The 72,089-nt window shown below is 40.5% G+C and overlaps 1 protein-coding gene across 1 annotated transcript; it reads left to right on the forward strand.

Annotated features, from left to right (window-relative positions):
• Nucleotides 1-724: 724 nt before the first annotated feature.
• On the forward strand, nucleotides 725-52,910 carry LOC124156312 (protein naked cuticle). The gene is made up of 5 exons (XM_046530791.1): nucleotides 725-803; nucleotides 40,074-40,393; nucleotides 45,249-45,419; nucleotides 47,412-48,016; nucleotides 49,514-52,910. The coding sequence occupies exons 1-5, from the start codon at nucleotides 725-727 to the stop codon at nucleotides 50,601-50,603; spliced, it is 2,265 nt and encodes a 754-aa protein (XP_046386747.1). The 3' UTR covers nucleotides 50,604-52,910.
• Nucleotides 52,911-72,089: the final 19,179 nt, after the last annotated feature.

The raw sequence follows: 72,089 nt of genomic DNA on the forward strand, positions 1-72,089 counted from the left end.
CCGCCGATCTCTCGCTGCTGGGGGAGGCAGCCTGCCTTCCTTCTTCCTCCCGGCCACCGCGTCGCCTGCTCTGCGGCGTTGCCACGTCGCCCGCGAGGGACGGGGGGCGGCGGCGAGGGGGGGTCACCGCCCCTCCCGCCCCCCCCTGTGTTTTCGTCCCCCTCTCTCTCTTCTCTCGCTCAGCTTCCCTCAGTTCGTGGTCGGATGTTCCCCGAGTGCGAGGGGCCCGTTGCTCCGATTACACACTTCTTCTTCGCTCTCTCCTTCCTCTCCTTCTTCGCTGCTCCACCTTGGGGGGCCCCCAGTGCGTGAGATTGATCCGCCCCCGCGGGACCCGGGTTCGACTCTTCTCCCCTCCTGAGGACCGCGCCCGTTGGTTGCGTGGCGGCGCCACTCTCGCGCTATCTGCGGCGGGAGGCAGTCGCGTCGCGGGGGCGGCGCCGCTGCTCATGGGTCGCCGAGGCTGCCCCCGAGGAGGCGGTCGGAGGCGGAAGGCGGCCGGGGGCGGGACGCCGGCAGGCGGCGGCTGGGCGTCGTGACGGCGCGTCGGACGGAGCGGCGCGCCGATAGTGTGCTTGCTTGCTTGCGCCTTGGAGGCGAGTTGTGTGTGCCTTGTTCCGTGCGTGAGTGCTGCCTTCCACTCGGTTTGTGTTCTGCGCCTGGAGTCGTCGTCCATGTGTGCGTCGCCCATGTGTCCCTCCCAGTACCTGACCTTGTCTCTTAAATGTGCGTCTCCCTCATGGCTACGAATTTGGTGAAGTGGTGGAAGACAAAGTTCCTCAACGGATATAAGCAGTTCACAGGTATGACTCCATTCCCCCGCCGCACGTGTTCTCGTGCGTAGCGCTAACGTTGCGTCGGCGGTTGTCGGCCGTGTCGAATGGCGCCTTGGAGGGGCCCCACGTTGCCGAGCATCCATCGGGGCCATCTCTCCCCACCCGCGTTGCTGCTCCCTCCACGCGTAGGTAGGGATGTGTCGCTCGCTGCGTCAACACACGCTTGCATTCTCCATGTCCAGTTTACATTCATGCACTCGATGCACGGTGATTAATGTGCCTGATGCACCTCGCGTTGCATTCGCGTAGCAGTGGCTGTGTTTGCGCTTTGTTGTTTTCTGTGGGCTTTATAGAAACGGGCCTTCCCAGACCACTCTCAATTGGCGCTCGATCACATGCTTTTCTGCTCGTTCATTTGGTCGTTCCTGTCATCAGCCTCCTGGATGACTCCAACAATATCGAGCTTAATCGCCCGGGAAAGAATCAGACGGTCCAAAATGTTAGTATTCATTGGATCTTCGTTCCGTATCGCAATTACAAGAAGCTTCCTGGAATTGAGACCCCTTATGAACCGAATGAAAACTCTTATCTTGTACCTTTGTTGTCGTGATGAAGCATGGCGATCGTCCTTCTTATGCTTCTTATGTAGAGGACATGTGAAATCGGCCTAATCGTCCATCTCGCACTGCATTGTGACAGCTGGAGTGCTCCTAAAATACAGTCCAACAACTTATGTCTCCCTACATTACGTAGAAGCTGGTTTAGAAAGTCAACTGGATGCCCAGGTTACTCCAGCCTCTTGACAGTATTGCGTTGGATGGGAAAATAATTTTTATGTTATTGGAGATTACCGCTGTCGTTATGGCAATTACACAGTTGTTAATGCATTACAATACTTCTAGATTTGTAGTTGTTTTCAGGTATTCTCTGATGAGTTTTTTAGTATTCTCCCATTGGTTTATACCTCGTTGTTAGGCATTCCATCTTGTGGCAACCGCTGATGCGTGGACCGTTCGGTGAAATTACCTGAGAGGGCAAAGGGGAGGGGGGGGGGGGGGCGAGAGGCTGAGCTTAGGTATAGGGACGGTCCAGAGGATTTGGAAGGAAGGACAGTCCGTATTTTTATGCATGCAGAACACCGGAGTCTACGTTGAAGTGGCAGAAAAAGAAAATGCATGTACTGTTTCCAGACACTTTATAATATTTATCGTGCTTTATATATTTATAACGTGCGTGAATAGTGCCTCTTCAGCGGTCTTACTAAATTTCCTAGACCCCTCGCTCTGATATATTTTTTCCAAATAATTTTTTTCATGGCATACGCTTTTATGTGCATCGCACATTGAATTGTAGCGCATCATATCGCCTCATGCGAGCAAAATAACCTTTATCTTCCTTGTCCGAGTCGACTTTAAGTTAGGTCTAGTTCTTTCGTGAGCATTCTGTTTGTTTTTATTCATATAAACGGAGGAAAGATATTTATTAATTTTAAACCCAATTTTTTCTTGAGTTATTCATCAAATATTCGTATTACTCGAGGTTTTGGCTAATAAAATTCAGATAACTGTTTTCTATTCGTCCCAATCCATTTTTTCTTTCGCCATAGTCCAGCTGTTCTTCTTAGATTCAATGAAGTGCGCTCTCAGACTCATCCGCCTCTCGTTTGCAATAGAGACAAGTTATCATAAAGGGAAATAGCCCTGTGGAATTTCACTTTGCTCCATCTACTCTTCCGTCTACTTGGCATTTAGACACTTTGACGTTCATGAAAGGGGGTCGTGTTTTTTTTTGTTTGTGGGCATTAACACATTAACGGCCTGTTTAATCAATCCCCTAGCTGCCATCCGACTGTTCATCTCCTGAATTGCCATTTTATTTATTTGTTACGCTGATCTTCGGAATTCCCTGAGTTAAAAGGCGTTTGTTTTCATTGTAGGGGGGCGCGTGGTTCTCGAAGTAAACATTGGCCTCCCCCAACTGCGCTTCCGCGCTTCACCTGTTTCCGCCATTCCGTTGCGGGTGGGTGGCACGAATAGCCGCCTCCAGTGGATTTCTTTCTTCTTCTTCTTTTGCTCTCTGTGGCGTCGGAGCATCGATATCGAACTTGATCGAAGGAAGTGCATTGCTTCCTTCTCGCCATCCCGTTGCCTCCTCTTACCCCTTAACCAGGAAAATGGCTGTGCTGTCTTAAGTTAATCATCTTTAGCTTGGTGCTGATCCTTTCCATTGATTTCCATATCCCTTGCGCATCACCTTCGATTGTTGGTCATTGCTGTGGTGTTGTTGTTCGTAATCACCCTGTACTTAAGTCAAGGCCGTTTTGGGAGGTAGGGGTAAGTGGGTTCCCACCCCCTCCGCGACTGACGAGGTTGATACCCCCTCCCATTGAACCCTCCCCCGAAATGTTTATTTGCCCTGGTAGTATTAAGTCCTCTAGCCTGTTAGTCCTGAGGTCGCGGTTTCGAGTCCCGATGCTCTTGAGTGGATTTTTCGCCACTCAGGACTTGGGTGAATAGACGGTTGTGGTGACGGTCCAGTCGCAGAATTATCTGGTCCATGTAATGTGTTCCTTCTCTTAATTTACACCCTCCTCCCGGGAATTTTACTCCAGTCAACGACCCAGAATGTAGTCTCGGGAACTACTTGGTAGTGCGCCGAAGGCCGTGTGTGTGTATGCGGTAGGTTCACGTGCCGCACCCGTGCGAATGCGTGGCTGGGCGGATGAGTGAACAAATGCGAAGCATGGAATCTGGGTTTCGTTGATGGCCTTGTGTTTTCATGCTTAGCTGTTTGTCCTATTTATTAGGTACGAACGAAAGTGAAACGGTAAACTCCTCTACTCTTGTACTCATGTGGGTACATTCATTCATTGTGTGACACACGGCTTGAGCGATTTGAAGAACATCTGAGAAAAGCCTCTTCATTCATGATGGCGAATCTCTAGAAGCCTTAATACTATCGTATTTGTGTTATCCTGTTATTGGTTGATTACAGACCCCCTTCCATTGTCCTTGCTAATTTCATCCATGGTCGCTCCTTTTATACTTTTATTTCCTATTCCGCGTAAGTTAAGTATATGGATATATTTTTTCTTCTGTTGTCTTCGTAGTGGTGTATGTTGTGAGAGATGAATACGTCATTTTCATGAAAATTTAAAATATACCCTCTGCATTATACTTCATCGATTGACGGCGACAAATAAAATACTTCCCGTGCCATACTTTCTGGAAATTGCGCGTGACAATCTACTTCCTTTGCAGGTTCCTGTGGCGGTACTTGTACAGTAGGTACGGAAAATGTTATAAGTATGCTATAATGCATCGTTTTTTTAGGAAAAAACTGATCTACCATTCGTTATAATCCACGGTAAAAAACAATTATGCTCGTCACCTTATCACAGTTTGATTTATCGCCAAAAAATGCTGAAACTGAGGACAAATAACGTTAGTTATTTGAAAGTAACGCTGCAGTCGGCTTAAATCGGTGGAAAAAGATCGAAATTATAAGCATACGGATTTGGTAGGATCCGTATTCCCTTTGCCTTTTGGCCTCTATGATGTCTGTGATGACAAATGCATTTAATATCGTATAAGAAAAGTGTTTTATGAATCGCGCGTCGCTAGCTAATTGTTGATTACTGCATTGATACTGCTTTACAACTCCTCCATCAAACCATTGCTATCTTACGCCTCGCCGTTGTGGCTTCATGCCAGCGCAACTCATTGAAAATAAATCCAAACCTGCGAGAATAAAATAGTTCGCAAAATTCTAGGAGCCCCTTGGTTCATAAGCAACAAACAAATATGCAATGACATCAAATTTACTCCGAGTTTACGAATTTTGAAAACTGCTCTGACGAATCTCCAGTATTCTTTTCAGAAAACAAACAATAGGCTTTTAGAAAACCTTTGTTACTATGCAATTCCCCAAAAATCAACCCATAGAACCCCTTAATGCGCCCTCAACCCATCCCATATGCCTTTCCCTTCCTAACCCCCGCAATGCATTGACAGAAAATTTCAATCCATCAGCACACCATAGTATATGAAACAAAACCGTTCCGGATTCGCCGAGAAGACAGCCCATTGGCTGGGAGCTTGGACGACAGATATATAAGAAAACTCCGCTTGGCTTGGTACAGCATTTATGTGTTCCCTCTCTTAGTTAGGTAATGCTCTGCCAAGTCGACGGAGATGTCGTGGAGACGCATGGAATGGGAAGGTGGTGTGAGTGAGGTGCGTTTTCTTGCGTTGGGGTGGGGGGGAGTGGAGGTGGTCACTTTGTAGCCACGGAATTTCAAGAATGCAGCGATCCGATGTTGAGGGTCGGCCGTGGAGTGAGCAGAGTTCGTCTGTCAGCTGCCCACGCCCTCCGCAATCCATTCGCCTTTAATTGTCTCGTCCGCTCGCGCCAGCGGAGCACACCCACCCCTCTCGGAGGAGGATCAGTGCGCCCTATCCAGGGTGTTTCCTCAAACTTGCTGTTGAGAGATCTCTTTCTCCGGAATAAGAGGATCCTCTATTTTCCATTTCATCGTTCTGCTAGCGAAAAGGAGAAAAAGCAGCATGCCATAATGTGGGACCCTTGAAAAGATTGAATACGATCACCACCGAAAAAGAAATACGGAGGCAAAATTATGATGGCGAAAACTTATCCTAGGTCAAGCACAAAATGTAAATGAGATAAAAAGGAAGTAACCTACGACTAAAAATCCATAAAGAAAACGCGAAGCAAATGTCGGCCATACATGAAGTATCGAATATATATTACCGATATACCGATAATTCATTCCGAGTTCACTTATAAAATTACTTAACATCATACTCCTGACTTCGATCAAAAATTCAAAGGATGATATAGACATTTCCCTGTGAAAAAAAAAAAAATACCCGGATTTCAAGGTTTCATTTCTAGGGTCATCCGCGTCTGACGCGCTAAATGATGACAGTGCAGAAATACGGGGAAGGCAAGAAACAAAAACTTCGCGGAATGCGATCGCAATTGGCAAGACAATTATCGACGCACTGGACAGGAATGAGTGGATCGCACTGTGCGACGAACGCGGTTCCCCGCAATCGATCCCCATGAACACCCCATTACATCACCAAGCGCCATAATATACCCACGTGGACTTTCAAAGAAATATACCCGAGTGCAATGACTCCGAGAACGATCTTTTCCCATCGAGGCAGGCAAACGTCCAAATAAAATATATAGTTTCCGGTGTAATTATATGGAAACTGTTTATATTGAACATAATGTCTCAACACTTAGGTTCATTTCCATGCCCTTTTGTTTCGACCGACATAGGTTTCAGCACATAATACCTTGAAAATGCTGTTAATTATGTTAAAAACGTCGAAATAGATATATCAAACACCTGTGAATTATTTCCCGTTTTCCAAATATAATTTTCAAATTGTATATTTTTTCTCGTCACATGTAATGTTTGCCATTTGTTTTGGTTTGCCAAACTTAAGGATTATTTTTACACTAACATGATTAGAGTAAATAAATAAAGTAGCCTAACACAGCACTTAAAAAATAATTGGATATAAAATACCGCATCCTACTCTTGCTTCGATCTGAATTACGCTGTGCTAGCGTTCAGGAACGACACCCTAAAACACTGATGGGAATGACATTATTCCAGGGTAAACGTCAGGGGTAGACGAAAGCAAAGGAAACGAGTTCCAGATTCTATAAATTAAAAAAAAATATACTCCCCGTAACATAAGGATTGCTAAAAAAAGTGGAAAACGCGAAGGAAATAAAAGTTCGCGACTTGTTGATAAAGGTACGATCATTACGCCGATTGAATCACGCCACAATCGACTTGAAAATAAAACATTGAGCCCAATGACGACGATAACATGAATGGAAAATGCAAAAATTTTAAGGCGAATAGACTTGTGAGCTTGTCTAAAACAGGCACACTGCTTCCGTTTCTGTTTTTTGAATTAAAATCACGAAAAATTCCTGAATATGAGATTTCCATGAGATTCCCCGGCCGGTTTCCCAAAAAGCGCGAAGAATATGCTAATAAGTGCTTTTCGAATATTTATTTCGTCATTAAAAATTTCAATTTCAGCTTCACTTTCCGATGCATGTTTGTGTTAATTTGACGTCAAGGCTGAACGAAGGAAGCATCGAATCGCATTGAAACAGAAGAACTCTGAAATGGAAGAGACGCGATAGGAACCGATAGGAACTTTCACCAGCAGACGTGGGATTATTAGCCCCGCGATGACCTTTCTTCTTGGTTCCGCAACTTTTTGATGCCATAATAAGGCCTACTTTCTTTCAAGGAAGGTGTCACCATAGCCATCTGATCATCAGTAGTACATATAATCAGCGCACGTGGGGCGATAGCCAGGCATTTCATTCATCAAGGTGCAATCAAAGCGCGATTCCATGAATTTCAAGGCTAAAATTGCATACAGTTCCACGTTACACTGCCGCGGAAGGAAGGAAGCAACGACATACTTAAGAAAAAAAAAATAAAATGTAATGCTAGACAAATACAAGACTACGCAAGTACTCACGTAATGGGGGTAACGTACATTATTTATTTTACCACATTTTCTATAGCAAGGCCGGATCCAGATATTTTTCTGGGGGGTCACAAGGGCCCCCCCAGAAAATAATAATAGACAAATATAATAGACAAACGGTCTTCTTATATTTGAGATTAAAAACAGCGTACAACTATTACTACGTGAAACATTCTCTTTATTTAAATATGAAAGTTATTTATATGAAATTAAATGAGGTTAAGGCTCCGTATACTACAAAACAAAACGTACGTTGTGATAACCGTATTAAAAATCTTGTATATTTTTTAAGCGTCTGGGTGGGGGGGGGGGGGCACGTTTCCCCGTACGCCTCCTCTAAATCCGCCTATGTTCTATAGTAAATAATGAAATTAGGTGAGCAAAGAGTTCTCGGGATCGCCACCGGGCCAGGAACTGCATAACTGCCGACGTTTCGATGTCCGACTCGGCCATCGTCCTCAGGGTTGTGAGTGTCGAGTCGAAATTTTACCATCTTATATTGATCCACATCCTCCGTATTTCGTAGGCGGTTCATTACCTGCACGGCGTAAAACGAAAAACCAAAAGCCGTCTCCTCCTTTTTTGTCTTCTTAAAACTGAACTACAATTGCTTTTTTTGATCACTCACTGCTGTTGCAATTATTTGTAATTACATAAAATAATTGCGAGATTTCATCTTTACAGCTGAGAAATAAATGACCATTGTAAAACTTGTAAAACACATACCGATTGATAGAAAAATGGATGGGATTTTTCATCCCTCGAGCCATCGCGGCAAATGATTGCGTGAAAAATTGTTTTTCCGCCATGTCAGTGGAGCTATCGCTGGAGCTGTCCATATCGAAAGGAATGGAGAGAATGATCGTGAGATTCAAGCTTTATGGAGGGTTTCTGGAAGAGCGAGGATGACGCCAGCCTTGTGCGGTTGGATTGATCTGGCTTTGGTCGCTCCCTCTTGCCATCAACATTCCTCCGAGCGCCCCACCATTCATTAATTCGCGTCTCGAAGAGGCTCTTATGAATCGCTGTTGGAATTTCCTCGAAGCCTTCCCTTTTGCGTTTTATTGCCCACACATTCCTCTCTGCGATAATTCCAGCGGTCCGTTCTACTTTCCTGTAAGCCAGGCTATTTGGGCTTGGCGGCGGTTAGTCCTTGAGATGTGTTGACGCCATAGACCCGCCTAACTGAAATTCAGTGGCATCCAGCAACTAGTTAGTCAACTTTGGCTAACTTTGTGCCGAATATGAAAATTGTTTTATTCGATTTCACGATGTGGTCAGTCATAAGTTCTACGTCCCTTCGTTTCCCCTACCCGACTTCGTTTATTATGTGTTTATTCTCACGTCACCCTCTTAAAATGTTCAAAGAGAAATATTTTTATTTTTTCCTTGGAAAATATTTGAATGCCGTCGAAGTTCTCAGTCCTTGTCACCCTTTTCCGTCTGTTTCATTTCCCAGTGAGGCAAGATGCTTGTACTACCCCCTTGTAACCATTATAAATGAGTGCTGCTCATGACATTAACTCGAGATGTAGCAGACGACGTTAATCAGGCATATACTTTCAATTTTACGCTTAAGAGTCGTGAAAATTACCTCACGAAGTTCACTATATTAATACTTGCCTTAAATACTTATTTTGAGTGTTTTAGTGCTCCAATCCGGTTGACCATGGCCATGAAGTTCGATAAAATAGGGTGGTTTCCTATTATTTTTTTATTGCCTAAATCGAAAGATTATTACTCCTGGAGTACGTATTTCACGTATTTAGAATTTTAAATGACGATATCGATTTTTCGCGATTAATTGAAAAGTGAAAAATTTCAAGCGCGCGAAAACGCGGCGGGTAAGTATGAATGCCGGGAAATCTCTCCGTGTGACGTATTTCTCGTTCCCGCTGCCGCCCTGTGAGGTGACCTTGAGGGAGGCTTGAGCGCTGATACGACGCAGGCTGCTAGCGGGTAGCTGAGTACCCTGCTGGCTGGTAGCGCTTGGCTTAAATAAGGATTATTAATACCTTATCAAACGAAGAAAACTCTCCGACCTTAGCCAGTTTTAATAAGTGATTATTAAGACATGTTTCCCTGAGCTCTGCGCCTCACGCATGCATTGGTAATCTCAGACGATGTATAACTCCTATCTACTCGTATAGAAACTAGGTCCCTGTGACGTCACGTGGAGTGGCATCGCATGGGCCCCAATCCGGCCGTTTTCAAATGAGGATAAAAAGGGACCACTGTCATTCGTCTAAACCGGTATTTCTAAAACGAAATAATTTATATATTATGAATACACTAATGGTGGGTAACGAATCGCAATCAATGCCTTTCAAATTCTTTGATGAAGGAAACTACCCTATTGTGTGGTACTCCCATTTTAATCACATGTCTGTACCTACTCATAATTGACTTCGTCGTATTTCGAGCGTCATTTGTTTGCGCTACAAGGATAAAAAGAAAATTTCAGGCTTTAATTATGCGCCGGGTTTAAAAGTGTTTTAATTTACTTTATAGGATCAGATGTGTTATTTTGTAACTCTGATCTTATGATACATATGAAAAAAATAGGATTTATGATAAAATTAATATCATGTCAAGAGCTTCCTATCCCACACTGGGTTCGAGACGTGTCGACTGTCGCCTCAAAGAGACAATGCGTGAGGCTTTTATTAATCAATTATATTCATGCTAGGTTTGAATGTCCTAGTACCAGTTTACAATGGTAAGGGTAAATTACTCGATGGATTCCCCTGTTGGATACTCTCTCGGGTTGTCGACCGAGTTAGTTGGTCCACAGTAGGTACAGAAGTTTCGAGACCTTGATCGATCGTCTTCTTCAGGTTCAATGCGATGTTTATCCCTCGGGGCGTATGCTCTTTCTTCCTCTCTCCTCCGCCCCCTATCCTCCTCCTAGCTCTCGCCTCGTTGGCCAATTCTTTGGCGAGGGCAACGGCCCTCTCCTCAGTGAATTCTAGCCGTGAGCTCTCCGTTTCGGTCGCGAAGGACTGACCACAGGCTCCGGTCGTTTCGAAAGCTTACGACTCATCGCAGCAGTGGCGGTGCCAGGATAGGGACGAGGTGAATGTAACCTCCCAGCAGTAGTAGGGGGTGGGAACTAAATAACCATTTATTCTGGCGTAAATTGGATACACAAGGGGGGATGAACCCCTAGTTCCACTGGATCCGCCATTGCTTCACAGTAAGCGATTGATGTACTGGAAGAATCTCTTTTCAAAACACCAATTATTCCGGGTGAAAGGGTTTTTGTCCGTGAATATAAAAAATAAAAATAATGCTAGATTCCGCACTTCACCGTTATTTTTGCTCACCGATTTGCTGGTGGTACTTGGGTAGCCACCAGTCCAGGGATTCAGTCAATTAATTGTACGTATGATAGGTAATATTGGTAAAATTATGCCTCAATGATTGAAATTTAAACAATGATACATTAAATTATCACCAACGATGACAATTTATTACCATGGGGTAAGCGTAGAATACTACCAAGTACTAAACATTAGCCGTGAACAGACTTTTAGCCTTCACTCGGGAAAGTTTGTCCTTTTTCTTTGCAGCTGCATAGCCTCTGGAGACTCCAGGGACAAAAGAAGACCTTTCACCTATTTATTTCCAAGATATTACTAAATTCCTCTGCCAAGTAGAAATATCCGCATTTAGCCACCATGCAATACAACAATCACAGAAGCCTCGGATTGCCCCCTACTGCAATCCGAAGTCCAGCTTCAAAAAAGTGAAACTAAAGACTATAATAGTGTGCGGAGGTTGGTGGGGCTGGTATTATCGATGGGCAAACGTTCACGATTTCCGTTGCCAGCTTCGAGACTTGTCAAATGCATTCAATGAATTTGAATGCCGCAAGCGTCAATTCACTGTCGTGCGTAATGGAAGGAATGCTGCGACTACTTTGATGGAGTTACCCGAGGGACGTCGCTGACCACATATTAATGACCTCTAGCACTGTGATCCTGGACGGAGAGCTTAAAAGATTGGGGTAAACGGTCGCGCGCATCTTTTTTCGCACTGTTCTGGTCCATTTTAGGGGGCACTCGCGCATACAGTCTGAAGCGGAAGGAAGGCAACTGCCATGTAGCTCTATGATCCAGAAAATCCCGCCGTACTATGTAGGCTTATGCCTGGGAAGAATGTCATACCATCATCAACGTCCTAATTATTTGGAGTTCGGATAATTTAATGGCTTTGGTGCTAAAAAAATCAAAACCTCAATTTCCTCGATTTCTATCGCTGAAATTTATATCGCGGCTGACATTTTGAAGAAGATCAACTACATTCAAAAATGCAATTTATTTAGTGCGTACGTCAGAATGATCTCCTAAATGCCTTTTATGTTTTAGGCAGATAAAAGGTACCACGTGCAAGCCAAGCATTATTCGTCGATTGATTTCCAATTTCACCCTTCTACCTCTCTCGTTGCCCTACATTTTCGTTAACATGTGCTGGCACTCTCCCCTTACTTGGCCGTTTGAAATCGAAAGAGCAAGTGCATTAGCCGACCCGCGCCCCTGAGAATGAATCTCTTTAGCTCGAGGCACGCAGTTGCGGCGCCGCGTTAGGGGAGCAGCGGCGCCTTCCTCTTGTCGTCGTCGTCATTGTTGTTGTTGTTGTTCGGTGGCGTTGCGGCGTTGCCAGCTCTTCCCCTCCGCGAATGGAGCGGTGCGATTAAGAGAGATTGCCCCCTTCCGCGATGTGTTTGTGCCGACGCACGCGCCGCCACCACCGCGTGGGGTGGAGGGGCGGGGGAGAGGGGAGGGGGGGTTTGGGGGGAAGGGGTGCGCGTACGTACGTGAGGTATGAGCATGAGCATGTGGGAGATGGAGTGAAGAATGCCTCCTCTTCAAATTCCATAGTCATCTTTCGGAACACTTAAGGCTGTTTAGCCATGACTGGATGCATATGCTTTCCGCACATCTCGTTTTAAAAATGTTTACCTTTAGCAGATTGCACCTATTAGTGCTGAAAATTTACTCATGGTTCCACATTGTATGCATAATTTTAAGCCCATTTATAAAAAAATTCATTGTTAATTTTTAAAATATTGTTTTTATTTCAAGCAATTTAACCCGACCGTTGCGCCATTTTTATGGAACTAATTTTATTAGACTTCAGATTGTTTATTTATTGAGTATTTTCGCAAAATGTGGAATTTCGGCGTTTCCTAGTTTTATTTTATAAGCATGATTCTTAATGATTTTGATGAAGCATGATTTTTTTAAGGCACGCGTCGTACTTAATATATCGGTTTTGGCCACAGCAGCTTTATATTTCAGATATAACCATAATTTTTTCTATGTGTAAACGAGCGTCGCCGTTAGGATCTCACGTTGAAGTTCTGATTTTCAAATGCTATTTCCATGAAATATAGCCCATTGGAAAATCAATTTTTCTCATCGTCAGTCGATCAGGCATTATTTGAGGGTATATATTGAAATTATTTTTCATGAAAATGATATTTCCTTTGTTCCTACCCAGCAGTGCGGAAAAAAGTGTCTTAACGATTAGTTGTCAATAGCAAATTAAAAAGTTGAGGATTAAGTAGGAGGAGTAAATGCCTAAAGTTAGCATAAAAACTTGAGGAGGCACTTGTACTTATTTTTTAATCGATCATTTTGAACCCTTCGCGATCATTTCTCGAACGGTTTGCATGGATTGCCACATGCGGTTTTGCATGCTGCAGAAGGTACTCGTACTATGAGAAACGCGGAATATAACATCAGTGATGCAATGTGCGAAAAAGGAACTTCATTATGTTTTCATTGCAATTCGACAGTGTAATTGACGCGTTAATGTTATACATTTCACGGCGTATAAGTTCTGCCGATGGGGAATGCTTGAATCCACGAAAAAAATGGTTCTTTTCAGTAGAGTGGGGTGTTTTCAAAATGTCGTAGATGCATCCAAGTAACATTACTTGGCGTATATAAGTTTTTTTAAACCTTCGTTTTCCCTGTACTTCACACAAAGAAAAAATATTAAACAAGTTTCGTTAGGATTTAATAATGACTTAATTTCCATTTGTTGTCGATTGAAAACAGTCAGAACGAAGTCAACATTTTAGCTCAAGTCTACAATAAGCCGACCGCTTAAAGCAAGGCGACTTATGACTTAAATCAATATTACTTCCGTACACATTGATTCAGGGGTATATCCAGGATTTTTTTCTGGGGGGGCACAAACAAGGCCGTATCCAGGATTTTGTTCTGGGGGGGGGGGGGGGCGGAAGGCTCAAGGATACCTCGTAATACAAAACGAGCGCAATGATAATGGGACCGTATTAAAAATCTTGCATATTTTTGAAGGGTCAGGGGTGGAACGTGCCCCCGTTCCTCCCCCCCCCTAGATTGATTCCATACAATGAAATACATTACCTGAATTCTTGCGAGTCCACGCACACGTATGCATATGTATATGTACTGGTTTTGGCATGTTGTTTATTATGATTAGGCGTTCGGTACGCATTTGTCGATAAACGTCTTGAAGTAGATAGCTTATATTATTATCTCAAATGTACATATTTATGCCTCATTTATAGATGTATCCACGACAGAATAGATCACTTTTTAGCGAATCATTTTGTATTTAACCGTAAATAACTAATATCATTTTAAATTTTTTGTGTCGTTCCCACAGGGATTCAAATCAGTCGATCTTTGTTAACTTAGTGTTAAACGTCGGCGAGGCACTTCTCATTGCACTCCTGTGTGTCAATGGCTCCCGGAAAACGTGAGCGTTAATTAGGAAAACATTTTTATGACGACTTACAATACACGTCTTGTTCGTCTGAATCTTCAGTACTTCACTTTTGACAAATATAAGATATTGTTACATGTATCTTGCTTGAACATTAATAGCACGAGTAACATATTATTGTGGTATCCACATTCTTTTTCCTACCACATAACACACATATCGTCCATTTTTTTTCTTTCATGGTGCTGACTTGTAATTCCTCCTTCCACTGGCTCTTGATATGTATTTTGAGAGAAATGGCTTAACTTGTGAGGGGAGTGAACTAATTTTAGCTCTTCTTGTGAGATGCGGCTTCCTGAATGGGAGGGAAAAATTTACCAAATACTTTATCCTCGGTTGCCTTGGGATGTCACGGTTAGAATAAGTCACGATGCAATGGCCGCGCCAAAGGAAAGCCGCACCAGTGAGTCCAATGATTCACACCAACCAGCCAGTTTACAAAAACAGAGGGTTCGAATAATAAAGCACCTGTGCTTTTATACCGGCTACATTCATTAGTGAGGAGACGACTGCCTATGCCCAACCTCCAGTAATTCGTGCTCCGGAGAAGACATAACACATTTGATCTGCAGTGTCTACTCCATACTTAGTCGTCTTATTGTCCAAAACAGTAGAGGGTGTGTTTTTCTTTTCACCAATTACGTCAGAGTGATTTATTGTGGACGTGAGACACAAAAGTTATATTGTTTTGAAATCGAAAGAGACATGAGCCAATGGCACGATTTTTGTTCGTTTTGAATTCCACGAAGGTTATTTTTTTCCATAATGTTACAATACTCGTTGTCTTTTTTCCCTGAGAGAAGTGGCAAAGGAGTTCTAGCATTCCAGTTAGCTAAGGTTAATGCCCATATTGGTCCCTGCAATATCACGAATCAACCGAATGACTATGTTTCATGAAATTAACGAAAGAGGGACGTGTAGCTGCCAATTTATCGGCCTGCATTCTCATCAAGCTCGTTCCTTTATAATTCAAATCTAACAGAGTGCGGTAAAAATATAAACGTCTTTTGTAGAGCATGTAGGTAAGCTCAGAAGAATAGGAATTCCTATTCCACCGGAACACCGCAGTTTCACTGTTGTAACAGTGCGTAAAGTAACCTCAGTTCCTCTTAAAAGTTCCTCTTGCGTTATCTTTTGCATCTCTATCCCACAACATATTGCGTTTTTAGTTCCTTATTCAAAATGAGGAGACTTGTGTACCTTACTATATCCTCTGTCACACTAAGCACTGTCAATTATTTTGTGAAATGCAGCAAGTACATTCCGTATTCCTCTTGCATGCTGCTTTGGCCGTGGCAATGCTTCGACAATAGTTATGCTTCGTGTCTTCGATTTTGTTGAACAGTCAAATTTCCTCCCCTTGTTCCCTCCCGATAGTGTCCAAATTTGCTAAATTATGAGGCTGTCGTGGATGGATGTCAGGCTAATGCTTACGTTTTTCGTTGATAACTACAGCACGTAATACTTCGAATGCCCTCAATGAATTGAACGCACCCAGCTATTCGTCGGTGTGGGGTTCGGACGGCTCGGTACGGTTTTGGCGAACACAACATGTGTATGTATGACATTGATTACCGTCGGCAATGAAAGTCGGAGTAATGTGATGTGCGGCACCGATCAGGCGGCACGATGTTTTAAGGAAAAGCAATGCAGCTGCGATCTAAAGCACATGTGTACAACGATACAATAAATTATATGCACTGTGACGTAGTTGACACAGAAAAATGCACTAAGCTCAAACAGGAAGTATGCAGTTATCATCTTCAAATAACTTTTATTATCCTAGGCTTACGCTGCTGTCGAAACTTAAGGATTCTGACGAGTAGTTATTTCCCGTAGAAGTTATTTTTACTCATCCTTTGTAAAATCAAATTACTTAGAATACAAATTCAACGAAGATTTATGGATGGTCAATAAATTAATTTGCTATGTTTCTCATGCTTTCTTTAGTCTGAAATCTCCTCTATGAAGAACAGATTCCATTTTCTTCTGATAAAATCTCGTGTTTTATGTCCCACTGGTCGTAAACTGGTGGTGAACCTCGGCGAGACACTTCCTTTTGCACTCCTCTGGGTCAAAGGCTCCCGGAAAACGTGGACGTTTGTTAGGAAAACATTTTTTAATGACGGACAGTACACTTCTTTTCCGTCTGAATCATAAACACTGTCCTATTGAAAAATAAGTACAAGATATTTTCAGTTGTATTTCACTCGAAAATTAATAAGTGTTTACAAAAAGTATGAGTTTTTTCTTCATCCTGATTTGTACGATGTCGACGAAAACCATTGTGGATGTTGTAATTTTAAATCTTGGAGAGTACCGGCGTCGTCTCTTAGTGCAACGCCGTAAGCTTTCGCGGCGGCCGTGTACACAACGTGTGTATGAAGTCCAATTGGACAACACGTCGTTTCATTGAGGAGGAGGCGTGTTGGAGAGGGGGTGGGGGCGCGACCTTGGGCGCACTTTCTCCCCCTCCCCCCGCTGCGTCTTACACTCGACTCGACTCGTGCTCTCTCTCTCCACCCCTACCCCCCGTTTCATTCACGCGTCATTCCAATGACGTCTTTGCATTTGATTCGCTCGCGCCATTCAGTCGCCGCCGTTTCGTCATCGCCCATGTTAATGCGTGCTCACGGATTACCATTTTTCCCAATTGTTCCGCATCTTTAAACATTTGTTTGATTCCAATTAATAATAGATACATCCCCTACGGAACAGATTCATCTTTACCAAATAGTTTCATATTTTTACCATCGATAATGAATTGTATCTCAAATGTTGTGTGTCGTTCCGGTATACATTCAGTTCAGTCCAGCAGCGGATTCAGGATAGGGACAAGGGGTGCTGTCCTTTCCTGTATATATTTAACATTTTATCTAGTGTAATATTGGCTACCCAAGAGGGGGGATATAGCCACCCCTGGCCTCTCTCGGGATCCGCGACTGGTTGAGTCGACCTTAGTAAAAACTTGGTGCGACAGCTTGAAAAGTCTTCTTTTAGCACTCTTCTGGGTCAAGGGCGCCCGGAAAAAGTCTCACCCCTATCCTTCCTTTCTCTTCGGCATTTATGCGTATTTCGTAAAAAATCTCCGTCTCTATCTAATTCCACGGAATAGATGCTTTCTTTATTTCCCGCGTATTGTCTAGAACAAATGTTGATATCTCCTCCTTTACTTCGTTGTTCTCTTAGAAACATTTTGTCGTTATTAAATTGCATAGGAGAATTGTTTGTGAAGCATAAAAATAAATAAACCGCCAATACTTTTAGCGAGAAGTACTTTTGAAAATGCTGGATTGCGCAGCAACATTCTTCGAAGGAATTTGTATCTAGTTAAGGGGTAAAGTAAGCGGTTCTTAATCACTATTATAGGTGAATACGAGTGCGTGTTGCTTTGAGGTTCTTGTCGTATTTCTCGTCGTGTTCAAAGAATTTGCGAATTGTTTGAATCTCATTTCTGTTGTGCAAAGGAGGATTTGTTGGAATGTTCCCATGTCGTTGTGCTAGTAATTATGATAATGAGCAACTGATGGGAACATTGAAATTGAAAATCGATGCTCCTTAAAAATATTTATTTTTAGTTTGATGATACTTCGCACTTAATGAGAAACAATTTGGAGCACAATTAGGCGTCCCCGAAGATAATCGACCTGAGAGGGGCCAAAGGAATCCAGCTAACCCTAATGATATACAATGAAAATCAACATATAACACTTTCAGGCCGATATCTTGCATTCAAACCATGCATATGCATAAATAACTGTTATTTTATTTCAAAGCATTATGCGGACGTTACGATTCTCTTGGATATCAAGAGTTTATTTTATGAAATTAGGAATCGTGGACTTTTTCGACGCTCACAAGCTACGTTAGTGACGCAATTGATACTAGAGTTCGACTATCTACATGGTTTAAACAATTTAAGGATTCTCGTAATCTCTATGCAGACTATCCAGAATGTGTGCGTAAATTATTATTAAATGCCTATGACCTTGTGTACGTGAACGATCGTTTTAACATAGGCCTTTATATACTTATATTAAGTATATAGGCCTTTGTGTTCACATATTGATAGCTATTCCTAATTACATTTGGATTTGGTATTTGAAATATTTTGACAAATTTTCACTGATAACAGAAAACTATCTCTAATAATTAAATATATTTATATATACTTCCTAAGCTGCAATAAACCTGGTGTCTATTGTTAGTAATGGGGAAGGATGGCTCAATACGGCTTTTTCTCGCTTTCACTCACACAATGCCCTTTTTCAGCTCTAAATAGTTAAACTTTTTTATTCGCTTGTTTTTATTCTAGGATATAAAATGGAATCTATGATCTAAAGTGGGAAAACGATAATATCTTCTTGCCCTGAATCATCATTCATTATCGGGGAGAAAATTTTTGCATAATTACTTGGGACTGTTGCAATATTTTCTTCAAAAAATAGTTTGTAATACTTGGTAATTGTGAACAGAAGTTCCAAATTTTTATGATATTTTCTGCTTCTCATAAGCTGCTGTCGGTCATGGAAAACCCTTGTAGCCTTTCAAGACGTTATACGCCCCAAAAGCTTTAAGATGATTATACTTTTCTGTCAGGCTTTTTCCTGTTACAAAGGTGAATACTGGTATTGGGCTTTTCACGTCATACAATGTCACATGTGAGATTTTGTGAACTTGGAATTGTGGATTATGAAAGGCGAAAATACGAAAACAAAATAGAATAAACTTCATATTGACTTATCTAAGGTTGCGGTAGAGTGATATTTCACGCACATGTATGCGTTCAACCTGTAACCTTTCTTACGAGGTGTACACATCATTTAGCCACCTGTCTGAAAATAGCCCAGCCCAGCCCAGCGGAGCATTATGAACCTATGACAATACGAATCATCGCACCCCGTTATTGAGGCACCTAATATGTGCATTCAGGCAGTTGATTTCCGCTGCAGATCAGCAGCGTTAGGGAAATGATAACGAGCTCTCCACGTTGTGAAATGAAGGAAATGCTCAATGGATGGTAGCGCAAATACCACTGATAAGGACATAAGCCTTTTGCGAAGCTCGTAAATTGAGAGTTACATATTTATGGAGAGAATTCTTAAGAAATCGAGAGGGATGCAAATGATGTGCGTCGAACAGTCGAGGTGGCTCGGAGGGCAGAGAGGAATGAGATTTTAGATGATTGACGAATTTAGGTGGAAAGTAAATTTAGTCAATTATGACTCTATTTTGAAAACGGAAAAATTTCTCTGTTTCATCAACCGTCGGTAGCTTTCATTTACCTAAAGATGCTTTGCTTACTATTAATACTAGATTATCAACGGACTGAGCTGTTGTAGTGGATGGTGATCCTCATTAATTCTCTTTAAGTTTTTAAAATATAGTGTTACCTTTTAGCGTTGCCGTACCTAAGCCCATTTGGTGTACTATTATGATGTTTTAAACACTTACATTATATTTTTTTAATTTAACATTTACGCTCGGAAAAAAAATCGGTTTGATTAAAAGTGTAGGGAAAGTCGTGCGAAGTCATTCACCGAGTGACTCTTGATTTACGTCTCCCGTTTATGTGAACTTACATGAATCTATTTCTCGCGAGACGGGACATGGATTCATACTCACCCATTTTAAAGTGCCGTGGACGTCAGGCCTTGGCGTTCCTTCGAGATGAGGCGATGTCTCAAAAGCCATCGGAGGGTGGTTAGTCGTAGATTTGTTTGATTTATCTGTCAACCCTGGGAACGTCCATTGAGAAGAGGCTGTGATAATCGGGGGTTTGACGAAGACCAAGCGTTTTTTCTCATTTTTAAAAAATTTCATCCTTATTTCCTAGCCTAATGGCTGTCTCCAAAGTATTGCTGGAGAATTTGGATTCAGTATTGTAATTTATTCAGTTTTGGTGGTATTTGAAGTTATACTTGCATTGCTTTGAAAAAGGCGTTAGTAATATGGGAAGAGATTAGGGCACATGTTGGGGTTCTATGTTTAGCTTTTTGAGGAATAGAGTAGTCCCAAATATTCATTAAAATTTTGTTGTTTGGTTTTGCAAAGTATTTTTTAATTAATTTCATGCACTTTTCATAGCCATTGAAATAGGGTGGATTTTAAGGTCTCATTGGATATACCTATTGCTAATGAACAAAGGGGGTCTTAGGATTTTCCTTATAAATTTGTTTTAGCATGTTTGTATGTTCTTGAGGTGCGAATCGGCGGCGTGCAGCCAGACAGCGGAGGCGTGTGATTGCAGCGGATTCATTGTAAGGAATTGCAGGTTTTCATCTACACCGAAAATCTTCCCACAATACGCTTGGCGAATCCTAATTTCTTCAGGGCCATGCCAAAGATATTCCTTATTTGTGTTCCCCACGAGAGGTTCGAGGTTATCGTAACTCTCAGGTACTTCACTTCGTCTGTTGCCTTTATGTTAATACCATCCACAGAATAAACATGGTTATAGTTTTGCTTTATGCGCAGCCACTTTGGGCGATTTTATTTATGTTTTCGTATCATCGCATCGGTGGGGTGCAGGCATGTGGACCATCAGTAAGGACTTTCGGGAAGCATTGAAAATATCCGGCGACCTGTGCACGTTGGAGGCATTTCAAATTACCCTCGTTCCGCAGAGCCATGTATTCAGAAATTGAGATTACCGTAGAGGTGGTGACTGCGGTGAGCAATTATTTCTTTGCTCTACGGATCTCGTTCTTGATCAAGGCACCCCTTCCGCGAAACAGGAGAGCCTCCCGATTCGAACTGTACCCATGCCATACGTTCTCATCAATAATGCGAGACGCTGGACGTATCGATATCAACTCTCCGTCGTGGCTGGTTCATCTTCATTTCACGTTTACTCGATCCTGTGGAATATTATTCATTCCACTTAAATTCACCTAATTATTTACCGTTGCCCTCTCAAATTAAAATATTTCCTCAATTTTATAATTGACTGATTTTTGCGGCGTTAATAGCTTATAATTGAAGCTATAGGTTATATTAACACGGTCTGGAGAAGTTACACCGTTCACAAACTTGTATTGTGTGCATACATTCCTAATTAGGAAGCCGGAGCACCGCACCGGAACGGAATGCGGTCAATTAAAATCAAAGTTTAAGTGAATTGTGCTAATAATTATTTGATAAAATTCATTAAACATTTTTGTGAGTACTTTGATGTATCAGTAATTATAAATGCATTAAAATCGATTTTAAATGAATTTCTTATCCTAGAGATGTGAAATATTTGAAAATAAGATTTTAAATAAGCTAAATATCAAAAGCGGGGGGTCCCATTGAATTGTTTGGATGAAGTATTCTCGACTGTTTCTTTCTCCGGTTATATCCCTGGTTTCCGTCGCTATGCAGTTCCCTCTCCCAACTTGAGTCTCCCTATTCCGACCTCTGCACTCGTGGAGGGCGGACACGATGGCTAGAGCATTCACAATGGCCTTCCTTCACCTCACCCGCGACCAAATGTGCCTTCCCTCCTGGTCGCCTCTTCCCCTCTACTCCTGCTATTGCTCGCGATCAAGACCAAGCAGTTTTTCACATATTTAGTATTATTAATCCATAGTTCCCAGCAGATAGCTGCCTCCTAGGAGTTTCTGGAGAGTTTTTAGTTTCTACTTGAACGGTAGAGCAGTTCAAATATTTCGGCAGCACATTAGAGGAAAACGGACACAGTAGCAAGGACATCAGGAAGCGAATTGCACTAGCAAAGGCGTTCATGAACAGGAAGGAGCTTCTGAGAGGATCGTTATGTAAGAGTTTAAAGAAAAGGTTAGTGAAGAGTATGATTTGGAGTGTAGCTCTCTACGGTGCGGAAACGTGGACACTAAGGAAAGAAGACGAGAGAAGATTGGAGGCATTCGAGATGTGGTTATGGAGAAGAATGGAGAAGGTGAAATGTATGGAGAGGAAAAGGAACGACGAAGTGCTGGACATGGTGGGTGAGGAGAGGCAGCTTTTAGATGAGGTACGGAGGAGACAATGTATGGATGGAGCGAATCCTTAGCGGGGAGGGGATGTTGAAAATGGTGTTAGAGGGTAGAATGTTAGGGAAACGAGGGAGGGGAAGGAAAAGAATAGGATTTTTAGATAGATTGAAAGGGATTAGGCCTTACAGTGAATTAAAGAAGGCAGTGCTGGAAGGAAAGGGAGGCTTCCAGATCACTTCTTGAACACTCCATGGAAACCTACCTTAATCGGTAGAATATTAATAGTATTATTATATTTTGATAACGTTTTTGTGGTAATTTGAGTCATGGCATTGCATTGGTTAATTGGGAGTGGGGAGATGGGAAGGGATTAGGGCACATTTAGGGGTTATATGTTTAGTTTTTTTCAGGAATCGGATAGTTAGAAATATTAACTAAAAGTTTTTTGCTTGTTTTGCAAACGAATTTTTGAAATTATTCGGTGCAAATTTTAATAATAATAAAGTAGGGGTTCATTTGAGATCTCTTATAATATGCCGGTTGCTAATAAACCACGGAACTCCTAGACTTTGTATTAAATTTTGATTTCGCACGATAGAATCTTCTTTAGATGCAGCTTTTGTGGCCACATAATGATTCGTGGCGAAACGCCGGAGTTCCGATGGCGGCCCCAACGAGATGGTCATTGTTTTCTCTGGTCTGCAATGGACCGTGAGAGGGAGGGATGCCGTGATTAGTAGTCCATCTCCAATGGGAGACGCGAGAAAAAAATTCAACATTTAGGAGCTGATGGAAACAGAGATGAGTCCCGATATCTTGCCTCGGATTGTAGGCTTGTTTTTTCTTCCCGTTTTTTTTAAATTTTCCCATAAGTTATCATCCCATCCGAAGGTGTACGCCTTGGACACCGAAAAACACCGTGCCTGCTGAAATTAAGATCGTTAGTCTTCTAGAATTTACTCAGTACTAGGATGTATACCGGATATTTAGTCATAGCTTTGCATTTATTAAATCCTGGTACTCAATTTTTTTCGCTAGTGACCAATTCGCGACTAATCATCATCTGTGCGCGCCCAAGTGATGTTAATAATGAAATTCACGCTCGGACAGCGCCTCCTTCGAATTTTGTCTTTCAAGCTTCTTTGATACTTTTCATGATGTCTCAGTCAACGTATTTGCGCTGTTAATTCTTCTGCTTCTATCTATTTCGACGTTTTTAACCATATCGACAGTGTTAAGACACAATTATTCTCGGTGATACCTTCTTGAATATACGAACATTTTTATTCTCTCAATGTGGTGGGTTAACATCAATCTCTTACATCCAATAAAATAAAAGTCTGACTCAGTGAAGCTATTAGAAAAAAATAACTCCTATACTTGTTTAATTACTTTACTTATTGCCGGTACTTATCATTTAATTATTCGGCTGTCGTCAAAAGCAATACGAGTATGCGCTTTGGCGAGTCAATGCTCTGATGTCATTCGTGTTCAAGACGCGCTTCGATTGGCTAAGCTAAGGATGGGACTTCACCGTCGATACACACGCTTTGCGTCCATAATAGATAAGTCATTTCACGTACCTACGCTGCGCCTTTTGGCGTGCTATTGCCATGCTCTCTCTCGGATTGAGGGAGTCTCCCTCCCCGAGCAGTTGTTGCCGGAAGTGGGTGGAGGGTGGGCCCGTAGACGGCCATCCCGAGCGCGCGCGTGTCCTGATGGGTGACTTTGCACCCCGCTTGCTTCCAGCTGAGCGTCCACTGCTCTCCTTGTCGCATGTGCATGAATGTCTTTTACAACATTTTTGTGTGCGACGAAGATGTGTTGACGAAGGATATGCATGTGACCAGTCGTAGAAAACATTAGCGAAGAATTCTATGGTATACGTGACGAAAAATTAGCTGCCCAGCTCTCGGGCGCTTACGAAAAAATTTACCTGGATGCCATTAATCTCTTGTGTGTGTGTGTTCTGACTACCGCACACCCTCTTTTAAATTGAGTTGAGTGTTTCCTTTTGCTGTCTTGATACCGAGTCCGGATTCAATTATTATAAAATCCATGTTTACCTGTCATTCCTATAGCTCCTCTTCCAGGAGCCTCTTTTCGAGTTATTAGAACTCGGAAGAAGCGCAGTAACAAATGCATACGACACTGCTCTCTGGAAACTTTTCAACATTTCAAAAACGGTCATATATTACGCTAATTGTTCCGTTAGCTTGCACTGGTTTTGCGCTAACTGTGGACATGATCACCGCCATTGACCTTGGGAATCCGTAATCTAACGCCAAGTGCTCCGAGTGGCAAGTTTTTCCCTCATATTTTCTATAAACCGAGTTTTCATCTGCTCCACTGTCCCTAGATGGTGAACATTAAAAGGATGACGTGTGGGAAAGGAGTCCGCTCATGTCCTCCTCATAACGGTGAGCCAGTCACTTTTTGTAGGCCCTTGAGACCAGACGGCAGTATTGGCCAATGCGCACTCTACCTTTCCAATTCCTTCTGTGGCGTGGTACTTGCGCTTTGAGTTTCCCACACATGCCTCATTTTCTTCCCAAGTGCATTCTCCATTGAATCACAAGCTGCATGCTAGGATTAGTTTTCTTGAGCTATTTGGAACAGATATTTTTCAGAGCGACACGGAGTACCATATTAGAACCGCACTATATTTCCAGGTACGACAGGAGCGATAAATTAAGAGAGATATTTTGCTTAACGGATAGGAATACGGATTCGTTTTTCTTTCACCCCCCTAACAATGGAGGACTTTGATAAATGCTAAGCGTAACTTCGTTGGATCATTTCCTATTCATTTGATAACGCCTGGTCTCCCTACACCCTTCGCCACTCACCTATCGAGGCGGTTTGCGGGGTAGTATGTAGATTTGGATGAACACTTGACAAGCCGCACTTCTTTTTAACTAGTTCATATTATTTACCTATATTGCGCTTCCTGTAAGAAATACCGTCAGGTTATCTTTTTGGGAGTTTTGGCATTTTTTTCTGAAGCATTGATGGTGCTGTAGCTGTTAAAGTGTGAGAACTTCGCCGAAATCGAAGAAGCCACTCCGTGATACACTCGGAATACTCTAGTATTCCGTGGTTGATGATTTACGGCCCGTATCCGTCAACGGAATACTTAATAGTGACCAAGTTATTTGATCAACATGTTCAAATGTTTGGAACATATTGATTTTTCCAGGTTCATTCCATTGAGGTGGCTATTTCTCGTCAGAAGTTTCAAAACAAATATCTACTTTTGTGGCATTTTGTTATTTAAAAAAGTTTTGTCTCCTTAGACGACATCTATCGAGGTTAAAGAGCAAAATAGTGGTGCACAACATGTGGGAAACTCAGTCGTTTTGTATTTACGCCAACACAACTTCCTACTGTTTGAGCCAACCGTCGTCATGTAATTTTTATGTTTCGAGTCACGTGACAGCAGTCATTGCATTTTCTTCTTGTTTAAATAGTAGTACGGTATATAGCCTATGTTTTCTCTTGATGTTTCAAGTATAGCGACATAATATACGTTTTGTCGAAAGACGTGGGTATTCTTATATTTTCGTTCAACGTTTTTCACTTATTCAGGATATTAGCGCCAGAGAAACTTAAACAGAAATGCGGATTTTCAAGTGAGCACTCACGCACGCAAGTGAAAATATTAATGGGAAAGGCTTTTTTTGTTGCTGCTGAACCACTCGCATGGAAACAGGTGGAAATAAAGAGACTATTTAAATTTATATTTTTTTATAAAATTTTAGTGAAAAATGCTTAAACGTGTTCAGGATGCCTCTTCGAATCTCCCTTGAAATTGGTCGGTAACGCAGTGGGATCAAATCCCAAAAAAAGTGGCCAAAAGTTCGATAATGTACCTACTTCAGGAGAAACTTCTCCTTTGTTTTCGTAAAGGTAAAAAAATACGTCTGGGGCGTAAATAAGAACCGCGAATGATGAATGCTATTCTATTATTTTCATATAAATTTCACCTTTTGAATAGCCCTGATCCCCCTTTGTGGCAAACGCTTTTTATTGGTGGCTTGTTAGTATCTTCAATTTAAAATATTTGTATGAATTTGGACTTATGCATTCATCACATGAATGATTGTTACTTTATTAATAGCTTTTATGGTACGCATAAATGTAAACGTGTAACGACTGCATATTTTGTGATTCAAATGACATATTGAGACTTTTCAAAAAATCTTATTACATCCTGCCTTCTTTTCTTTATAGTTTAAATGTGATACTTTTGAATTGGTAATTACACATTATATCTCGCTAGCATGCGCAACCTGGAGGATGATCATGCATTTACGGCATCTGAGACTCTGCGAGTGGTTTAAAGCAGGTTCATTGTGATAGCGCGCTTCTAGAGAGGAAGTGTGCAATATGTTTATGGTATTCATCATTCACAAATACGTCGACGCATCATCCAGGCTAATTTATGTCGATAGATTCAAAAGTCATTGAAACGGGTAGAATGTCCATTGCAGTTTATAGATTGTCAGCAGCTGTTGAGGCTCTTTTGATAGCATTTTTGCAACCCGGCATTAACGTTAGTGGAGAGGTTATTAATAATATTCTTGTTATTTAAAGTGGAAATAGTTGATAACCATTTGAGTGTCCAATCTCCCTATATCGACTTACATTAGACGTTAATGGTTGCGCTGTGACTGATCTATGTACCTAAGCTGAACGTGGCGCCATATTCGTGTAACTAACGTACTTTGGCTTAAGCTACTTACACGCATTGGTGAGAAATCCAAATGTCGTGCGGTGTCTTGTATAAGTTTTATTTTGGTGATGGTTATTTTGCTGTAATGAACTTTATATCGTTTTTTTTAATTACAGCGACATTATCATTGTAGTTATAATAATCATTATTCCTTTGCTTAGGCTTGTATCGCCCTAAGATCCAATTTTGTCGTATTTTTCGTTATCCTGTGGAACCATTTTAAGGCCACGTTTTGTGATTCCAACGGACCGTGGTGAAAGAATACTAGGCTGAGGGATAGCCTGCCATCGAGTGGCGAGCGAGCACCTTCTCGGTTGGGTCTTGAGGACGGCAGATGGCTGCTTGCCGCTGCCACGGCCGAGGCGCTGCCGTCGCGTAGGCGGTCAACCCCCCACCCCCTCCTCCTTCCCTTCTTCTTCTTCTTCGTTTCCCTTCCCATTGTTGTGATGTGGGAGGGGTGCGGCGGCGGCCGAGAAAGAGGGAGAGCAGCAGCGGCGCCCGGAGTCTGACGGGGGGAGGGGGAAGGAGAGGGAACGGTGCTGCCGCCATGCGGTCGGACTGAAGGACGACCGCGTGGAGGGGCGGTCACCGCCCCTCTACGTCCCCCCCCATCCCCCACTTCCTCGTATCCCTCAGACTGGAATGATGGAAGAGGGGGAGGGAGGAGGGTCGCTAGCTGCTTTCTCAACCGCCCGTCGGTCGGCTCGTTTCTTTCTGCGCCCGCTTTGAAGTCGCCCCGGCGGGCCTCACCAAAGGACGAATCCCCCTTCCGCCCCTCTCCCCCACGGCGGGTGGGGCGGTGGGGGGTGGAATGGGAGGCTAAGAAGCGCGTGCACATAAGGTGCAAGTATGTACACATATGTAACACTTAACAACAGGTGGGGGAGAAAGAAGAAATAGGATTCCTGGCGAAGTTCGGTTGGGGCCTCTTCGGCTCTCGTCGTCTTGGGTCGGGCGCGATCCCTCCCAGGAAATGTTCTTGTTGTGCGGGAATGGGTCTTGGGCCAATGAGCTGAGCATGAGGAGAGAATGTGGCCGAGAGCCCTTTCCTGGAAGTCTAATTGGATGCTTAGCTGTCTGCTTGCTTGCTAACTGAACGGCCCTCACGACCTTTTTATGCTTCCCGTTTTTCGGGTTTTCTCCGCGTCGCGTTATGTCACCAGGCGATGGGTTCTCCCGCATCCCTCCGAGATCTTCAGGTGAAAGAGTTTCAGCAGCTGCGGGACCAAAAGATGCCGGCGCGATTACCGGCGAATTATCGTCTTGTGAGAACCAACGCTAAGAACGCGAAGGAAAACGTGCGGGCATCTGAAGAAATGACAGCCGCATCTCGACTATCTTTTGCTCACTTAAATGTATTTCTCGCTGAAATATCTTAGCATTGGCCATAGTTATGCTTATTTTGCTCGCAAATCCACGGATGGTCTTCACACGTAAGCTATATTTTGAGTAGTAGTAAAAGGGTGAGTCACATACATGTATATACATACCCTTGGATTTAATGCGTAACTTACACCGATGGGCTCCTCGGACGCGGACAATTTGGCCTTTGCCCCTGAGTCTCTCTCTCCTTAATCCTACACTTCGCGTGCCGTGATGTGACGAGTGGAGGCATTTGCCGCTTAAAACTGGCTAGAGGGGAAGCAGCTTCGTGCGCTGTTCGTTGGATACTCCTGTTGATGAATTCGAATGCCTATAAAACAATATTTTATTTTTAAATAATACTGGTTGCAAAATATATTTTGCATCAAATTTGAAATATTCCCCCATTCGTCCGTGCATTAGATGTATACGCCACTCACTCGAGTCATCTACGCGGATAATTGGGATGTCGGTGCCTTCCCGCGGACATCAACTCATTTTAGGTATGCTGTTTAATATCCGAATTTCATGATCGCACATTTAGCTGGTTTTCAAAATATTAGTCATTCACCTGGTCAATTCGGGAATTTCACTTAGGTTGTTAAACCCTCACCTCCCCGGAAATACTTGGAAGACACGGTCTATGGTGTACCTCCCCCATATGAACCCAAATGCTAAACCCCCAGCCCTCCGAAAAATTTCTGGCTATGGCTATTTTGTCATCCAGTTAGTTTTTTAAAGTACATTACTATTTCCGTTAATAAATTTTGTGGTAATTTTTTTAAATATATGCCGTTTATAGGAGATTACGTGGGAGTTCTGCTTTGCTCGACATTCAAACGGAAGAAAGTTTAGAAGAATTACCAGAGATGGTCGTGGGGACGTTCCCCTCGAATAAATAAATTTATGCGGGTTCTTCAGAAATTGTAGTCGGACCTCGATCTCACTTAAATACATTTTTCGCTAAAATGTGTTAAGTATTGGTCATATTTATTCTTATTTCGGTCGCAAAGCTACCTGATAAACAGGCAGTGAAAACCGATCCTCTCTCTGGTTTTCGACAGAACTTTATTCGCAGCAATGAAAAAGTGATTGCCCATAAAGTTGTATGAAGCTCATATGTTGAGTAATTGCCTTCTCCTTTTACAATAAGACTTTATTCCCAGACGAAAATTCAGTGTCGTGCATCGGGTGGGAGCTAAACGAGTATCACCACGAAGCATTAATCTTGAATGAAAAGCAAAACATTGGATGAATTTTTTGAGTCAGTCAGTCTTTTCATGACCAAAGGAAATGTTGGAATAGAGTGACCTAGCACTAAGAGTGTCGAGCACACCGTTTATGTTTTAATTAATATATAAGTGGTACTTTCAGTGTTAGAAAGTGGCTTAATTTGGGATAAGATCATTCGCTTTTTATGTACTTATGATTTTTTGAAAAATATCTCTCTTAAACTACGATGAAACATAATGTGATAAATCTATACAAAAGCATCGCTGAACTTAATATATTTCATCCTATATTCATACACAATTTACCCATTTAAATCCGTGTGATGGAGTGACAAACGAATTCTCCGGAGACGTAGTGGGGGTTAGAGGGGTGAGTAGGGATCGCGACCATGGGCGGAGTTTTTTGGGGGGGGACTCGGGGAGCCAGCCCCCCCCCCCAACTTAAATGATATAATGTGTCCGAGAAAAAGTACGAAACCTGCACATTCAAGTGCAATGAAAACAAAAATATCAAAAGTTTAAATAAATTTTAGTCCCAGATTACTTAAATTGCTGTTTGCATAGGCGAATTTGAACGAGTTTTTCAGGGGACTCCCCCTTTTCACTGCGGGTATTCCATAGTCCCTATATCCCCCGGTAGGATTGCTGTCCACCAAACACAAAAATCTAAACTTCACCCATGATAGTTAGTTACCCTATTATCCATGAGGACTGTCGTGGACTGAAAAAGGGGAACGGGCAAAGGCGGACTGCATAATAATGACAGCATCCTCTCATCTGGGTGTCAGTGTTTGAGCGTTTCGCCGTGAATTTCTCGGCTCGAGTCACCGCTCCCTTGCATCCTTTGCCTCCATTCTCTTTTTTTCCATCCAAATTTTGGCATCGCTGACTGTCTAAAATAAACACACACTCACTCCGAAGGGAAATGGTCCAGGCTAACAATCTGAGTAAAGAGCCAAGTAAATGAAGACACCGCTCGGTCTCCACGTATACGCTGTAAGCTGTATTGCACGCGGTCGTGAAACGTAAGGCGTAACGGATATCTTATGTCACACGGTGTCCAATGGCAGGCCTGAGCATCGAAGACAACTCAAAAGGTGTGGAAGGGATTTTAATGTAATTTCGCTCATTTCATTGGGGCATGGTTTTATTCGTTAGGGCGAAGAAGGGAGAGTTTTATCTAGTTATTTTTCAAAGTTAACGTTTAAAATTGTCGGAACTATCTCAGCCTTTGTTCTTTTTTATGGCGTTGCCAACATTTGGCAACCTTGAAAATTTTATACCGATTGGTTTATAACTGTACATATTTGCGGATGAAATCAATAGAAAGTTATTTTTAAATTCTTAAAAAAGTTAATTTCTGTTGTATTGAATGGGATTAGCTCCTTCCCTTTTTAATCAGTTCAAATATTTGGAGTTAGATTTGTGACCAATTACTGTGAAAACAAGTGTTCCATCTTTTTCTATCGAATGCAAATATGAAACAGTAAAGTATTGGCTCTATAAAAAAAGAATAAAAATAACACTAAACATTCCATGACCGCGTCTAAGGCGCGTTTAACATTGCGGTATCGGTGAGTCGAGTGAATCACCCCAAGCAGCCAGTTTAGCGAACTTCTCTATATCATTGACGAATATTCCTGTGCAACTGCCCGAATGTTATTATGTGGAGCGAGCGAATTTAATGGACTCTGATAATTTTTTCACATGCTAGCGAACACATTCATAGTTAGCAATTTGCTTTGATTATATTTCGTTAATGCGCAAAACATTTGCTTAATTCTCAAATCCGCTGGAGAACTTGTGGAGGGGAAGAGCGGCCGTGGAGCCACCTCCAAGTCATTCGTGGAACGGCCAGGCCACACCATACACCCCTCCTCCCTCCACAATTTTGTGAGGAGACCCACAACGCATCGTCCGAGTCCGCTTTTACCTTTGCAACTCACTCTCTGCTTGGACCCACGAGTGCTTTAGATAGGCGAGGGTAGAGCTCACCTCGGACTAAGACACTGACGCGTTAATTTTATTGCACAGCCAGTTTTTTTCCCTGGGACTCCTTATATTTTGAGGATTTTATTAAGAGGGAATGAAATCTTTGGTTTTCCGATTTGCGAATTCCGTGAAAAATAACAGTACAGGCAATCCGTAAGCTTCTCTAGCAACCCTCCATGAAGCAAATTTATGGCTATTAAGGCTTCATATCACCTTGTTCATATAAAAGATTTGCATCAACTGTGGTACTTATCCGCGTTCGCCATTTCATGGTTGTCCACTGCTACTGAAAAAGGCAGAAAAAAATATCGTGAAATATAGTCAGGAGTCTCAAATCACTATTTCTCACTCGAGTCTCATTTCGACGTGACTGGCAGCACTTAAATGATGCTAGGCCACCGACTTCAGTCCATCGAAAAATGGCAAAGTCATGAGCACATTCATTTGGATGCCATTAAAATCGCTAGAAAGCACCCTGATAAATATGCACCCTAATGTTATTGGACGAAATACCCCATGTGTCACGCTAAGCATGGGCGCCTGTTTTCAGTGCGGCATCGCAACTTTGATGCAGTAATTAGCTCATTTTTATCCCTTCGGAATGAAACTGTAAATGGAATTACAAAGCCACTGCGGGCGGAAAAGGGGTGGGTAGGTGGAGTGGTTCAAACCATCCCCCCCCCCACCCGCCGGAAATGTCAAGGAGAGACCTGTCGCATTGATAGCGTGCATTTTTCGATCTTTCAACTCCCCTCCCCACGCGAGGTCACGGCGCAAGTCAACGGTCAACCTAGGCGTCTCAAATATGTTGGGCTTATCTTTTACTTGGTCCCACCCTTTTTTTTAATGGGACCGGTTTGTCCCGATAAAGCTCGATTTATTCGGTTCGATTTTTAGCCCTCTATTTGAGCCAGGCACGTAGCCTGGTGGAGGATACGGGGGGTCTCAAACCGAAATGTTTTCCCTTTTGGCGACTGCCCGCGATGTATCTGCTAAAGCACTACATGGCTCCGTGGCGCGTTTCCTCTGACACTCCATTGTTCGATTAAGTTATATTTCATAATATCTGCCAAAAGCTAAGAACTAATTTAACTTTCAGAATTGTGCATACGAAATAAAAGGCTGACGTATTGAAATCTTTGGTTTTCCGATGTGCGAATTCCGTGAAAAATAACAGTGCAGGCAATCCGTAAGTTTCTCTAGCACCCCTCCATGAAGCAAATTTCTGGCTACCTTCAAGATGTGTGCAATAATTCTTTGTAAACAACGGTCTCGAAGTTCATTTCCGTCTTCGGCGTTTTTCTTTCCCTGTTTTTCTGTCGATGAGTCCGTACTCTGCAGAGGACTACTTACCTTGGCGATGGTGTTATTTGAACCCTCGATGACTGAATGGTTCGGTGGTGTTCCGTTCCCCATTCTCGTTTGAAACCTCTCTTCGTGTCCGGTGACCCATGTCTCGTGCTTGTTGGGTGACCTGACCGCCTTCGCCTTGAATCTCAGACCAATAAATAATATCCGATGTCGCTTTATGGTTTCAACTGCATTTGTAATGTGTTACATTATGGATGCTGTCTTTCATTTGGCTCCTGCCGACCTATATATGTGCCATTGATGTTGTTACTTAAGTATGCATATACTAAAGTATGGTTAGCCCCACAGTGGTGTATCCAGGACTTGGCTTTGGGGGGAGAGATGGATGGATGAGATTGAGTGAAACTGGGCTCCAGGCAATCATGCTCGAAATTTTGCTCGAAAATGTGTTTTGGAAAAACATGATCAAATTCAATATTTTTCACTATAATTGCTACAAGTCTTGTAGTTTTTTCACCAATCAATCTGTGCTCACTTTATTTAAAACTATTAGGATTGCTGTGGTACAAATATATTGATCTAATATTATAATTTTCAATGTCGTGACTAAATTTAGACATTCCCAATTCTTGTCATCTGTTTTCAATTCTTACTTTTCCCTCGCTTTTCTATCTTTTTCCAACTTTTCCTCTCCCCCTTAACCTCATCACCGCCTGACCTTCTCTCTGCTCCCCTTCCCTCTCAGTTATACTTCTATGCTTTGACCTACACCCCCCGCCATACTCCCCCTTCCCTCACTCCCGTCTGCATCATCTCTTCCTCCCGTTGTTGAATATTTAAGGTTCAATATTGCATTTGATCCTTCTTTTTGTCTTGATAATGTCACCAAGCCGTTGAAACTACTAGTCAGCATTAAATTATTTTTGGAACAGTACTTTGTTTTTGCTTTGTTCAATAATCAGTTCAAATATTTTTTTACCTACTTTTAGGGTTCTACATCTACATAATACCCCGCAAGCCGCCTAAAAGGCGTGTGGCAGGGGGTGTTAGGACACCAGCCGTTTACAGCTATTAAAAAAAAAAGAAGTGCTCTAACGAGGTTGGGACAAGCGTTTATTAAAGTCCTTTATTGTTCGGGGGAAAAACGAATTCTTATATCTATCCGTTCGGCTAAAAATCTCTCTTAATTTATCGCTTCTGTCGGACCTGGAAATATAGTGTGGCTCTAAGATTATGTTCTCTGTGTCGCTCTTAAATATATCCATTCTTAATTGTTCAAGCAATCTAAGCCTAGCGCGCAGCCTCCGAGTCTCCAACGGCTCCCAGCCTAATTCGCTTAACATCTGGGTAACACTGTCTGTACGCCCGTAGCGGTTTTTGACGAAACGCGCAGCCTTCCTTTGTATCTTATTCAGCTCGCGGATTAAGTCTTTCTGCACTGGATCCCATACACTCGCTGCATATTCAAGGTGCGGTCGGACGAGAGCGAAATAGCACCTTTCTTTTACTTTCTCATCCGAAAATCTTCCCACAATACGCTTGACGAATCCTAATTTCTTCAGGGCTATACCGCAAATATTCTTTATATGAATTCCCCACGTGAGGTTCGAGGTTATCGTAACTCCCAGGTACTTCACTTCGTCTGTTGCCTTTATGTTAATGCCATCCACTGCATAAACATTGTTAGTGTTGGACGAATTCCGCAAAAAATGTACCGCCATGCATTTGCTCAGAGGGTTGTGAGGGCCATCTCCTCCCCATAGTTACGCCACCTTTGAGACTCATGGGAATACTCTTTATAATACACATTATCGATATAAACAATCAAACACCCGCGCCTCTCCGATTAAGCATTTGCAGTCGCGCCAATTATCTTTCGATTACTTACCGCTCTGCCACCTACCGGCTTCGAGGTGAGAATCGCACGCGGGAAAAGCGTAGGCACGGGGCGTGGCCTATGGGACCAACTGAGGAACACATGGGCGCTTTCACTCTCGAAGATTTTTCCCTAGTCCCCTCATTGAGATTCCATTTCGCCACGCGACTGAACTCTGACACAATACGGTGAAAACAGGGAGGAGGGGGCGACGATTAAAACTGACCAAAGAGGATCGGTCGGCGTTCACGGAGAACTCAATCGTTCCAGTTGAGTTCTGGTGGAGCAGAATCTTAAACCAAGTAAAAAACTCAAGTGGTTTAAATTATTTCTTACTATCAGGAAAATATGAGAGCAGTTGCAGAAACAAATGTTCATCAGCAATGCGTTCTCTAGGCTCTCATCGGTGCAAAATAGGTTACTGAAGATGAGACGCCGCCTCGGCGCGACTTGAAGTCGGTGCGAACGCGATGGCCCATATTGCGAAATGGAGGGGTCGGCCGTTGGATGATTAGCAAGTTTGGGAGACCTTAAGTGTTTCACATAAACTTGTGTTGCGCGATCGTAAATTTAAATGAATGTACCGACCGTTCGACAGAATTGGAAATCGCTTTAACTTCTATGGAGGAAATCGGCATCGAGAAGTTGAAAAGCATTTTATAGGTACTCGCCTCTTGCAGTCGCTCCAAAATGTATAATACTGTTGGATTGGATTTTCCTCAACACTGTGGGACAATGAGAAAGGCATATTTCTTCCATTAAGTGGAGTAATTATGCTATTTTCTTGTTGTCGACTTCGCTCAAACGAAAGCGTTATAGTCAGTCGACGTTTAGTTTACCTCCATCTCGCTAGTACTCTACCCATGAAACGAGGCTACTATCTCGACTTCATACCACGAAAAAATCAGTTTGAATAGAATTATATGATCGTCAAAAATCATAGAAATATAGGTGCACGGAAACGTCCTGTGACTCGTTCGCGAGAGAAGAGTGATTCTGTCTGATGTAATATTTTACATGATGATGATGATTATAATGATGGGGTTTGTTACCCACAATACTACAGGAATAAGCATTCCATGAGCCTCATGAGTCTTCCAAAAAAACTCCTTATCTGAACATACGTGATTATTTTGACCTATACGTAACTTTTGACTTACATCTTTTCACACCATCCGTTCTTTTCCACGAGATTTAGAGCGCAAATATTTCCTACCTCCGTCGTTTTGTGCGAGAATTGCTGATAAATCGAATTACTAGTGAAACAAACGAGCTGGTTTCGTGCGTTCACTCGTTGTATTGGGGTTACGTTCGTTTCGACCAGCATTAGAATATTCGTAGTGGAAACGGCACCGTCAGAGCTTTTTCATAGACTGAACTAGTGAATGCAAATCGCCGAAGTGTTGCCCCGTCCACATAACTGCCTTACGCACGACCTTGTGCCTGCCTTCACATTGCTACATGGTGATCCAAAATACCAAAGATCGATCATTTCTATGGTGCCACAGTGGGTGATGGAAATGACATAATGTTGACAGTAACCCTGCACTTGCTTTTATTTATTTTTAGCGGCAGAATCGACTGGAGTAATGATTATTTTATGACTGATCGTTTTTATAAAAAGGGGCTTCATTTTCATCTCGTTTCTCTAGGCGCTCCGACCTTTCCTTCTTCGTCTTGGGACTGTCCGTCCTACGACTTCCGATCGCGCGGATGTTGATCGCGAAGCGGGGCCGCTTTCCCCATTCACTCCACATGCGCCGCAAACACTTTATAAAGGACCCCCCTCCCCTCCCTCGGACGATGACCCCCTCCCTCGCCGCAGCGGCGCCTCCTCCCCTCCCGAATTCATCCCACGACGCCCCCCGTCACCCGCCGCTCCACAATCCCGAAAGGAGCGGCAGCTTCGTTCGCCTCGACAATTATCGACATGGGGGCGGCCCGCGCTTCTCCATCATTCTTGAGGGGCGCACGCGCCCCCTGCCTCCGCGATATCGATTGGTTCGGCCGCACACGTTCCGACACAAACTGTGGGGGGCCCCCTTTCGCCGCATCCGTCGTTTGTGGCCGACCCTCAACGCACTGCCCCCCCACCGCCGCTGAGGAAGCAGTTGGTGACGACATCAAATGTAAACGGGAGCGATTTCTTGGCTTTGTGCGACCAAGATGGAAACGGCAAAAATCACAGAGCACGTGATGCGTCCGATGATAGACTGAGTGTCACAACAGCGATTGTTCATTTCGATTCGAAATGCTAAGATCCGGGGATTTATTGGAGTATTAATTGAAGAAATGCTGTTGGCTTTTGCCGCGGGTCCGTGCCGACGTTCGGATGGCCATAATCAGGTGCATTTTTGACGATGGACGCTTTCGAGGCGTTGGCACAGATGAAGAATGTGACATGGTTGATAACCCTAGCTGCATTTCTTGACAAAACTCAAATATCCCCTATTTACACATCTTTCGTATCGGAGAAATAAAGTCAACGTCTTAGTTTATCCGATGGTGGTCTAAGCACGTTCAAGATCTGGTCATGTAATCACGCAGGCACCCATCCGATCTGATCCATCCATCTATCCGATCTGAACAACATCTAAGGTAATAATTGAAGGCATTCAGGCATTAGTGGGAGGAGACAGTCCTAAAATAAATTCGATGCCATGTCCTTAATGGTCTGTAAATGCTCGCTCTATATTTCAAGCAATAATAATCGAATTGGTCTAATATCCGGGCGAAAAGATGCCCTCTGCAGAGTTTTCCGAAAAGTGCGCGAGTGACCTACAATATTTATGCAAAAGATCGCATTTAATGTTCAGAAAGTGGGAGGGCTGAGGGCAAATGAAGAAATGAGTCGCACAGTAGTGGGCGGTGGGTGTTACTTTGGGTCGAGAGGGGAGGGGGCAGGCGAAGGCCATGAAGTGGGGGAGTGACACGGGGGTGGGGTGCGAAGTACGCTGTTGATGGCGAACGCACAGTGGGCCAGTAGGGTGGTCCAAATAAATGAAAGTAGTCATATTTTGCACCGTGCCCCATAATCCCATGAAAAATTGTTAGAAAACTTTTTTATGCAAAATGATCCACATGCCGTTCAGAAGTCGTGCTTCATGGTTTTCCTTTTGAATCCTGTAGGGTGGGCAACATGCAACGGGCGATTTCTTTTCCTTTCTGCGAGCTGTAGAGGTATGACCTGGGACTTGTTTTTATGCACACAGAGTTACTCCACCACGTCGAATTTCATTAAACCTAGAAATTTTAATAATTCAAATATCATTGGGTGCTTCACAATTTTTGGCCATTTTCGGAAAATTAATCTCCGATTCCATGCCTGGTCAAAAAGTACTGCGACGTTGCATGAGGGGTATTTTTCCTCTGCTACTGTGGTACTTGAAAATAACCTTGCATCTCTGCGCTCGGTGAGTGGATGCGAACGGGTTTGAAGGAGAGGCCATCTCGACATGGGGCTCATTTCGACCATTGTGTTCATTATGAATGAGAATTTCTCATCCAATGATTGAAATTATCACGAAGAAGGCCTCTAGTGGCAGGATTTTAATAAATTAAATTTATTTGCATCTCGTTTACCATCTTTTCCATCGCCCATGAAAGTATTGACATGAGGCGCTGTTTGCCCATAGCTTTTGGTCTCTTGATCATATTTCCTGTGAAGAAGGGTCCAAATTGGTACTCAAAACGGTAAATTTCACTCTTTATTTATTTATCTAATGCAGTCCAAAAACAGCTCGAGGCCAATTACAGAGGACTCAATATAACTAGAGAACAATTTACTTATATTAAGCAAAACGTAACCAACCTTGAAAAAAAATATTCAACAGTATTTACAAATAGATAACAAAGAATGGTAGACTTCATGGGCAGGGGCGCAGCTAGGAATTAAGGCTGAGTGGGGTTTAGGTGCAACTAATACCGGTGTGTGTGGTGGTATGGAATACCCACCAGGATAAGCGGTAGGTGCGAGATAAATAAATTGCGGAATTTTAAGTTAAATGGTTCAAAATGGTGAGTTTTACGGCTTTCCGAGTGATATTTTATTAATCCATACACTATTTTATCAGTAATATCAATCCAATGAAGTAAAATGGATTAAATTTAAATATTTCTCTAAGCTCTGGGGGGGGGGGAGGGTTTAACCCCCAAAACCGCCCCCTCGCTGCCCCACTGTTCATGGGGTGGTGCGAGGAGTAAGTAGGGGGGAAATTACGATGGAGAAGGTGCGAGGTATGAATGAGGGATGAGAAAAAGGATCAAAACTCTCAAAGAAACACTTTCAAAACAATTGGAGTATGTACTCTCATTGTTCTATGAATTTAGAGAGTGAGAATTTTTTTAGCCGATGATGACAAATCCTAAGTGCACAAATCAAACAAATTGTTGTATGTGAGCCATTGTAAATATCTATGTGCAAGTTTAAAAAATAATTTCAGTGTTTTGATAGGGTAGAAGAGTATTTTAAAGCTCCGATAAGGTCAATAAAGGCCTTCGGTATATCGCAATTCATTGAGTACTTACTTAGTAAAACGGTTTCCAAAGGCTTACTGATTGTGAGTGTCGTCCGCACCAAGTCGGGGCGCGGAGAAGGGAGCTTTTTCTTAAATCTCAACCACGTCTGTCGTGTTGGAAAAATGTACGTGTCTCATTCCTTGCATGTCATTTGAAGTTTCAATTGTTTGAAAACCTCTGCATGCTAATTTTCTGATCACTGGCATGTCATCTCCTCGGCTTCCGTCGGTATAATTGTCCCGTTTCCACGGCAATTTTGTTTTTTAAACCCTTAGGCTCTCAAAAGTCATTGATATTATCAGATATGAAAAGAATTTCTGTCTGAGGTATCCTAATGAAAGTTAAGCGTAAACTCAACCGATGACGCGAGGGCGATTCTCGGCATGAGCGCTTACGATCAAGATTGAATGGACGAATTCACAGATCACGTGATGGATGCGATTGCCTGATTCCGATGCGATTCGCTTTTTTGTGTTTTGGTTATTCCGGTTGTAAATATTATATTATTTCTGATAAATCTAATACAGACGAAGGATAAGAGGTATCAGGATTTAATTGAAATTTATTGATATGTGGGGCGCTAAGGGGGAGCGCGTGGCTGCTGATCGAGGTGTCCCGAGTTCAAATCCCGGGCAATATCCTCAAACAGTACTCCAGAGGGCGAGATGGCCTCGGGAAGGGAAGCCCCTCCTTCCCTGAACGTGTGGAAAGAAATGGAAACGCTCGTGGCTTAGGTCGGGGTGAACTTGAACTATACTCACCTGTGAATACCAACCATCGGGTGAAATACTGTACTTAGTAGCAGCTGTAGTAGTAGTGATATTTTTGTGCTCTGTAATTGTTAACTTTGTTTAAATCTCGCTCTGTAACGTTGAAGCTGAGCTCAGTTTTTGGTTTCGACACGACGCTGCTTGGTCGCTCTTTTTTAACTTAAAAAAAATAATGCTACTGAGGCCTTTGCACTTGTCTAATCGTTCCCGTTTCTCTCCCTGTGCAGTGCTGCCCTCATCGGCGGTGGGCGGAGACGCGCTGGACTGCGGCGGGCGTCCCTCGGACACGGAGGAGTTGCTGGGTGGCCGTGGGTGCGGCCCGCACCATCTGCACACCTCCGACGAAGACGAGGAGTGCGGCGGGTCAGCTCCGCCACACTTGGAGGCGGCGGCGGCGGCGGGCGCCGTCGGGGGCGAGGGGCGGGGGAAGCAGTGCTCGGAGGAGTGCAGCCGGGAGGATGGGGGGGCGTGGAGGCCGGAGCGCCACCACCGGTGCTGGCGGCGGAGGGCGCCACCCTCGCCACTCGTCCCCCGCCTCCACTTCGAGGTGAGTCACATCGAGCAGTGGAATGTGTTTCACCCACTAAACTCAATACAATGGAATGATGATTGCCGTGGTGCGCACGGCATCGCCTGGAGCCAGTCCGGGACCTCCTTACGTAGCCGAGTACCATGAGCGTATTTTTAAAGGGGGAATCGCGCGCATTTCGAATGTGAAGCTAAAGCGTTTTCAAAGTTGGCCTTTCCTGCCTCGATGGCGACGAAGTCCTCGTCTAGCAAAACGGAAATCACGGGTTGTAGACCCGCTTGGGTTGTTTGCCACTATCTGGCTTTTAGTGATCGCTCACTAATGTTTTTCCTTAAAATTTTCCGATTTACAGGCCCTAAACGCGGTTTTTACGGGGTTCAAAGATATTTAAATAAATAAAGTTCTTAGTCTGTCGTGAAAGTCCCCAGTATTCGATTATCAAAATTAAAATAATCCGAAAAATTGGGTTGAGAAAAAGTTCAAAGTTGTGTGATTTCCTTTGATTGTATCTGCATCTTCGATCGTATGCGTCAATAGATTCGCCTTTCATACTCTTTACTATTGAGGAAGTTGCTTTGATATTTAATCAATCTCGACCGATCTCAAACCACTTATATTTTATTGTGAGGAGAACGAATTCTCACCGTGGTTGCTAAATGGTTATGTGGAGTAACGAATTCGTAACCTCAAGAGACGTGTGGCGCTAGTGGTCTATGGAAAGATCCTCATTATTCCTCAAGATGAGGTTTTGGTATTGGCACCACTAGTTTACTTAAACAACGCATCCGTGTTTTCACTATCGAAGCTTTTAAATGGAGCGCAGTTCTTGAGGTCCTTCTGAAGATGGCCAGATGTGCAATATCATGGATTCCCTAGATGAGGAGATATCCACATTCTATTGTTTACGGTTCATTTGTTTCACCGTAGAAATAATGCCCCTCCGCAAAGGAGTCGATTTTTTTTCAACTCGATTTGCAAACGCGTGTTCTCCATTGCGATGCGTCTCAAACCTATGGATTATCTCTCGTCGCGCACAAATTGAACAGATTGCATATCGATTGTTTACAAGTATTTCAGTGTGAAGGTCGTTCATTTATTTTTTATTATTTTTTTTACCCAAAGGTAATCACCGCACGAAATCACATAGGGAGAGAATTGGCGCCAGCAGTAGCGCAGCGATGGGGGGGTTTGGGGAATAATCCCTTCCCCCCGGAGCTCAGAGAATTTTTTTAAATAAAAATATTTTAGTGGTACAAATTTTGTAACTAAGTAGTATTAGGGGGAAGGATGACTCACCAGCAAAATATCAAACTATTCACAGAGTCGTAAAACCTCACCATTTTGAACCATTTATCATAAAAAAAATTTTGGGGGAGGGCCCCCGCGCCTCCCGCTTAATCTGGCAGGTATTCCATACCCTCTAGACCCCCCAGTATTTGTTGCGCCGTAAACTCCCCCTCACTTTAATTCCTAGCTGCGCCCCTGGGCGCCTGCTTCATCCCTATCCCGAATTTCTCGCCGAGGAGGACCGGTTGCGGGAAACACTAACCTCGGTGTGAATAGTAATTGACTCTGCTTAGCACTCTTTCTGAATCTATTGATAATTAAATATTAGGAACGCTGTTGACGTACCGATTACAACGCTACAAAGAACGAAAATCTAAGACTCCCAGCTTTGTTTCATAAAATTATTAATAGCCATTCCTGCGAAGGATGCGTAATTGAAAGTAACGTCGCATTTTAACGTGACACTCACAGGCTGTTTTTTCAAGTTTTGTTTTGCTACCTCTTCCCCTTTTTATTTCAAAAAACGACTAACAAATACGAAGTATAAGTAACGAATGACAACTGACGCCATTCGTTGTTTTTTCATTGTGTTGTTTTGGTTGTATCATTAAAAATCGCATGCATATTTGAAAAAGTAACTTAACTCTTTTGCTTGAGGAGTACTTTGAACATCGAATTCTGACGGTAGCGTTTGTTGTTTCTTTCATTGGAAGTTGTATGCCCAACAACTTAAATGCTCACGAAGGAGAAGCCACAGGATATTAGCATAGGCGGATCTAGGGAGGGGGGAACGGGGGCACGTGCCCCCCCCCAAACCCTTAAAAAACGTGCAAGATTTTTAACACGGTCCCGTTATCATTGCGTTCGTTTTGTATTACGGGGTATCCTTTTGACCCCCGCCCCCCAGAACAAAATCCTCGACCCGGCCGTGCGTGCCCCCCCCACCCAGAAAGAAATCCTGGATCCGCCCCTGAGCATAGGTATATATTTTTTTCGTAAATATTTCATGTGCTAACTTTTTACATGCCTCACCATAATATGTACCATTAGAAGTTAGAGATACTAATGTTGGCCTTAGCGTTGCGTTACTGCGCTAAGCGCTATCTTCTATTTAACCCGCTGATGGGGAATCGCCGACCACGTTACCGCTGTCTGGGCCGTATTCGCATCCTTCCGCGATTCTGCCCCCATTCGACTGGCGAGAGAGTGGCGCTGAGGGCGGTGGCGGATCAATCAAACCACCTCCTTCGTTTTTGAAACCACCTTCTCACTTAGTCTTCGAAATGTACAGGGCTGAACATCCGAATTCAGAATATTAAGGTTCCATGATATTCCATTATCCGAATTCCGAATAGAATCCATAATAACACAATGAAAATTTTCTTACGTAAAGTTATATGGGCTTCTAATATTTGTTTAGTAAAGTATATTTCTATTCAGTAATTATTATAATTAATTAACAATCACTACTGACCATCGTGAAGCGTTTTCTACCATTTTATCCAATACATTAGCACGAATTTCAAAGAAAACCGTCAATAGGAAGGTTTTTATTTACAGTTTGTCTGCTTAGTTACATATTATTATATTTCCTTCGGCTAAAATAATGGATCGATGAAATAGGAGTAGCCCATCAAATAATCCGTGAGAATATGTATAGTTGTTTACGTTTCTCGAACTGTGCCATAAGAATTCCAATTGGAACTGCATTTCTTGATAAAAGTGAGGGAGAGGTTGTGTGTCCGGCCTGTGTTTGCATCTCAGAGGCCTTTTTTGTTTACGGCCGTCGGGGAGGTCTGAATCCTTTTCCCGCATTCCGCGTTGCAAAAGAGGCATCGCCAATCATAAACGAGAATGTCAACGCAGGCCGCTTTGCCGTCCGGGTTGGCCATGGCCATTGGGTAAAGTTTCTTGTATGCCTGGGAAAAAGTTAATGTGTGACACAATTTTGGCGACAATTATCTTGTGTAAATAGCAGTAATTAGTGTTCCTAGATGATATTGGGACTAAGTGACGTTACATGGAAGAATAAATGGATGCAGTGGTCGATTCAAGATTGGAGATAAGGGGGTGGGGGCTATGTGTGGCCCTGGGGGTTTTGGCATTATCCTCTCTTGTATATATTCGACAAATGAACAAAATTACCATTTTATCTAATGCAAATTCGATACTCCCCAGGGTGTCTATAGCCCCCTCCTCTCTTTATCCAACACTGAGTGGATGGGATCTCTTGGTGGAGCTACATGATCGAAAATCCACCTGCATAATCATTGCAGATTTGACTTAAGAATATTCATTCGTGCGCTTACCTGGTTAGTTGAGCCTCTATTAAAAGTTTAAGTATGCTTTTTTTATTATACTTAGCAGAAATTTTAATATGGACTGTATTTGTTATGCCATTAGAAGGAAACGGATTTATCATTAAGGACATCGGGAAGAGAATTCCATTATAATATGAGGCGATCATAAACAGGAAGGAGCGTATGAGAGGATCGTACAATAAGAGTTTAAAGAAAAGGCTGGCGAAGAGCCTGATCTAGAGAATAGTACGAAACGGTGAGGAAACATAGACCTTCACGACAGAGGACGAGAGGAGACTGGAGGCTTTCGAGATGTGGCTGTTGAGAAGAATGGAGAAAGTGAAGTGGACAGAGAGGAGGAAGGAAGACAAAGTGCGTGACATGGTGGGTGAGGAGAGACGGCTTCTACATGAGATGTGGAGGAGACAGATGGTCTGCATGGTGCGAATACTTAGCGGGGAGGGGCATTGTAAACAGTGTTAGAGGGTAGAATGTTGGGTATGGAAAGGAGAGGAGGGAAGAGAATTGTATTGAATGAAAGGGAGTCGGCCTTATTGTGAATTGAAGAAGGATGTCCATGAAGGGAGGGTAGACTAACAAAATACTTCTTAAATACTCCATCAAAACGTACCTTAATCGGTAGAGTACTTTAGCCATAATTTGCTGTGTGAAAAGTATATAATTTAAATCGTTAACACTAGAAACAGTGTAATTGTTAAGGACATCAAAACCGAATGATCATATTGGATTTCGATGAACCTTAGCCTTTCAGTGTTTCGCTTGCCCTTGCTCTCTTTCAACTGAGTATACACTTATAAACCATGACATATATTCGCACTGATATTTTATATCCGTAGTTGTATTGGTCTTATGACCAGTTTCACTGTAAATCAGTATCTTCAGGTACAATTAAGTATAATTAATGTTGTATTGTAAATATGTATGTATTAAGAAAATGTATAATGCACTTGATGATGCTACTAATGTGTGAAACTGGTTGCAGTAATTAAAAAAATGATTGAAGAAATGCAACAAGTATCAGCAAAACTATATAAAATGCAGTAATGGTAGAATATGCAAAATTTCCAAACAACTGTCTTAAATTCGATTTAGATCTAAAAGACCACTCCATCAATTGGTCAGTTGTCTGCTGGGTATCAGCATTATTTCAATAATTGTTTGAAAGGTGAAAACATTGATTGAAAGAGGGTAATTCATCTTTAAGCAAAATGTTTTGGTGGTAAAATAAATGTGAGAAGTAAGAATTGTCTCTGTGTTTTGTGCAGGGTATTGAGTGTGATGTGTCTGTGGATGAGCGGCCTGCGTGTAACGTCAAGGGACACCAAACGCCACCAGCGCCACCTTCACAGCAGCCATCGCAACCACCACCACGTCGCCGCCAGGAGTTCTCCTTCACACTCTATGACTTTGATGGCCACGGCAAGATCACCAAGGATGTAAGTACTCATTGGTCTAAGTGCTCAATGCATTGTTCATATCCACATTGCCCATGAGTGAACTGCTGTCTTTCCTCCTAAGTCGTAGTCCTGCAGGTGTCTCAAGAAGCATTCCTCTTTTCACATTGTTCTGGTTTCCTCTCTATCCTAAAACAGCTCTCTTCATTTGCCAAGTATAATTTATGCTCCATAGGAACAGGTTGGTGGATCCCACGCTGAGGATAATAAGGTGGGAATTTGGTGAAAATCTTTGGCGGAATGCACTGTGGCCACCAGGGGCTGATCCAGGATTTCTTTCTGGAGGGGTCACAAGGAAGGCTGTATCCAGGATTTTGTTCTGGGAGGGGGGCACAAGGATATCTCGTAATACAAAACGAACGCAATGATAATGGAGCCGTATTCAAAATCTTGTGTATTTTAAGGGTCTGGGGGGACACATGCCCCTGTACCCCGCCCCCCTAGATCCGCTTATGGTGGCCACCAAATCCACTAAATTTCCACTTGGGACCCTCATTGGCTCAATGTGAATTCCTCCTGCAATGTACTAGTTTCCATCAGGGATTTTCTTAAATTCCGTGTGGGTAGCACGTGAACTTGGGATGGGCTCCATTTCAATTCATCATATTCCATGTGAGATCCACATTGTTTCCACGTAGGGGCTTTATATTGGCTTTGGTAGTTTACCACAAAATTTTCCCCCCTCTTGCCCCTATCTGGATCCGCCACTGGTTATTAGGTGAATATTAGGAAAATTTGTAAATGCAGCCATACTTAATCCGGTATGTGGGACCCATGTGGATTGATGGAATTGTTTCACCTGGGCTATTTGAAGTATAGAATGGATGTGGTTCACACTCATACTGAGTCGTCCATGGGTTGATGTATGCAATGGTGATTGATACCCTTGTACACTATGTCCTGAAATCATGATGTTGATATTAAGGGATCGGTCATAAATGTGGGAAATATGGGGAGGATGCATTTCTAACTCTCAACGAGATCCAGTGGATAGGAAGTGGGTTCTTTCCATCAGTCAGTAATTGTCATAAAATAAAAAATTAGAGGCTTTGACGTTGTGAAAAGGCTCCATTATGAGATTCTGATAAATATTAATCGATTTTCTTGGTGTTTAATTTTGGAAAATAACAAAAAGTCTTGTTTTATAGATGTGCGCCTGCTAAAAATTTGAGCCAGTGAAATGAAGTTTCACTAATTCATCACGTGGTGGCCATGTCCCCCCGTTTCAGCCTCGACCAAAGAGTAGGGATGGGATTGATAGTGTCTGATCACAATGTCTCATCTCCTGTGATGATTTTCCATGGGCAGTGGATGACTTGTGAGCTAGTTGATGCGGGTGAAACGTTAATGGCCACTGGTTGATTATCAAAATGATTTCCACCATCATTTCCATTTCTGCCCAAAATTCTGGTGGAGAAGATTAAATGCCCCTTCCTCAGCCTTCACTAAGGTAGCTTATAAAGACTTTTTCAAGGAGTTTTTCCCCCCACCCCAATGTTTCGGCCTGTTTTTGTACCTGTGACTGTTGTGAAATGAGGTGAGCTTCGTGAGGTTGCAATTCTATGGGAACAGATAGTTTTAGAAAATTTGTGGATTATCCTTTGATCAATGACTGAAAGTTTCTTATATTTGGTGTGGTGAACAGTGAACACCCTAATATTCAAAGAGCTGAATTCAGTCTAGGGTCTGCTGAATTATGTGCCCAATTATGCTGCCCAGTGGCATTGTATGTCTGGCGGCAATCATCACCTTGTCAATGAAAACTCTACTGAAAAAGTATATGCCTCGGTAGTTCAAGTTGTAGAACACTTGGTGCAAATTTGCTAGAGCTGAGTTTGCATCCCAATCTAGGCAATTATTTTTCCTCTATGGAATATGTATTTTTTTCTTTCTTGTCTGCTCAGTTATTTTTTCTTATCACTCGTTATTGCCATTTACATTCTCATGACCTTCTTTCCTGTCCATTCGCCACAGGACATCACGGGGTTGGTGACCACCATCTATGAAACTATTGGGTCCACCATTAGAGTGCCCCACTATGGCAGCAAGACCATCAAAGTGAAGCTCACTGTGTCCCCCGACAAGAGGGGCTTGGGTGGGAATGTTGCGCAACCCCAGCAGCAGCAGCCCACCCCACCGGACGAAGGGGACGTGGGCACCACAACGACCACCCAGCACCGTGTGCGTTTCAAGAGGGACTTGAATGTGACAATTCGCGAGAGGAGGCGGCAGGTGGCGCCATCGACTCCGAGCAGGGGGGAGCAGCAGCAGGAGGAGGAAGGCGTGGGGGAGGTTGTGATTGTGGAGGCAGAGGTGGAGGGCGTGGAGGTGGAGGAGGATGAGGAAGAGGGTGGTGTGGCGTACCGCAAGTTGGATGGCGGAGGGGGCTGTTGCCGAGGCGGTGGGGTGGAGGGTCAGCGTCTGCCCCCGGAGATGTCGCCCCTGCTCCCATTGCTGCGTCGCAGTGGTGGGCGTAGGAGACGCAGGGAGCAGCGCTCAGGGTCTCTTCAGCGCCAGGAGCTTTTGCAGATCATCCAGGCAAACATGGAGAAGAACAACCTTGGTTTTCAAACCTCAAGGTAAGCAGGTGTCCTTGACCCCTATCCAAATGGAATCAATCCATTTTACTCTAAGCAATTTGTCAGTTCTACTCTAAACAGTTTGTCATGTGACCTGGAGATAAAGGCTCACTTCCTTCTCATTGCTCTTGGTTTATCTTGTAGAGGTTGGCCTACAAAAGGCTGTGGATTTCCAGTTAATCTTTGACAGTGATCCCTAAATTGACGGTAGTATGTTTTTTCCTGTAAATGGTTCAAAATTTCATGGCAAAAAGTCTAATCAAAGGTAAATTGTCACATTTTGATTATGTAAATAATAAGGTTGTATGATTAAGCAAAATGGCCAATTGAAAGCCTAACTATCTGGAACATTCTGCATGACAGTTCTTTGTGCCATCAGAATCATGTGCAAGTTTGCACTTACGCAACTCTCTTGAAATTGAATATAGCATGGCCTAATACCATGAAGCAAACTTGGTGTTGCACTTTGCCTTCATTATGTAAGTGGCACTAGGCAATGGGGTCATTAACTCAGAACTGAAATTGCAATTCATTTAAATAATTTGGTGCATGGAAGGGAAAGATAAGTTACGATAGAAATACAATCTTCCCCTGTCAGCTGGGCTCCCATAAATTTTAATGATGAAAATGCAAAAATTGCCCCCTATTTCAGTGAGTTTGTTATGTCATTAGAGTTCTGATTCATTTCTTCAGTTTGAAGAACCTTTCATTGAGGGAAAGGAAGAAAAAAATGCTCACAAGAGTGTTATCAAGAATGGACAACATGACACCAATGCAAGGCAGAAGAGGCAAGGGTATTGGAGAAGCAATGACTCCCTTGATGATGAGAGCTCATATATCTGCATAATCATAATCATCTGTGAAAGGGTTCAGGCTATCAATTTTTCATTCCAATTAACTTGAAAAATAGGCAGCAGATCAAAATGAGAATATATTGAATTCTATATTTTACGAACTCCATCAAAGTTGAGAATATAAATAAATATATTAGATAACTAGCACATAATCAAGCTACTTCTTCAACTGCAAATTTCATCTTCAGTTTTATCATTAATATTCCTATGAAGCATTTAGAGCACCAATGAAAACTGTATTTATGAGTCTCTTTATTAAATTCTGTTTTGAGTACGTCATTTTTTTTCCTACTTTCTGGAGTGTTTGTTCATTAACGAAGACAGTTTACATGGCCGACAGTTAACATAGGTGCAAAATAGGGGTGAAATAGGTGATAAAGCTCAGCTCCTTTTATGTATTCCAGTACAATTTGCTATGAAATGGCCTATCAATATTTTAGAGTGTAACTGGGTCAACTTATGAAGTGAAGACAATTTCATGAAATGAGTTCAAACAGCCTCCATATGCACCATTGTTTACTCTCTCATGCCACCTATAGATTGTAATGGCTATTTTATGACATAATATGTGATAATATCTTTGTACTTTCTCCCATTCATTTCCAATCATGTTTCAACAATTTATTCTTTCTGCTTGCATTAGAAAACACTGTGGCCTAGATGGACACCACCACCATGACCACCTGCACCACAATATGGTGCCAAGCGGAGCACCATCCCCCAAGGCCAAGCACCATTCATCCGTCCACCGGCAGCCCACCGTGCAGCAACGCTCCCCACCAATTGATTGCCACTCGCAGATGTTAGACTGTGGGGTACACCACTCACATTATGTGGACCTTGAGGGCTGTGGCGACCCCTGTACTGTGGTGTTGCACCAAGAGTGCCGGACAATGCAAGCCAACAGGACAGTGTGCACCCACCACCATCCCTCTTCCCCCCCTCGCCCTGCGGCAGCGCCATGTCCCATGGTTGGGCGTGGAGGAGGTCGAAGGGAGAGGGGCTCAGGTGGCCGGGGGAGGTCCTGCCCTGCCCCCTGCCTCCTCCGAGGAAACAGTGCACCACAGCCGCACCACCATGTGCGGTCGAGGTCTCATGACCTGTCGCGACCCTTCCCCTACCACTGCCTGGTGGAGGGTGGAGGGGATGGTGGCATGGGGCCCGATCTGCCTCCAGTAGATGCGTCGCCACAGCGTCTGAGTGGCAGCTCCCCTCGGGGCCGTCGCCACCATCGCTGCAGCCGGGGTCTAAGGTCCCCTAAGGGTCGCAGCGAGGGGGGTGGCAGCATCCCGTCCCCAGGGCAGAAACGTCAGCCGGCCCCTGCCCCCCCACCTCTTGAAGCCCCCTCGGTGGTGCAGGGGTGCAGTGTGATTGGTGCTGGGTCCCCTCCGACACCTCCAACCCCCCCTGCTCAGGTGCTGATCGGCTGTGGTGGCATATCGTCTGCCACAGCAGCTGCTTCGCACCACCTCAAGCACCGCAACCGTGAGGAAGACCAGGCGCGTGCCATGGCGCAAGTGGTTCGGTGGCTGGAGAAGGGTCATTTCTTGCCACCTCCTAAGGGAGGAACAGGGGGGGAGATTCCCCCGCCAACAGAGCCACCACCAGGGGACCAGCGGCCCCGACAGTGTGGCAGTGGCAAGAGGTCTCATGGCCGAAGGGAATACCGGCACATCCATGAGCACATCCACCACCACTATCACCACTACCAGGAGACTGCAATCATTGTATGATTGGCATTTGGACTATAGTGAGGGTAAGGCCTTAGGCACCCACCATCAGTTGTGTGTTGTGTTGACCTACTTTTTGATCTGGCAGCAGGTGTCACTACTAATCGATGCTCAGCACTGCCAACTCTGTGGAGATTGCAATCGAAATGTCTTTGGACGTAATCAAAGCCTAATTGTTGTGAAGTGATGAAGGCCTGAAGCTATTGTGGTCTTATGATTGGTTTTTAAAACGATAACCTCTTCTCTTGTTCCTCTGTATATTCTTTTTGTTAGGGAATTTTTCTACTTTAATTCTGAGTTTGCTCACTGGAGTGAATGGGGACTTTCGTTGATGAGAGACATTTCTGAATTATTTATTGTGCATGATATGCACAACTAATGTCTCTGGAGACATTCGTAATTTAGTAACTCATGAGTTGTTTGCCATGTATTTATGATTTCTTTTATGCTGTGTCTGACTCATTTTGTGAATTTTTGTTATCTCTCGTTAACTCATTTTAGTCAGTATTCTCATATTCACTCTTAGCAACAAAAAGTGATTCTCTTGAGGAAAGTGAGCCGGAAGCTGGGTTCTAAAATTTTAACCAGTATTCTAGTAGTTTACCAAGGAGCAAGAAACGTGTGATTGCTTTTTGTATATTGAGTGAGTATTCATGGTAGAAAGACTGGATATCTCTCCTAATTAAGGGGTCATTCTTATTGTCTTTGCAAATCTCAGGTTATTTTGGAATATCAAAGGGATATCAGGTTTAAGATTAATTTATATATATTGTGTTGATACTCAAGTAGTAATGTATGTTGAGCAAAGCATCAAATAACAGCAGAAGTTCATGGTAATTGGATCCTTTTAAGAAAAGTCAGTATGAAGTTACTGTATTAATGATGAAATATTTAACATTTTGTGTTTGAATGTTAAAGAAATCTGAATTCAGCATACATTATTCCTTGGTTATTTGTAATGCACATTTAGTTCAGATTGCCATGATACCCTGTTTGGCGATCGAAGCATAAATGCCCGTACGTATATCATATATATGAACTTTCTTAATCATGGAGCCTAAAATCTAAAGTGGAAAAAATTTCTATTTCTTCTGTAAGATAATTTTTTGAAATAGCTAATATATATATATACATATATCTATATAGGGTATGTACAAGTGAGCCCTTCAGACTGAAAAATACTCGCATTTTCATATAGACAAGGAAGGATGATTATATGAAAAGGGTGCAGGAAGATCTACCTCGAGTGCTGACAAGAGGGGAGAGAATTGGCGTCAGATGGACGTCCACCTGCCCCTCACGTGGCACACCAACTAGTTTAGGAATTTAAGTGTTCAGTGTTGTAGCTGTCATTTTGCTATGTATGGTTGGAGAATGGAAGTGTTGTGTGAGTGGAGGGAAGAGGCAAAAGAGCTTCTGCGATTCCTCTCTTGAGTTAGAGCCCCATTTATGTTTGTTTTTAAGAATACACTTGGACTGGTCGTGCACTGGAAGTGACAATGTATGGCTACGTGACGCCCATGTGATACAAGCATCAACAGGTGTCTACAAGACTAATGGGTTTGTGTGGCAGGCATTTTACACTGCGGATGACTTGGCAATTTTCAGTTCACTATTTGTCCATATAATAAGCAGAGCGCAATAGTAACAAACTCATGGCAAAGGCTGGAGGTAGCAGTAAAGCATTGACCGTGAGGTGGCTACATAACGCTATTCCCATTTTGATGGGACAGCATGTGTGAATGCGAATCTGTTGGGAGTCACCTGTTTGATTCATATCCTGTGCACGAGATGAAATGCTGTTTGAATTCTGTAACTGCCTGTTGATGCTCATGTCGCCCAAGCAAGGAAGCCACCCATTCTCACCTCTTGGACACGACCTGCCTTGAGCACGCAGAGGTTGTGTATGTTAATAGAAAAGTGGCACCTCTGCTCTGCTATATTGTACAGTGTAGATAAAATCGCAATAACATTTCATGTGAATGTTAATATTTATTTTTTAAAGTCTTCAGATCAGTGGGAACTGGTATTTCTTTAAAGAGACTTTTTTATGCAATGTGTTTCATATAAAAAAACGATATTAGTTCAAATTGCCCATATTTTATAAAAATATGTCTTGGGGCATTCAAATGATATTTGAGAAAGAAATTAAACTTTTCATGATGACACAGGCTAAACTGATGCCTTGAAATTGCCTTTTGAATGAAATTGCCTGGCCTTTTCTCAACTATGTCTGGGAAATGTGAAAGTGACCATTTTTTAAAGAATAATCCGTTGTACAAATGTCTCTATTAAAATTATCAAACATAATTGTTTATTTCTTTCACTGCAGAAGTATTTCATATCCCTTTTAAAAAACACTAATGAAGGTACTGATGGTAAACTTATAAGTTGGTACAGATTTCTGATACTGCGTATCACTTGAAGAATGTCAGTGGTGGTTTTGTAAAGTTGAATAGAATAGTTTCCTCACGGTTGAGATATTGGAGATGAGGGATGGTATATTGAAAAGCTGACATAAAGACCATATTGATGGGACAGGCAGAGCCCCTCTCTCATTGGAGCTGTGGGAAGGGGATTAAAAGTACTTTTTAAAGTAAATTTGAAGGATATAGAAGAAATAATGCCATATTTTTACCTGTTAATAGCACTATATATCCATTTTAAAGTACAGTCTTTAATGTTAAATTTTGTTGAAAACCCTATACCCTGTGAACCAGTGTTAGTAGTTTTGTGCAGTCGGGAGGGACCTTGAAGTCTTCAAATCCTCTCTATTTTCATCCCTTATAGAAATGTGAAACCTTTTTCCCTATCCAATGCACGTTTGATTATAATCCTCAGCATATCAAGAATTTATGGTCTAGAAGGCAATACGCCATCATCATTGGGGGAATGAGCAATCTTGTGACCATCTTACGTAAAATGAAAATTTGGAAGTGAGCATATGAATGAAAATAATGGGAGTTGCAATCAATATTATGTACTGATTCATACAATATGTTCCGCATCGCCCCAATGTATATTTTGCGAAAGGATAGTTATCACGGGAGCATACAAAATGGATGATGATTCCCCCACCTCAAGCAAAACCAAGAAATTATGAGTCATGCCATATAGGGAAGGACCGTGAACATTAGGCATTTTTATAAAAATATGTTCTGGGGCAATCAATTGATATTTGTGGAAGAAATTAAACTTTTTATGTTGAGATTTTTTTGCAAAGCGTGGAAAGCTAGAAAGCATAGATGATGAGCCTTTGTGAAGATGTGCAGAAAAAATCTTGTGCAGAGGAAAGTGGAAGCTACCAGTAAAATGGGGAAGAACCCTTTCAAGGGATGGAGTGCAAGGTCGCATACTGTGAGGGAAAAGGATGGAAATATTTCGATTGAAAACTAAGATGAAGTGAAAATATGAAAGGAACAAAGGGGGAGTCAACTCACAATCAGCACAAAAATGATCAAAGATGAAAGTGAGGTAGAAAATGAGGAAGTGGGAGCCAGCATCTTAAGATCGGAATTTTGCCCTGCAGTAAGAGAGCTGTGAAGGAAGAAAGCTGCAAGTATCAGGGGCCCAGCCAGGAATAAATGCTGGGGGAGGTTTAACACGTTGAGCGCCAACCTGAATTTTTAATTAAGTTCATCAGGGCCAAATATTTTTTTTTCTATTTTCACTTGGAAAATCGAGATAATGTTTAAAAACAATCATTATGGATAAGTAATTTGCCTTATTTTGCTAATTTCACGAAAATTTCAAATGGCGGTCCCTAGGGACCGCCGCACAGTGGTCCCAAATCGAAAAAAGCTGGCCAAAAGTCGTTTTTTCGAAAATTTTCAAGGAATTTTTGAACCTTATTTTCGGATTCTACAGGATATGGTCTACAAAATACACTACTAAGTTAGTATTTTTGTTCATCAGAGCGGCTGCAGTGATCCGTCAAACATGGAGCATTCACCGTAAAAATCACAGTTGCGTGAAATCGGTCGATTTTGAGGAAGTTCAGCGTCATGCAGGACAACCTTTACGCGATATATTTGGCCAAAAACATTTTTAACTACAAATATAAACATTATTACATAGTGGGACATAAATTTTATTCGGATTTTACTATGTTTACTATTTTATATATATTTTGTAACTTTTAGTGTTTTTTACCCGAATTTTCAAATAAAATGTACAATATCGTTTTGAAAGGCACGTGAATGCACGGTGTCTTTTGCACCAATACAAAGGGAAAAGTATATGCAACGCAGTAGTGAAGAAAATTTTTGCTACTAGTTGCTACTCCGACCTCAGCATTGATTTTACTATAATGATGCAATGCGCTGACGCGGGCGGCGGCCTGGCTGGCGCGTGGTAGGGCTCGAGGAAATCCAGTATTTATGGGTGTTATTCAACATTGTTGGATATTTTATTTCTACAAAAAATATTTACCCTATGAATAAACATCTCTTGTCATACGTAGAACGTTTTATCATTAATAGTTTCCATTTGACCTTACCTTTTATTTACGCGTGCCCATGCTCTCATAAAAATTGCTTAAGGACTCGAGCGGAAGGATATATTTATGGAACGAAAGTTCGCAGCTGTGCTTATAGTAATCCTAAAAAACATGAATGCATTCAAAACAAAAAAGAATCCCTCAGATGCTACTCCACCCTTTCCTTCCGTTAGACGGGTTAGTTTTCGCCCTCACGCGGCACATTGTCCCTCTGTCGCCTCCTTAGCGGCCTCCTCAACCACATGCAGGGCAAACGACGGCCGAAAAGGCCTAGGCTATTGATTGCGCCCATCGGGATAACGACACCACCGCTCTCTGTACACTTGTTATGAATTGCACTTTGGCCACCGGGGATGAACGGAGTAAGCCTTTTCACCTTTCAAATGTGATATTTACAAGAAAATATAGATAATAGCATCGCGAACCTCACACTGTGGAACCCCCAAATTACTTCTAGACATCGCTTGCCCGAAAATTTCTCGCCAAAACTCAGTTTTACTCAGATTTTGCCAAACGAAAGACGTGAAAGTTAGTTTCCTCAAGCGTGAAGATCGAGTCTTGAAAAAGTCGAGTATCCTCGAACTTTTTAAAGAAGACTTGTGGGGTTAAAGAAGAGTGCCCATAGTGTTTTAGTTCGATAACTCTGAAAATTTTCACGCGTCTTGAGATGCATGAAAAATTTCTTAAAAGTGGAAAAGGGTCCGTATCGTTTAAAAACCAATACTTATTGGATTGCTGGAGCAACAAGATAGAGTTAGATGAGGACGTTAATTCAAAAGTTATCCTAAAAAAATTGCGGAGAAGTGTTTTTTCTCTCAAATTATCTTCGCCGGTGGAAGGAAAGAAAAAGAAATGACAGGTTTTTTAGAAGAAAGTTCGCTGACTGCCTAAATGAGAAGTTGAAATTTCCTCCGCCTTTATTTAAACAATTTGAGAAGTCCAGTGAAAGGGCCTAGAGATGGAAAACTTGGATCTTAGAGCTAGCACATCGCCAGTAGAGCATCCATGAGTTATCGAAGCAAAGGTGATGAGTTCGTGGCGAAAATAATAAATGAGGTGACAACAACCACTCTCTCAAGAGCGCGGCGAGTGTTATCAAAATGGAGAGCCAAGGATGTGAGGCAAAGTAAAATCTCCCACGAAGAAGCCCTTTCCATGATCGTTTCTGGTAATTTCACGAAACATCTGTACTTGCTCCTCCGACGGACATCTAAAGAAGCTGCCCTTCCTATTGTCCACTTGTCCGAGGAGGCAATGGAGGCGAGGAATAAGGACATAAGAAGATTCAGGGAGCACCATGCAAGGAAATTTTCCTGGATAGCAACGAATGAAGACCTGTTTAAAAGATTACTCCTAACTTCAGATGCAATGATATCAAGTATTTCTAAGGCTCAAAGAAGGAAATTACTTCAATTACCAGTCGAGGTAAAGAGTTTATTAATCCTGGAAGAATTGAGTGGATGACGACTGTGATGAGGATTTGTCGGATAGTGATCATGAATGTATTTAACATTTTTTCGTAACAATGACTGAGAAAGATAAGGAGAAATGTTAATTTATTTTTTTGATAATTAAAAAAGCCCAAATTAATGGAAAATCTCATTTAATTTTTCGTACCAAATCATGTGCTCGTTAAATTGATGCCTCACTTCGTAAAGAGCTTATTGCAAGCGTATCAATAAATTTGGCGTTTAACTTGAGTTATAGGAGTTATGAAATATTGTTTATAACATTTTAATGATTGTAATAATGCCTCCGTTGAAACTTGTGAAGTACGGAACCCCGTTTAAAATTGCTTCCAAATCCATTGGCACGTTACAAGGAACTATAAAATTGTCTACTTAATTAGAATTAGATATTATAATTTTTAAACAATTAATGCAGTACAATAATATTAATAAAATACTTATAATATAAATTTCCAATTAATATTAACTTATTTTTCGTATCAAATACGATCAAACATATGAGAAAGTAGAAAATGTTCTCTTGGTTCATTCAAAATAAGTTGTTCAAAATTTGTCCAAAAATAAACATTGCAGTCATTTTATATGCATTTATGTATGTTTTAAATAACTAATTCAGTTTTATGATATGTATAATTTTAATTTACTATCACCAGTATAATCTCAAATTCCAATGTTAAAAAAATTAATTGTTTAAACAAAATGTGAAATAGCAATAAAATTATTGCAAATACATAAAAAATAGTTATAAATTCAGAATAAGCGGGTCAAAAACAATAAGAGTAGACCTTTAGGTCAAATATATACATAATAACAACGGCGTAATTAATTTTGGCCAGCTTTTTTCGATTTGGGACCACTGTGCGCCGTGGCCACCACGGTCTATATGGGACTTCTGTTGCCATAGCGGTCCCTTAGCGGTCCAAGTCATATAATTCTTTTTTCTACGTCTGGCTGGTTATTTGATATTATCAAGGTTGAATGCCTACTTTTCAACCTTTCCTTGCGTTCTGTGTTACTCTTCTTCTTTTTTTTCAGATTTAAAATGTTATCTAGGTTACAATAGCGACACTTGATGCTTTCAATGAGCTCCCCATTCCACATATTATTTTTCGTCCACGAGTCACCTCGGACTGAGTGCAGTCTTACTTTGTAATACAAATATAAGCTTTGGAGTTCGTCTGGCTCTAAGGCATTAAATTCGAGCTCATGTTTACATTTCATGCAACATTTTAACGATATTTTGCTGCTCATTCATGACGACGCCCGTCGGAAACCTTTCCTTGTCTAGATTTTCCATTTACCGATCCATCAAGGGACGAAAAGATTATTATACTACATTGTTACCATTCTCACTCAGTGGTTTGTGTGATGCCCCAAGCTAGTAACAGGCACAGTCTGCCAGCATTCTCCGAAGTGCCAAGTTGTCCAAGATATATCCGATTGTGCGTCTTGAGTGACCGCTGAAATGAGTGAACGAGCGAGGAGAATTTTGGAACTAGCCAGGAAATCTTACCAAAATTTAAAAGGTATATAACGTTACGTGTTGAATTTTTGTGGGCCGCGACAAAAACTTGTCAGGCATTGCTTATTTTGCCCTAATGTTCATGGAAGTATAGCTGACTCGTGCATTGGTTGTAGAGTCTGATGTGGAAGATGAACCGGTCACTAGTGATGATTCTCTGCAAGACCCAGACTTCAATATCAGCAGCGATGAGGAAGGAGGAACTTCAGAATTTGAGATCTCAGAAGCAGAGACTACGGAGATACATCCTGCAAGAGTCTTCGATGAGAGTATTATGCCTGCGACAATCTACCCACGTGAATCGAGTGAGTCATCCTCTGTACATCCGAACTGCAGTAATGGCTGGAGTGATCCTACAGGTAAATATGCCCTTTCCTTGGGGAAGTAAAACCCGGAAGAACAAATTTGTTTATTAATAGGCCATCTGTATACAAACTTCAAAATTCATTCTTGCATACCACCACCAAAACTTCGAGTTTGAGGGACCACATGGCATTCCTCCGGAAAAGGCAGCAGCATTAGTTGGTGGAACTCCTTTAGATTTTTTTTCACTGTTTATTGATGCAGATATTATAAAAGAAATGGTGGAACAAACTAATCTCTATTTTCAGCAATAGCAATATTGTCAACATTAGCAACGATTTCTACAACAGCAACATTTTTATCAACAGCAACAATTTCATCAACCGCAAGATTTTCATCAACAGCAACAATTTCATCAACAGCAACATTTTATACAACAGCAACATTTTCAACAACAGCAACATTTTCAACAACAGCAACATTTTCAACAACAACAACATTATCAACAACAGCAACATTTCCAACTACAGCAACATTTTCAACAACAGCAACATTTTCAACATCAGGAACATTTTCATCAACGGTTACATTTTCATCAACAGTACATTTTGATCAACAGCAACATTTTCAACAACAGCAACATTTTCAACAACTGTAGCATTTACAACAACAGCAACATTTTCAACAACAGCAACATTTTCAACAACAGCAACATTTTCAACAACAGCAACATTTTAAACAACAGCAACATTTTCAAAAACAGCATCATTTTCAACAACAGCAACATTTTCAACAGCAAAATTTACAACAACAGCAACATTTTCATCAACAGGAACATTTTCATCAAAAGCAATATTTTCAACAACAGCAAATTTTCATCAACAGCAACATTTTCATCAACAGCAACATTTACATCAACAGCAACATATTCATCAACAGTAATTTTCATCGACAGTAAACATTTTCATCAACAGCAACATTTTCATCAACAGCAACATCATCAATAGCAACATTTTCAACAACAGCAACATTTTCAACAAAAGAACATTTTAAACAACAGCAACATTTTCAACAACTGCAGCATTTTCAACAACAGCAAAATTTTCAACATCAGCATCATTTTCAACAACAGCAACATTTTCAACAACTGCAGCATTTTCAACAACAGCAACATTTTCAACAACAGCAACATTTTCAACAACAGCAACATTATCAACAACAGCATCATTTTTTACAACAGCAACATTTTCAACAACAGCAACATTTTCAATAGCAAAATTTCCAACAACAGCAACATTTTCATCAACAGCAACATTTTCATCAAAAGCAAATATTTTAACAACAGCAACATTTTCATCAACAGCAACATTTTCATCAAAGGCAACATTAACATCAACAGCAACATATTCATCAACAGTAATTTTCATCGACAGTAAACATTTTCATCAACAGCAACATTTTCATCAACAGCAACATCATCAACAGCAACATTTTCAACAACAGCAACATTTTCAACAAAAGCAACATTTTCAACAACAGCAACATTTTCAACAACTGCAGCATTTTCAACAACAGCCAAATTTTCAACAACAGCAACGTTTTCAATAACAGTAACATTTTCAACAACAGCATCATTTTCAACAATTGCAACATTTTCAACAACAGCAACATTTACAACCACAGCAAAATTTTAAACAACAGCAGCATTTTCAATAACAGCAACATTTTCAACAACAGAAACGTTTTCATCAAACAGCAACATTTTCCACAACAGAAAAATTTTCAACAACAGCAACATTTTAAAAACAATAACATTCTCAACAACAGCAACATATTCAACAACAGGAATGTTTTCATCAATAGCAACATTTTCATCAACAGCAACATTTTCATCATTAGCAACATTTTCATCAACAGCAACATTTTCGACAACAGGAACATTTTCAACAACAGCAACATTTTCATCAACAGCAATATTTTCAACAACAGCAACATTTTCAACAACAGCAATATTTTCAACAACTGAAACATTATCAACAACAGCAATATTTTCAACAAAAGCAACATTTTCATCAACAGACACATTTAAATAAACAGCAACATTTTCATCAACAGCAACATTTTCATCAACAGCAACATTTTCATCATTAGCAACATTTTCATCCTCAGCAACATTTTCAACAACAGGAATATTTTCAACAACAGCTAAATTTTCATCAACAGCAATATTTTCATCAAAAGCAACATTTTCAACTACAGCAATATTTTCACCAACAGCAGCATTTTCAACAACAGCAACATTTTCATCAACAGCAACATTTTCATCAACAGCAATATTTACATCAACAGCAACATATTCATCAACAGTAATTTTCATCGACAGTAAACATTTTCATAAACAGCAAAATTTTCATCGACAGCAACATCATCAACAGCAACATTTTCAACAACAGCAACATTTTCAACGAAAGCAACATTTTCAAAAACAGCAACATTTTCAAAAACTGCAGCATTTTCAACAACAGCAAAATTTTCAACAACAGCAACGTTTTCAACAACAGCAACATTTTCAACAACAGCATCATTTTCAACAACAGTTAAATTTTCAACAACAGCAACATTTTCAACAAAGGCAAAATTTTCAACAACAGCAGCATATTCAATAACAGCAACATTTTCTACAACAGAAACGTTTTCATCAAACAGCAACATTTTCCACAACAGCAACATTTTCAACAACAGCAACATTTTAACAACAATAAAATTCTCCACAACAGCAACATTTTCAACAACAGCAACATCATCAACAGCAACATTTTCAACAACAGTATCATTTTCAACAAAAGCAACATTTTCAACAACAGGAACATTTTCAACAACTGCAGCATTTTCAACAACAGCTAAATTTTCAACAACAGCAACGTTTTCAATAACAGCAACATTTTCAACAACAGCAAAATTTTATAAAAGGAACCATTTCATCGATAGCAACATTTTAATAAATAGCAATTTTTTCATCAACAGCAACATTTTCATCATTAGCAACATTTTCATCCTCAGCAACATTTTCAACAACAGGAACATTTTCAACAACAGCAACATTTTCATCAACATCAATATTTTTATCAAAAGCAACATTTTTAAGTACAGCAACATTTTCATCAACAGCAGCATTTACAACAACAGCAACATTTTCATCAACAGCAACATTTTCATCAACAGCAACATTTTCATCATAAGCAACATTTTCATCAACAGCAACATTTTCGACAACAGGAACATTTTCAACAACAGCAACATTTTCATCAACAGCAATATTTTCAACAACAGCAACATTTTCAACAACAGCAACATTTTCAACAACAGCAACATTTTCAACAGCAGCATGATTTTCGACAACAGAAACGTTTTCAACAACATAAAAAATTTCAACAGCAACATTTTCATCAACAGCAACATTTTCATCAGCAGCAATATTTTCAACAACAGCAACAGTTTCATCAACAGCAACATTTTCGACAACAGGAACATTTTCAACAACAGCAACATTTTCATCAACAGCAATATTTTCAACAACAGCAACATTTTGAACATCAGCAATATTTTCAACAACTGAAACATTATCAACATCAGCAATATTTTCAACAAAAGCAACATTTTCATCAACAGACACATTTAAATAAACAGCAACATTTTCATCAACAGCAACATTTTCATCAACAGCAACATTTTCATCATTAGCAACATTTTCATCCTCAGCAACATTTTCAACAACAGGAATATTTTCAACAACAGCAAAATTTTCATCAACAGCAATATTTTCATCAAAAGCAACATTTTCAACTACAGCAATATTTTCACCAACAGCAGCATTTTCAACAACAGCAACATTTTCATCAACAGCAACATTTTCATCAACAGCAATATTTAGATCAACAGCAACATATTCATCAACAGTAATTTTCATCGACAGTAAACATTTTCATAAACAGCAAAATTTTCATCGACAGCAACATCATCAAGAGCAACATTTTCAACAACAGCAACATTTTCAACGAAAGCAACATTTTCAAAAACAGCAACATTTTCAAAAACTGCAGCATTTTCAACAACTGCAAAATTTTCAGCAACAGCAAAGTTTTCAACAACAGCAACATTTTCAACAACAGTTAAATTTTCAACAACAGCAACATTTTCAACAAAGGCAAAATTTTCAACAACAGCAGCATATTCAATAACAGCAACATTTTCTACAACAGAAACGGTTTCATCAAACAGCAACATTTTCCACAACAGCAACATTTTCAACAACAGCAACAATTTAACAACAATAAAATTCTCCACAACAGCAACATTTTCAACAACAGCAACATCATCAACAGCAACATTTTCAACAACAGTATCATTTTCAACAAAAGCAACATTTTCAGCAACAGGAACATTTTCAACAACTGCAGCATTTTCAACAACAGCTAAATTTTCAACAACAGCAACGTTTTCAATAACAGCAACATTTTTACAACAGCAAAATTTTAACAAAAGGAACCATTTCATCGATAGCAACATTTTAATAAATAGCAATTTTTTCATCAACAGCAACATTTTCATCATCAGCAACATTTTCATCCTCAGCAACATTTTCAACAACAGGAACATTTTCAACAACAGCAACATTTTCATCAACATCAATATTTTTATCAAAAGCAACATTTTTAAGTACAGCAACATTTTCATCAACAGCAGCATTTACAACAACAGCAACATTTTCATCAACAGCAACATTTTCATCAACAGCAACATTTTCAACAACAGCAACATTTTCAACAACAGCACCATTTTCAACAACAGCAGCATATTCAACAACAGCATCATTTTCAAAAACAGCAAAATTTTCAACAACAGCAACATTTTCAACTACAGCAACATTTTCAACAACAGCAACATTTTCAACAGCAGCATGATTTTCGACAACAGAAACAAATTCAACAACATAAAAAATTTCAACAGCAACATTTTCATCAACAGCAACATTTTCATCAGCAGCAATATTTTCAACAACAGCAACAGTTTCATCAACAGCAACATTTTCAACAACAGCAACATTTTCAACAACTGCAGCATTTACAACAACAGCAACATTATCAACAACAGCAACATTTTCAACAACAGCAACATTTTAAACAACAGTAACATTTTCAACAACAGCATCATTTTCAACAACAGCAACATTTTCAACAGCAAAATTTAACCCAACAGCAACATTTTCATCAACAGCAACATTTTCATCAACAGCAACAATTTCAACAACAGCAACATTTTCATCAACAGCAACATTTTCATCAACAGCAACATTTACATCCACAGCAACATATTCATCAACAGTAATTTTCATCGACAGTAAACATTTTCATCAACAGCAACATTTTCATCAACAGCAACATCATCAACAGCAACATTTTCAACATCAGCAACATTTTCAACAGAAGAACATTTTAAACAACAGCAACATTTTCAACAACTGCAGCCTTTTCAACAACAGCAAAATTTTCAACAACAGCATCATTTTCAACAACAGCATCCTTTTCAACAACTGCAGCATTTTCAGTAACAGCAACATTTTCAACAACAGCAACATTTTCAACAACAGCCACATTATCAACAACAGCATCATTTTCAACAACTGCAACCGTTTCAACAACTGCAACATTTTCAACAGCAAAATTTCCAACAACAGCAACATTTTCATCAACAGCAACATTTTCATCAACAGCAAATATTTCAACAACAGCAACATTTTCATCAACAGCAACATTTTAATCAAAGGCAACATTTACATCAACAGCAACATATTCATCAACAGTAATTTTCATCGACAGTAAACATTTTCATCAACATCAACATTTTCATCAACAGCAATATCATCAACAGCAACATTTTCATCATTAGCAACATTTTCATCAACAGCAACATTTTCGACAACAGGAACATTTTCAACAACAGCAACATTTTCATCAACAGCAATATTTTCAACAACAGCAACATTTTGAACAACAGCAATATTTTCAAACTGCAACATTATCAACAACAGCAACATTTTCAACAAAAGCAACATTTTCTTCAACAGCAACATTTTAATAAACAGCAACTTTTTCATCAACAGCAACATTTTCATCAACAGCAACATTTTCATCATTAGCAACATTTTCATCCTCAGCAACGTTTTCAACAACAGGAATATTTTCAACAACAGCAAAATTTTCATCAACAGCAATATTTTCATCAAAAGCAACATTTTCAACTACAGCAACATTTTCACCAACAGCAGCATTTTCAACAACAGCAACATTTTCATCAAACAGCAACATTTTCCACAACAGAAAAATTTTCAACAACAGCAACATTTTAAAAACAATAACATTCTCAACAACAGCAACATATTCAACAACAGGAATGTTTTCATCAATAGCAACATTTTCATCAACAGCAACATTTTCATCATTAGCAACATTTTCATCAACAGCAACATTTTCGACAACAGGAACATTTTCAACAACAGCAACATTTTCATCAACAGCAATATTTTCAACAACAGCAACATTTTCAACAACAGCAATATTTTCAACAACTGAAACATTATCAACAACAGCAATATTTTCAACAAAAGCAACATTTTCATCAACAGACACATTTAAATAAACAGCAACATTTTCATCAACAGCAACATTTTCATCAACAGCAACATTTTCATCATTAGCAACATTTTCATCCTCAGCAACATTTTCAACAACAGGAATATTTTCAACAACAGCTAAATTTTCATCAACAGCAATATTTTCATCAAAAGCAACATTTTCAACTACAGCAATATTTTCACCAACAGCAGCATTTTCAACAACAGCAACATTTTTATAAACAGCAACATTTTCATCAACAGCAATATTTACATCAACAGCAACATATTCATCAACAGTAATTTTCATCGACAGTAAACATTTTCATAAACAGCAAAATTTTCATCGACAGCAACATCATCAACAGCAACATTTTCAACAACAGCAACATTTTCAACGAAAGCAACATTTTCAAAAACAGCAACATTTTCAAAAACTGCAGCATTTTCAACAACAGCAAAATTTTCAACAACAGCAACGTTTTCAACAACAGCAACATTTTCAACAACAGCATCATTTTCAACAACAGTTAAATTTTCAACAACAGCAACATTTTCAACAAAGGCAAAATTTTGAACAATAGCAGCATATTCAATAACAGCAACATTTTCTACAACAGAAACGTTTTCATCAAACAGCAACATTTTCCACAACAGCAACATTTTCAACAACAGCAACATTTTAACAACAATAAAATTCTCCACAACAGCAACATTTTCAACAACAGCAACATCATCAACAGCAACATTTTCAACAACATTATCATTTTCAACAAAAGCAACATTTTCAACAACAGGAACATTTTCAACAACTGCAGCATTTTCAACAACAGCTAAATTTTCAACAACAGCAACGTTTTCAATAACAGCAACATTTTCAACAACAGCAAAATTTTAACAAAAGGAACCATTTCATCGATAGCAACATTTTAATAAATAGCAATTTTTTCATCAACAGCAACATTTTCATCATTAGCAACATTTTCATCCTCAGCAACATTTTCAACAACAGGAACATTTTCAACAACAGCAACATTTTCATCAACATCAATATTTTTATCAAAAGCAACATTTTTAAGTACAGCAACATTTTCATCAACAGCAGCATTTACAACAACAGCAACATTTTCATCAACAGCAACATTTTCATCAACAGCAACATTTTCATCATAAGCAACATTTTCATCAACAGCAACATTTTCGACAACAGGAACATTTTCAACAACAGCAACATTTTCATCAACAGCAATATTTTCAACAACAGCAACATTTTCAACAACAGCAACATTTTCAACAACAGCAACATTTTCAACAGCAGCATGATTTTCGACAACAGAAACATTTTCAACAACATAAAAAATTTCAACAGCAACATTTTCATCAACAGCAACATTTTAATCAGCAGCAATATTTTCAACAACAGCAACAGTTTCATCAACAGCAACATTTTCGACAACAGGAACATTTTCAACAACAGCAACATTTTCATCAACAGCAATATTTTCAACAACAGCAACATTTTGAACAACAGCAATATTTTCAACAACTGAAACATTATCAACAACAGCAATATTTTCAACAAAAGCAACATTTTCATCAACAGACACATTTAAATAAACAGCAACATTTTCATCAACAGCAACATTTTCATCAACAGCAACATTTTCATCATTAGCAACATTTTCATCCTCAGCAACATTTTCAACAACAGGAATATTTTCAACAACAGCAAAATTTTCATCAACAGCAATATTTTCATCAAAAGCAACATTTTCAACTACAGCAATATTTTCACCAACAGCAGCATTTTCAACAACAGCAACATTTTCATCAACAGCAACATTTTCATCAACAGCAATATTTAGATCAACAGCAACATATTCATCAACAGTAATTTTCATCGACAGTAAACATTTTCATAAACAGCAAAATTTTCATCGACAGCAACATCATCAACAGCAACATTTTCAACAACAGCAACATTTTCAACGAAAGCAACATTTTCAAAAACAGCAACATTTTCAAAAACTGCAGCATTTTCAACAACAGCAAAATTTTCAGCAACAGCAACGTTTTCAACAACAGCAACATTTTCAACAACAGCATCATTTTCAACAACAGTTAAATTTTCAACAACAGCAACATTTTCAACAAAGGCAAAATTTTCAACAACAGCAGCATATTCAATAACAGCATAATTTTCTACAACAGAAACGTTTTCACCAAACAGCAACATTTTCCACAACAGCAACATTTTCAACAACAGCAACATTTTAACAACAATAAAATTCTCCACAACAGCAACATTTTCAACAACAGCAACATCATCAACAGCAACATTTTCAACAACAGTATCATTTTCAACAAAAGCAACATTTTCAACAACAGGAACATTTTCAACAACTGCAGCATTTTCAACAACAGCTAAATTTTCAACAACAGCAACGTTTTCAATAACAGCAACATTTTCAACAACAGCAAAATTTTAACAAAAGGAACCATTTCATCGATAGCAACATTTTAATAAATAGCAATTTTTTCATCAACAGCAACATTTTCATCATTAGCAACATTTTCATCCTCAGCAACATTTTCAACAACAGGAACATTTTCAACAACAGCAACATTTTCATCAACATCAATATTTTTATCAAAAGCAACATTTTTAAGTACAGCAACATTTTCATCAACAGCAGCATTTACAACAACAGCAACATTTTCATCAACAGCAACATTTTCATCAACAGCAACATTTTCAACAACAGCAACATTTTCAACAACAGCACCATTTTCAACAACAGCAGCATATTCAACAACAGCATCATTTTCAAAAACAGCAAAATTTTCAACAACAGCAACATTTTCAACTACAGCAACATTTTCAACAACAGCAACATTTTCAACAGCAGCATGATTTTCGACAACAGAAACATTTTCAACAACATAAAAAATTTCAACAGCAACATTTTCATCAACAGCAACATTTTCATCAGCAGCAATATTTTCAACAACAGCAACAGTTTCATCAACAGCAACATTTTCAACAACAGCAACATTTTCAACAACTGCAGCATTTACAACAACAGCAACATTATCAACAACAGCAACATTTTCAACAACAGCAACATTTTAAACAACAGTAAAATTTTCAACAACAGCATCATTTTCAACAACAGCAACATTTTCAACAGCAAAATTTAACCCAACAGCAACATTTTCATCAACAGCAACATTTTCATCAACAGCAACAATTTCAACAACAGCAACATTTTCATCAACAGCAACATTTTCATCAACAGCAACATTTACATCAACAGCAACATATTCATCAACAGTAATTTTCATCGACAGTAAACATTTTCATCAACAGCAACATTTACATCAACAGCAACATCATCAACAGCAACATTTTCAACATCAGCAACATTTTCAACAGAAGAACATTTTAAACAACAGCAACATTTTCAACAACTGCAGCCTTTTCAACAACAGCAAAATTTTCAACAACAGCATCATTTTCAACAACAGCATCATTTTCAACAACTGCAGCATTTTCAATAACAGCAACATTTTCAACAACAGCAACATTTTCAACAACAGCCACATTATCAACAACAGCATCATTTTCAACAACTGCAACCGTTTCAACAACATTATTTTCAACAGCAAAATTTCCAACAACAGCAACATTTTCATCAACAGCAACATTTTCATCAACAGCAAATATTTCAACAACAGCAACATTTTCATCAACAGCAACATTTTCATCAAAGGCAACATTTACATCAACAGCAACATATTCATCAACAGTTATTTTCATCGACAGTAAACATTTTCATCAACATCAACATTTTCATCAACAGCAATATCATCAACAGCAACATTTTCATCATTAGCAACATTTTCATCAACAGCAACATTTTCGACAACAGGAACATTTTCAACAACAGCAACATTTTCATCAACAGCAATATTTTCAACAACAGCAACATTTTGAACAACAGCAATATTTTCAAACTGCAACATTATCAACAACAGCAACATTTTCAACAAAAGCAACATTTTCTTCAACAGCAACATTTTAATAAACAGCAACTTTTTCATCAACAGCAACATTTTCATCAACAGCAACATTTTCATCATTAGCAACATTTTCATCCTCAGCAACATTTTCAACAACAGGAATATTTTCAACAACAGCAAAATTTTCATCAACAGCAATATTTTCATCAAAAGCAACATTTTCAACTACAGCAACATTTTCACCAACAGCAGCATTTTCAACAACAGCAACATTTTCATCAACAGCAACATTTTCATCAACAGCAATATTTACATCAACAGCAACATATTCATCAACAGTAATTTTCATCGACAGTAAACATTTTCATCAACAGCAAAATTTTACATCGACAGCAACATCATCAACAGCAACATTTTCAACACCAGCAACATTTTCAACAAAAGCAACATTTTCAACAACAGCAAAGTTTTCAACAACAGCAACATTTTCAACAAAAGAAACATTTTCAAATACAGTTAAATTTTCAACAACAGCAACATTTTCAACAACAGCAAAATTTTAAACAACAGCAGCATATTCAATAACAACAACATTTTCAACAACAGAAACGTTTTCATCAAACAGCAACATTTTCCACAACAGCAACATTTTCAACAACAGCAACATTTTAACAACAATAACATTCTCAACAACAGCAACATTTTCAACAACAGCAACATCATCAACAGCAACATTTTCAACAACAGCAACATTTTCAACAAAAGCAACATTTTCAACAACAGGATCATTTTCAACAACTGCAGCATATTCAACAACAGCAAAATTTTCAACAACAGCAACGTTTTCAAAAACAGCAACATTTTCAACAACAGCAAAATTTTAACAAAAGGAACATTTTCATCGACATAAACATTTTAATTAATAGCAATTTTTTCATCAACAGCAACATTTTCATCATTAGCAACATTTTCATCCTCAGCAACATTTTCAACAACAGGAACATTTTCAACAACAGCAACATTTTCATCAACAGCAACATTTTCAACAACACTAGCATATTCAACAACAGCATCATTTTCAACAACAGCAAAATTTTCAACAACAGCAACATTTTCAACAACAGCAACAGTTTCAACAACAGCAACATTTTCAACAGCAGCATGATTTTCGACTATATAAACATTTTCAACAACATAAAAATTTTCAACAGCAACATTTTCATCAACAGCAACAAAATTTCATCAGCAGCAATATTTTCAACAACAGCAACAGTTTCATCAACAGCAACATTTTCAACAACAGCAACATTGTCAACAACTGCAGCATTTACAACAACAGCAACATTATCAACAACAGCAACATTTTCAACAACAGCAACATTTTAAACAACTGTAACATTTTCAACAACAGCATCATTTTCAACAACAGCAACATTTTCAACAGCAAAATTTAACCCAACAGCAACATTTTCATCAACAGCAACATTTTCATCAACAGAAACAATTTCAACAACAGCAACATTTTCATCAACAGCAACATTTTCATCAACAGCAACATTTACATCAACAGCAACATATTCATCAACAGTAATTTTCATCGACAGTAAACATTTTCATCAACAGCAACATTTTCATCAACAGCAACATCGTCAACAGCAACATTTTCAACATCAGCAACATTTTCAACAGAAGAACATTTTAAACAACAGCAACATTTTCAACAACTGCAGCCTTTTCAACAACAGCAAAATTTTCAACAACATCATCATTTTCAACAACAGCATCATTTTCAACAACTGCAGTATTTTCAATAACAGCAACATTTTCAACAACAGCAACATTTTCAACAACAGCCACATTATCAACAACAGCATCATTTTCAACAACTGCAACAGTTTCAACAACAGAAACATTTTCAACAGCAAAATTTCCAACAACAGCAACATTTTCATCAACAGCAACATTTTCATCAACAGCAAATATTTCAACAACAGCAACATTTTCATCAACAGCAACATTTTCATCAAAGGCAACATTTACATCAACAGCAACATATTCATCAACAGTAATTTTCATCGACAGTAAACATTTTCATCAACATCAACATTTTCATCAACAGCAATATCATCAACAGCAACATTTTCATCATTAGCAACATTTTCATCAACAGCAACATTTTCGACAACAGGAACATTTTTAACAACAGCAACATTTTCATCAACAGCAATATTTTCAACAACAGCAACATTTTGAACAACAGCAATATTTTCAAACTGCAACATTATCAACAACAGCAACATTTTCAACAAAAGCAACATTTTCTTCAACAGCAACATTTTAATAAACAGCAACTTTTTCATCAACAGCAACATTTTCATCAACAGCAACATTTTCATCATTAGCAACATTTTCAACAACAGGAATATTTTCAACAACAGCAAAATTTTCATCAACAGCAATATTTTCATCAAAAGCAACATTTTCAACTACAGCAACATTTTCACCAACAGCAGCATTTTCAACAACAGCAACATTTTCATCAACAGCAACATTTTCATCAACAGCAATATTTACATCAACAGCAACATATTCATCAACAGTAATTTTCATCGACAGTAAACATTTTCATCAACAGCAAAATTTTACATCGACAGCAACATCATCAACAGCAACATTTTCAACAACAGCAACATTTTCAGCAAAAGCAACATTTTCAACAACAGCAACGTTTTCAACAACAGCAACATTTTCAACAAAAGAAACGTTTTCAAATACAGTTAAATTTTCAACAACAGCAACATTTTCAACAACAGCAAAATTTTAAACAACAGCAGCATATTCAATAACAGCAACATTTTCAACAACAGAAACGTTTTCATCAAACAGCAACATTTTCCACAACAGCAACATTTTCAACAACAGCAACATTTTAACAACAATAACATTCTCAACAACAGCAACATTTTCAACAACAGCAACATCATCAACAGCAACATTTTCAACA

The sequence above is a fragment of the Ischnura elegans genome, chromosome 1 (assembly GCF_921293095.1).
Source record: "Ischnura elegans chromosome 1, ioIscEleg1.1, whole genome shotgun sequence".
NCBI lineage: Eukaryota > Metazoa > Arthropoda > Insecta > Odonata > Coenagrionidae > Ischnura > Ischnura elegans.

Excerpts from the sequence above, each read along its gene's own strand:
- LOC124156312 (XM_046530791.1), top strand. The coding sequence starts at position 725 with ATGTGCGTCTCCCTCATGGCTACGAATTTGGTGAAGTGGTGGAAGACA. Across the intron at positions 804-40,073 it reads CGGATATAAGCAGTTCACAG|TGCTGCCCTCATCGGCGGTG; the intron begins GTATGACTCCAT and ends CTCCCTGTGCAG. Across the intron at positions 45,420-47,411 it reads ACGGCAAGATCACCAAGGAT|GACATCACGGGGTTGGTGAC; the intron begins GTAAGTACTCAT and ends CATTCGCCACAG.